Source organism: Lactuca serriola, chromosome 7 (assembly GCF_051521515.1).
Source record: "Lactuca serriola cultivar US96UC23 chromosome 7, Lser_US96UC23_V15, whole genome shotgun sequence".
NCBI classification, from domain to species: Eukaryota; Viridiplantae; Streptophyta; class Magnoliopsida; order Asterales; family Asteraceae; genus Lactuca; species Lactuca serriola.
Window position 1 is genome coordinate 181,878,176 of NC_136414.1, and position 72,089 is coordinate 181,950,264.

At 37.2% G+C, this 72,089-nt stretch overlaps 3 protein-coding genes across 7 annotated transcripts; 1 reads left to right on the forward strand and 2 right to left on the reverse strand.

Moving 5' to 3' along the window:
* Window positions 1-25,178: 25,178 nt before the first annotated feature.
* On the reverse strand, window positions 25,179-29,695 carry LOC145061437 (zinc finger BED domain-containing protein RICESLEEPER 1-like). Of its 2 annotated transcripts, XM_079008909.1 has the most exons (5): window positions 29,418-29,695; window positions 28,967-29,072; window positions 26,477-28,450; window positions 26,322-26,396; window positions 25,179-25,533 (listed from the first exon to the last, which is right to left on the reverse strand). In XM_079008909.1, the coding sequence occupies exons 3-4, from the start codon at window positions 28,428-28,430 to the stop codon at window positions 26,344-26,346; spliced, it is 2,007 nt and encodes a 668-aa protein (XP_078865035.1). In that variant the 5' UTR covers window positions 28,431-28,450; window positions 28,967-29,072; window positions 29,418-29,695; the 3' UTR covers window positions 25,179-25,533; window positions 26,322-26,343. The 2 variants fall into 2 exon arrangements, with proteins under 2 accessions (XP_078865035.1, XP_078865034.1); XM_079008908.1 differs by lacking the exon at window positions 28,967-29,072.
* Window positions 29,696-32,723: 3,028 nt separating this feature from the next.
* Window positions 32,724-36,060, reverse strand: HEI10 (RING/U-box superfamily protein). 4 transcript variants are annotated; one of them, XM_079009891.1, is made up of 10 exons: window positions 35,948-36,060; window positions 35,597-35,735; window positions 34,784-34,909; window positions 34,611-34,683; window positions 34,464-34,509; window positions 34,308-34,338; window positions 33,946-34,201; window positions 33,682-33,851; window positions 33,195-33,474; window positions 32,724-33,069 (listed from the first exon to the last, which is right to left on the reverse strand). In XM_079009891.1, the coding sequence occupies exons 3-10, from the start codon at window positions 34,851-34,853 to the stop codon at window positions 33,063-33,065; spliced, it is 933 nt and encodes a 310-aa protein (XP_078866017.1). In that variant the 5' UTR covers window positions 34,854-34,909; window positions 35,597-35,735; window positions 35,948-36,060; the 3' UTR covers window positions 32,724-33,062. The 4 variants fall into 4 exon arrangements, with proteins under 4 accessions (XP_078866017.1, XP_078866015.1, XP_078866018.1 ...); XM_079009889.1 differs by having other exon boundaries at window positions 33,195-33,504; XM_079009892.1 differs by lacking the exon at window positions 32,724-33,069 and having other exon boundaries at window positions 33,191-33,474.
* Window positions 36,061-57,126: 21,066 nt separating this feature from the next.
* Window positions 57,127-59,001, forward strand: LOC145062842 (B-box zinc finger protein 22-like). Its single transcript, XM_079010432.1, has 3 exons — window positions 57,127-57,453; window positions 57,981-58,367; window positions 58,466-59,001. Exons 1-3 carry the CDS (start codon window positions 57,271-57,273, stop codon window positions 58,661-58,663), a joined length of 768 nt encoding a protein of 255 aa, XP_078866558.1. The 5' UTR covers window positions 57,127-57,270; the 3' UTR covers window positions 58,664-59,001.
* The last annotated feature ends 13,088 nt before the right edge of the window (window positions 59,002-72,089 follow it).

Genomic DNA, 72,089 nt, shown 5'->3' on the forward strand with positions numbered 1-72,089 from the left:
GCATGCTCTTCCTTTTGTAATTTTAAAAAAATCTGATTTTTGGGAGAAAAGAGGTGAGGAGGAGTGAACCCTTGATCTCCTATTGATAAACCATACACCTTACCATGTGAGCTGGGAGAACTTATTATTATAATTTCTTCATATTAATTCATGAATTGTTATAATCTTGGTCTTCTTTCCCACATCAGCTCAAAAGGCCCTATCAATCTACACCCTAAAATCATGAAGTTGATTATCGTCCCTCGTTAACGATTGCAACCCATTCATCATTTTCTCTCTCGATCGAACAATGCCTACTTGACGTCGGCCACCGCCACAATGACATTCACTGATTCTTTCCTGGGACTTGTCTTGAAAATCAAAATTATCAAAAGTTACGGTGTTGAGTATTGAAGCAGATGAGTTAAATTTTGATGATGCAAAAGTTGAGTCAAAATTGGTATTCAAGTCAAAATTGGTGTTCAACCATGTTCGATGATACAACTCATACAAATTGGTTTTTCCAGATGATTGAATTAGATTTCGATGGCCAAAAGCATAAGTCGGAATGAATGTCAATTTGGTTGTATATGAAAAGTCAAAGTTTAGCTCCATCGATGGTTGAATTAGATTGGAATTTCAATGGTTGAATTAGATTGTATTTTCAATCTTGAACAGTGGACTTTAGAAGTTAATGAATTGAAAAGTTAAATTCAATGTCGAATTCGATTTTGCAAAAGATTCGAAGCAGTCAAATTTGCTACTCCGTTGATGTTATTCACACAAAAAACGGTGATTTTAATTTGAGCCCGTAGAAGGAAACGAATTTGATTTTGCAGATGAGTTAGAGAAAGACTGAGGGAAAAAGAAGGGTTAGAGCCTAAGGTAACCATATGAAAAGGTAACAAGGATCAAAGTGATTACAATAGTCGGTTTCCTGTCTTTTTTCCTTAATAAAATTTAATTTATGATTAGATCATAAACTGACCCAAAACTTTAGGATTTTAAGATTTCCCTAATTTTTGGACATTAAATTACAGATATATATTTGAAAATAAAAGTAAGCTAAAAGTATATTTATTTGCACTACCATTTATGCTCTATTATTATGGCTTTCTTGAAAAGGGTCTCTTTTTTCGTTGGCACCTCCTTGTCAGAAAATCGCAATCTTTCAAACATTGCATTAGTCTTTTAGGTTGATATTGTTTTAACTTTTATGATAATTGAACATACACATGTAATAACCCTTACTCTCGGTTAAAAATTTCGGTCTTAAAATTATTAAACCAATGGAAAAATAATATTTCATTTTGAATAATAAAAAATAGTATTTTATTAAATATATAAATAATTAACAGATGTAAGATAGACAAATGTAAAATTATTAAATGAAAAAATGAGGCTATTGTGTACCATAACTAATGAAGATGTTTGCTCCAGTTTTTTAGTCTTATACTTTCAATACCGTTTATGTAGTGTTCTCTTACATGGAAACCATTTATGTAATTGGTTATTAAATCGAGGCTATTATTGTAAATTTTTCTTATAAAGGAACAATTTCGGTAACGTCTCTATATAGAACCATTTTTGTAATATCGTTATTACAATGGACCATTTTTATGAGTACACTATTACACATATACCATATTTGTATTACATGACTAAAAATGTCCAATACAAAATATATACTACAAATACTGGAACTCTAACTATTGAAATTAAAAGGTATATGGACCAAATATGTAATTACTTCAATTAAAAACTACAACTAAAAGGGTAAAAGGGTTAAGGTATATTACTAAAATGTAAGGGATTATATTATCACCGCTCCACCACCAGTGACACCCGCCTTTGTTGTCATTACCAGTGGCGACCATCGCCACCACGGCCACCCCGCCACTCGTTTTAGTGAAAAAAAATACCTTCAGCTAAGAAAACTTTTGTTTTTTGATTATTAAATATCAAAGTAAAAACTAAAAATATCTAGCTGGAAATTTCTTAAGAAAATAAACATGTGACGGACAAGGAGACAGCACACCTTAAAATCGTACCATGATGTGAACATTTGTACCACAAAGAAAATTTGTACATGCACCCACCATTTTCTTTAGTTTTTTTATTATATATATATATATATATATATATATATATATATATATATATATATGTGTGTGTGTGTGTATGTGTTATATATAAATTCGAGGTAATTAAAACTAAAACTAACAAAATCAAACTAAAACATTATAAAATAAAAGAAGAAAATTTGAGAGGATTTTTGAAAACTTAGAAGATTATATTCAAGATTGTATGTTTATTTCTTTCATATGCGATGAGTATTTATACTATATATCATCATATTCTTACATCATCAAAATAGTAACTAAATAATTAAATGAAACTATTTGAAAGGTGAAAATGTCCATCTACATGCTTATATCTAACTCAAATTTGAGTTCAATCTTGAAGTAGTGTTTCATTAAAAACCTTGCTAAAGAAAACTCAATGGGAAAAACGTTAAGGAAAGGAAAAAAGAGTGAAGTATATAATTGACTCCCCCTTATTTAGACATTTGTTACCTTACGCGTTATGCACATGTCGCATTTCGATGTCATGCACATGTTTTCTGAATATTGTAGTAGGAAGTGTTTTCGCGAAGAGGTATGCTACATTGTTGTTGGATTAAACATATTCTATCTCAACCTTTTAATCTTTTATAAGCTCTTAAATGTACTTAAAAAAAAAACTTTGGAGGTATATGTTTTGTCCTGTCGCTCTTGATATATCTTTTTTTTTTCATTTGAGTGACATATGCTAAGTTATCTTCATAAATTAAAGTTTGACATTTATCTTTATCTAGTCCATATGAAGACAAAATGAGTTGTCTCATCGATCTTAACCATGTGTATTCTCTACCAGCTTCATTTAGTGCAATTACATCAACATGATTTGAGGATATGACGACAAGTGTGTGCTTTTGAGAGCGCCAGGAAATTACGGTTCATCTGTTCATGAATATGTATCCAGTTTAAGATATAGCTTTATGAGGATCAGATAAATAGCATGCATCTGCATAACCAATCAAACCTTTTTTTTTGAATCATTAGGATAAAATAACCCTAAATCAGTAGTTCCTCGAAGATATCACAAAATATGCTTAATCCCATTACAATTTCTTTTTGTTGGGGATGAATTGAACCTTGCTAGCAAGTTTACAGGCGAAAGAAATGTCGGGTCTAGTATAATTGGTAAGATACATAAGAGCCCCAATTGCATTTAGATATGGTACTTCTGGACCAAGAACTTCTTCATTTTCGTCGTGGGGACGAAAGGGATATTTGTCAAGATTCAATGATCTAACAACCATTGGGGTGCTTAAAGGATCGGCATTGGCCATATTGAAACATTTCAAGACTCTTTCTGTATAATTTGGTTGATGCACAAGTATTATGTTAGGCATATGCTCAATCTGCAAACAAAGACAATACATTTCAAATTCTTTTTTTAAAAGTTCAATCACTCCAAGGATTTCTTTATTCATTCCAATGATGTTTAGATCGTGAACATAGACCACTATAATCACATACCTAAATGTTGTTTTCTTAATGAATACACATGGACAAATAGTGTTATTTTTATAACTTTTACTTGTCAAATAATCGCTTAAACGATTGTACCACAGGTGTCCAAATTGCTTTAACCCATACAAAGATCTTTTCAATTTTATAGAATACATTTCTTTGGGTTTTGCATTTAATGCTTCAGACATTTTAAATCCTTCAGGGATTTTCATATACATATCAGTATCAAGTGATCCATATAAGTAAGTTGTAACAACATCCATAAGACGCGTCTCTAAATTTTCAGAGACTGCTCATCAAATTGGAAATCGGCTAGGCGTGTTGTGAAAGCATCACCTGGTAAAGGGTCAAAATATCGTATAATAGAGACTAACTCATAACCAACACATATTCCCAACCTTCTTTCAGGACCCATTTTGTCTGGTGTTGTAACATGTGACATCCCCAATTTCTCGGCCAGAAAAGACCGATTTGTTTATGCTTTGTTTTTAAAATTAGAGTAATCTTTTAAAGAAAACAGTTGCGGAATTTGTTCCCAAAACAAAATATGATAAAAATTATCAAAGCATTTCTTTTAAAGAAATGTATTTTCATTATATAACAAAATCTCGGGATGTCATGTTCCGATACAGACACATAAGCATAAACAGAACTTACATTATTTACACTAAAGATTTTACATCTCCTTTAATCTCTCCGTGAAATATATCTTCATATCGATACCTGTGATACAAAGAAAACTGAGTGGGTCAGGCTTGGGAGCCTGGTGAGCATATAGGGTTTTCAACCCACAATAATATAATTATTATATTCAACCATCAAACAATCAACCCAATTACCCATCCCTATTATCTTTCTTAGGATTTTACCCTAAGAATTCAACTACCCGTCATTCATTCATTCCTAAGGATTGACCTAAGGAATTAGCACAAACTTCCAATGCTACATAAAGCGCATCTGCCAACATTATCATTTAAGCGCCTCTGCCAGGATTACGTCATACACTATGAGGCGCGACTGCCAGGTTTATGACATTCTCTTTTAGGCGCATCTGCCGAAATTATCTTATAAGCGCATCTGCCAAGATTATCCTATAAGCGCATCTGCCAAGATTGTCCTATAAGTGCATCTACTATTGTTATGACAATCTCTATTTGGCGCATCTGCCAAGATCACGACATTCACTACTTGGTGCATCTACCGATATTATTCTCAAGCGCATCTGCTAGTTTATGACATTCTTTATTTGGTGCATCTACCAATATCATTCTTAATCATCTTTCATACCTCATCATTTTATCACATACCAACTATCTCATCTACCCATGTTCTACCCAACATATTTGTAGATATTAAATACATATACAGTTTAACTCATTTAAAAACTATATAAAACATTCATTCCGTACTCATCTCAAATAAACAACAATATATAAACACATAGCACGTATTTTATAACAAATACTTCATATTTATGTGTTAGAAGAAAGTAATCACACACTTTCCCAAACATATACTTACTACATTCAAACAATACTTGTATTATACCCATGTTTATGAAAGGGACTATACACCCACACATATAAACAACTTTATATTATACACATAACACGTATTTTATAGAAAATACTTAATATTTATGTGTTAGAAGAAAGTAACTACACACTCACACGTATAAACCACAATATACTTAATACACTCAAACCATACTTGTATTATTATCGTGTTTATGAAAGGTAGTATGCACTCACTTGATCAGAAGATGATCGGACAGCACTACGACTTGCAGAAGTAGTAATCCTCAGCAGATCTGGAAGATCTTCACAAAAATCGAACTTCTCTCAGGCAGAGCTTCGGCTCGGGAATCGCACTTCTCGGGATCTTCGGGATCTCGGGACTTGCTTCGGGGCTCGAGAATATTACCGGGGCTTCGGGGTACTTCTGGCACGTAAATCGAGGTAAAACGGGAGAGAGAAGAGAGAAAGATAGCAAAGGAGTCGGCTACCTTCGGATCCTATTTATAGAGGCTGGAACCTCGGAGTACGCGGGGTGTACGAGGGTACGCGGGGCGTACGCCTCAGATCGTCATGGCTTACGTATCCGAAATACTCGAGTGCGAATGTCGACATACCTCGGTGTACGCGGGGCGTACTTCGGATGAGTCCGATGACTCGTCTTCGGATAATACCGGAATTTAATAATTAAATTTAATTATTAATTATTTAATAAACTTCGAAAATTCATATCTTCTTCATACGAACTCCGTTTTCGACGTTCTTTATATCCACGCGTAGGTGACACTACGCTCCACAACTTTCGTTTAGACTCCGTCGGCTAATTTTGACTTTATTTTTATTAATTATTTTTAGTAGGCCCGGACAGGAAAACTTCGTTATAAATTCATAACTTCTTTGTTTGACGTCCGTTCTCGCCTAACTTTTCATCGCTTCGATACCAACAACGAGATCTTCGATTCTCGTTTAGATTGTTTCGGCTAAAAACCGCTCGATCTCAAATCGAGTATTTCAGGCTGCATACCGCTAAGTCGAAACTTCAGAAAATCATAACTTCCTCATACGAAGTCAGATTTTGGCGTTTTATATATGTATGGAATCCTTGTAACATATACTACAACTTAGTTAAGATTATTCATTCTAAATAATCTTTCATCAAAAATTCATTTTTGATGCCTATCGTCTCTAAATTGACTAGCCCTGATCTACGGGCGTTACATAACATCCCCCTCCGGCACGTATCACAATATTGTACGCTTTGGGCCACTCGGCACGAGGACTTCCCAGGGGGTCACCCATCCTGGTACTACTCCTGCCCGAGCATGCTTAACTGCAGAGTTCTTATGGGATCTGCTGCCCTCACGGCTTTAAAACGCGTTGTGATAGGGAAGGTATCCACACCCCTTATAAGGAACGCTTAGTTCTCCTTCCCAGCCGATGTGGGATCAGATCTAACCCACTTTCACCCCCCCCCCCCATTATAGGGTTCGACGTCCCCGTCGAACACATCGAACCGTTCCCTGGCTCTGATACCAGTTGTAACATCCCCCTCTGGCACGTATCACAATATTGTCCGCTTTGGGCCACTCGACACGAGGACTTCCCAGGGGCTCACCCATCCTGGTACTACTCCCGCCCGAGCACGCTTAACTGCAGAGTTCTTATGGGATCTGCTGCCCTCACGGCTTTAAAACGCGTTGTGATAAGGAAGGTATCCACACCCTTATAAGGAATGCTTAGTTCTCCTTCCCAACCGATGTGGGATCAAATCTAACCCACTTTGATTTGTAACATCCCCCTCTGGCACGTATCACAATATTGTCTGCTTTAGGCCACTCGGCACGAGGACTTCCCAAAGGGGGTCACCCATCCATGTACTACTCCCGCCCGAGCACGCTTAACTACAGAGTTCTTATGGGATCTGCTGCCCTCACGGTTTTAAAACGCGTTGTGATAGGGAAGGTATCCACACCCCTTATAAGGAATGCTTAGTTCTCCTTCCCAACCGATGTGGGATATACAAGTGTGGTGGTTCAATGGGGACATATATTGCACACCTAAAAATTCTCAAATGGGATATATTTGGCTCTTGACCAAAAGCAAGTTGTAGGGGAGAATATACATGATATGAACTTGGTCTCATGTGTATCAATGATCCAGCATGTAAGATTATATGTCCCCAAACAGAAATAGGAAGTTTGGTCCTCATTATCAATGGTCTAGCTATTAGCTAATGATGTTTAATCAATGATTCAACTAAACCATTTTGTGTGTGTGTACATGAGTAACTGGATGTTCAATAACAATTCCTACAGACATACAATAGTTAATAAATGCTTGTGGAGTAAATTCACCAGCATTATCAAGTCTCACCCTTTTGATAGTATAATCAGGGAAATGTGCTCTTAATTTAATAATTTGAGAAAGAAACTTTGCAAATGCCATATTATGAGTTGATAATAGGCAAACACGAGACCATTTGTTGGATGCATTTATTAGGACCACAAAGTATCTAAATGGTCCAGATGGTGGATGAATTGGTCCACATATATCACCTTGAATTCTTTCTAGAAATCTAGGTGACTCCCTTTCAACTTTCATTGGAGAATGTTTTATAATTAACTTTCCAAAGGACTTTTGGTCCTTCAATGGGTGTCCATGTGTATTCTCAATTATCATTTGCATCATTGTTAATCCTGGGTGGCCCAACCTATCATGCCATAAACTGAATGTCTCGGGATCATGATGTTTTTCTTTAACTACCATATTTGATTCAATCATATGTATATATGTATAATGCAGACCAGAATCGAGTGTTGGTAGTTTTTCAAGTACATGATTTTTGTCTATAATATACATATATTTCTTGTTTTCAATGGTCACAATTTTTGTTTCATATCCTTTGAAATATATGTCATTAAAACTTAGTAAGTTTCTATTAGACTTTGGAGAAAATAAGACATTTTCTAACAAAAGCTTGTACCATTTGGTAATATAAAATGGGATTTCCCAGTTCCCCTCTATCAAATCTGCAAGACCTGATATTGTATGTATGATTGTTTTTTGTTGGTACTAATTTTGAAAAATATTTCTTTGATTTCAAAATAGTATGTGTACTACCCCTATCTGTTATACAAAGATCTCCAACATTTTCTTAGTGTTGTGCTCTAGTTGGACTCATATTAAACTTCACATATGAAAGAAATAATAAGTCAATAAACATAATCACAATAATTATTATTAAGAAAGTTCACTTATAGTGGGAAAGACATTATATGAAAAAACATGTTTACTAGAACAATAATAGAAAATTTTAGTTTATGTCTTCCATGTCATTATAGAAATCAGCAATAGTTAGTGGAGTGCATTCAACATTGTCAATGAGGTTTGCTTCTTTTCCTTTTCCTTTAATGGACTATTGATAAAGTTGACAAAGATGTGCAGGTATGTGACAAGTCCTTGACCAATGGCCTGTGCTACCACATTTACAACATGAACCATCAAATTTTTGTAATGTCCCAACATCATGCCTTGCCACTTTGGCATTGTCTTGTGTATGGACATTGTTTCTTTGTGAAGATTGGTAATTATTCCTTTTCTAGACACGACCACGATTATTATCTTGTCCACAACCAAAATTATGGTTATGATTATGACTTTGGTTTCGATTAAAATAGCCACGAACTCGTCCTCGACCATGACCACGCCCTCGTCCTCGACCATGACCATCCCTCCTTCATAAAGGATCATAAAAATCGTTACTTTGTGGACATGCATTTCTAATGCTTGTCATTCACTTATCTAGGTCAAAATAGGAGAAATGAGGTCACAACCCCATACATGAATTAAAAACTGCATACCAATTCAAATCTGAAGCTCCTAACCGGTTTGGGACCTCAATAATCAATAAAGTTGCAAACTTTATTAAATCCTTCCACTCAATCATCAAAACCATGAAGAATGTGCATCAAAACCTAGATATAAAAGGAAGGAGCCAAAAAGATGGAAACTTGAGGACTTACAAAGAGTCCATAAAATGCACAAAATCATCAAAAATAAGCTCAAAAGCTTGCAAGGAGGCCAGGGTTTAATTAAGAGCACTTTGGAGGCGATGGATGCTGAGGGTGGAGGAAACCCTAGTCATCACTTCCTTTAAATAAGGCCTTAAGCCCATAATTTTGGGGTTTTGCACCTTGGCTTCACCTTGTCGTGGCCAATACACACCCACATCGTGGTGGCTTAAATGATGTGCAAACCAAAAGTGGTTGTCACGTCGTGGTGATCTTCCCCACCACGTCGTGGCCACCAAAACCCCATGAGATTAAGCATTAAAATTCATACATGAAAACCGAATGCTACACATAAATGATCAGAAAGGATAAATGGAAAACATGTCATTTGTGTCACACCCCCAAACCAGAACGGCGGAAACGTTCAGGGGCGGATGACTTCTTGGGCAGTATCATAACAATGAACATAATAGTGAAGAAAGCAAACACAACCATCATAAATATAATTTAAAAGGTTACATTGTTGTACGAGTTACATGTTTCCAAATAAATTACATCATGATGACAAAATGAGTTTTAAACTTAACGCCTCAGCTTCCCGCCCTCAAAAGTAGTTGAATTACCTGTTCACTGATTTCCTGAGAATACAAATAGTTTTGAAAGAGTGTCAAAAATTAAGTTGGTGAGTTCATAAGAGTTTTATTTGAGAAAAAGTTTTTTTCTTGTAAAAGCGATAGAATGTAATTCCAGAAAATCCAATATTTTCTTTATGAAATATGAAATGAAAGCTCCTATGTTATGCAATAATGTACCCTAGAAAGACCCGTAGATTTCTTCTATAATCACCCAGTGTATATAAGTTATATAAAATTTAAGTTAAATAAACCGTCGAATATAATGGGTCTACCCTAGGCCCACAACCAAACAAGGAACAGGAAATAAGGCGGGCCTACCAATTCTAAGTCGATTATGACTCAATTTTATATAACTCTAACATGTACACTTAGAAATTATATCCGAAAAGCTAACAATTTTAGATGAAACGTAGTTTTAATATCATAAAAACCATTTTATGTAAACCCGGTACTTTGTATTCGTACCCCGTTTATATGAAAACCCGGTACTTTATAATGTACCCATTTCTATAGACCCGACACTTTGTATTTGTACCCCATTTATATGAAAACTTGGTACTTTGTAACGTACCCCTTTGTATAGACCCGGTACTTTGTATTTGTACCCCTTTTATATGAAAACTCGGGACTTTGTAATGTACCCCTTTGTATAGACCCGTTACTTTGTATTTGTACCCCATTTATATGAAAACTCAGTACTTTGTAATGTACCCCTTTGTATAGACCTGGTACTTTGTAATGTACCCCTTTGTATAGATCCGGTACTTTGTATTGTACCCCTTTTATATGAAAACCCGGTACTTTGTAATGTACCCCTTTGTATAGACCTGGTACTTTGTATTTGTACCCCATTTATATGAAATGAAAACCTTTCGTAATGAGTTCGAAATGTAATTGTAACATAAACTATACATATTATAGTTTATCATAATGTTTTTAATGCATACCTATTATAGTTAATCATAATGTTTGTAATGCATATGCAACCTAACTATATCTATTATAGTTTAGCATATTTGTTTGTGGTGTATAATAGACTTAACTATACTTATTATAGTTTATTATAATTATTTGTAGTGGTAGAAACCCTTTGTATATGATTCATACCTTTAAAAGAAGGTAAATAATATGTACTATCAGGAACATATTTTCAAATAATACTACGCACCTTGCTCAACAAGTTACAAAGTGTAAATAGGATTGTTAACTACTTTATAGTTTTTAACTTTTCTGCTTCTGTTATTGGAAAATTTATAGAAAAATCATCAGAGGTTGAAATTTAGATTCGAAAATTTGGATAGTTTAGAAAATGTTTCTAGTTTATTCATAAATTTTTTAATGATTTTTAAAGACCTTTAACTTGTGTAAAAATGTCCAACTTCACAGACTGGTCCGAAGTGATTTCCCAAATGATAGGCTGTTTTGTAAAAATCGTCATAAATTGTAGAAAAATCGTATGGAGATGTGCAAGTATTCATTTTAAAGGCATGAACCTGAACTATTTTCACCTAATATAGTTTTCAAAATTAAAATGTGTAAGTTGACCAAAACAGTTCGTGAATAGAGTTAAACTTTTTTGATGAAAGCTGTTAGAAGAGTTTAGTTGTGTTCTTGGTGTCTTAACTTGTATTCCCCCCCCCCCCACATAAAACTTAAGAAAACGTGAAAAGATAGGGGTATGAACTCACCTTTTGTGATTTCAGTGAATGGATGTTGAGGAAAGGAAGTGTTCAACTCAAGAACACTTAGAAGATTGCTTGAAGATTCGAAGTTCTAACACAAATATGATGAAGTTTGTGTAAGAAACCTATGATTTGAGTAGAAAGAGGTGGAATAATCATATGTAGGATGATATTACTTACCAAAAGTAGAGGAAGAACTTGAAAATCAGCCTTGGAATCTCGAAATTTAGAGAGAAAGATAAGTAAGAGAGAATGGAGTTTGTTCTTTGGTGGAGAATGAGAGAAATGAGAGGAGAGATAAGAGTTTTTCCAGCCTTTGACTAAGAGTGTGGCTGGAAAATGGTGGGAAAAGGACAATGAAATGACTAGATACGGGTGAATAGTGACTGGGAATGGTCATGGAGTGGGTATGGGAGGTAACTTGTGTCCTTGCCCAAAGGATAAGTCAACACTCCATGTAAATATCTCACCCACTAGATTTTATTCTTAATTAAAGATTATACTCAAAACGTGATTAATTCATGAGATATGGGGTTTTATATGTTGAAATATGATTTTGGGTGAAAATCTCGCGTCAAAATAATAAAAAAAAAACGGGCTTAAAATGCAAAACTAGTCGAAAACCGGGCAAAAAGGGCCTTTCTGCGAAGCTTCTCGCATTGGGCCAAAGGTTCAGTCCCTTGTGGCCATGGACTGAAGGCGAACTGGGTCGAGATGGACTGAAGGCGAAGGGGGAAGGTCCGGTCCAAAGGCTAGAGACGAAGCTCGGTTCGGGTTCGGTGCTTCTTATATTCGGGTTCGGTCCCAGTCACTTCGGTTCAGTAGGGTTCGGTCCCTTAAGGGACCTTCGGCTCTAAGAGGGTTCACCCCTTAAAGAGGGGTTTCGGTTCCTTAAGGCTATTTTGCCCATTTTTAACCTGTTTTAAGTGGTTTTTGACCCGGTTAAGGGTCGGGATGACCCGAATGATTTCAAAAAGTTAAAGGAACTTTTGAAAGAGATTTGGGAGAGAGTTTTAAAAGAGAGAGATTAAGTGAAAGAGATCGAGAGAGACTTCTTTTGTGAACTTTTTGAGTGTTTGGCTTTGTAACGCAAGGTTCATACACCCCGTTAAGCCTCGTTATGATTGTTATACGCTCCCGAGAGGTATGGAATAATGTTTTTCCGAGTAGTTTCATCACTTACCCCGATTAGCGCTTAAAATTTCCGAACACGTGGGAACTCTAAGTGATACTTTGTATTGAGATAGTGAAGCGAGCAATAGGAACAAAATGAAAACCCCTAATATAAGAGGGTTAAATGAGTTGACCGGTTTGACTTGTTGACTTTATTTGACTTTGACTTGAATGGAAATTGACGATTGTCACATCATCCCCCCGTTAAAAGGAATTTCGTCCCGAAATTAGCATTTTGACAGGGACTTGAAGAGTTTTGGGGAAAAGATGTGGGTACTCCTCGTAGTACCAGAAGTTGATATGGTGAGGTCCAGTCCACCTTATGTTAAAGGACGACCTTGGAATTCCTTATTGTAACTTATGCTAAGTCGATTTAAAGGAGTTATTGTTTTGGAATGATAGTGTATTCTATGTGTGCCTTTATGCTCCCAGTTTTATCCTTGTTGTTACCACTACGAAAATTCCAGGTTGTAGTTAGTAAGTACTAGCAGTACGAGTGCTTCGATAATTCTTGACGAAATTTATAGCATAAGTCCTACCAGTTCTTTTATAATCGCTTGGTATAAACTAGTCGTATATCACTTAGATTGCAAGGGCGGTCGAATGAGTGACTCCGCCTTAAGCCCACAACCAAACAAGAAACAGGAAGTAAGGCGGAATTATACATTCTAAGTCCATAGAATCTTCAGGATATATGATCATAATGTTTGCACTAGCCATTATAGATTCGCTAGTAAAAACCTTGTGTTTTTATATACGTGATAAGACTTATTCGGGTTCGCCGTGTTCACGAGATCTATGGTGGATAAACCCTAAATTGACACTAGTTTTAGTAAAATTTAAATCCTACATGTGGTGGTTAGAAGCACGTACCGCTATTCACGGGTGGTTCTGGGGAAGTTTCTCCTGCGGTGATCATAAGTACCCTTCCACCATTACCAACATTCCTTCTCCTTGGACAGTCTCTCATAAAGTGTCCCGCTTCACCGCACTTGTAATAAGCTGGGCTTGCTCCAATGTCGGGGACCTGGTTGATGGGTCGCGCCGGTGCCTTGCAGAAACGAACAATGTGTCCCTCCCTGTTGCAATTTTTGCAATGCATCTCCCGGCAAACCCCAGTATGATGGAAGTTACACTTGTTGCATTTCGGAAGGGTTCCAGCGTATCGATTCATGGGTGTGGGAGTGGTACGGTTTATGGCAGCATGAACAGCAACGATCTGCTGCTTATTGATGGGGTCCTGGGCTGATTGATTCTTCTTGTTGTCCCAGAATTTCCTTTTATTGTTTCCCCTTCCATCTTTCTCAGGGGTAGTTGTCATAGTGCCATGGCTAGACCTATGGTCGATAAGTTGTTGTGCTAACTCCTTGGCGCTGTCGAAGGTAGTCGGTCTCGAGGCTAACACACTATCTTGAATCCGAGGAGACAATCCCCAGACGTATCGCTCCAACTTTTTGTCTTTCGGGGTGACCATAGTGGGACACAGGAATGCTAGATCACAGAATCAGGCGGTAGAAGTTGCAAGGTCAGAGCCTATCATCTTGAGGTTCCACAGTTCTTGCTTCAGCTTTTGCACTTCGCCCCTTGGGCAATACTCTTTCAGCATCATTGCCTTCAAGTCCTCCCAACTTATCGAGTTAGCCACTGTAAGCATCAGTGACTTAACGTGGCCGTTCCAACAAGTAAGGGCCTGGCCAGAGAAAGTGCAAGCTGTGAATTTGACCTTGCTTGCTTCGGGGCATGCACAAATTTTGATGATCGATTCGATCTTTTCGAACCATTGCATCAGCGTGATGACTCCCCCGCTTCCATTGAAAGAATCGGGTTTGCAACTAGTAAAATCCTTGTATGAACATTCCTTCGTACGCCCCGTACTGTCCCCATGGTTGGAGTTTGTAGCACCAGATCCAGCATCACCGGTACCATTCGTACCAATTTGTGACATTGCGGCAACCACGGCTGCTGTTACGGCAGCTTGGAACATTGCGGGATCAAACTGTGGATGTGGTGGTGGAGGTAGTGGTAGTTCTGCGCTGCCGGAAGGTCTGGAATTTTTCTTTGGCGACATAATTTTGTCATAAGTTTGTAGAGACGAATAGACAGTAAGTCTCCAATAGCAGTGACAAGTCGAATGTTATTGAACTAGATTTTTCTGTATTATGTCCCGACTCAAGGGTATTTTGAAAGCAATTCATAATGAAAGTCCATATAGATAAACTTATAAATTTAGTAGTAGTGATTTGAATGTAATCTTGTGACTTGTTCCATGCCTGATTCCCTCCTAAGATCACTTGACATATACCAGTCGTGTATAATTAAGGTCCAATAGGCCGTTGAACTTAATGAGTCTGCCCTAAGCCCACAACCAAACAAGGAACGGGACCCAAGGCGGACTCACCATTTCTAAGTCGATTGTCTCTTAATTACACCTAACCTTGAGGTATACATTATGGATTCTTAGAGTTACCATAAGTAAATCGTTTGTAATAACAAGTTATGAAATATTTGGTAAACTCCCAATGAAATAAAATGTATGCTAATCTCATTGATATAATCTAGTACATAAAGTTTTGGAAGGTTTGACCTTATAGAAGGTCCACATTACATTAAGGTAAGGGAAAATTTCAATAGTGACACGACCCCTTGAACGGTGTAGTCTCTAAATTTGAAGGGTCGATTTCATGCATGCGAGGGGTAGTGTTTAAACGTATTCTAGTAGTTTGAGTCTTTATCGATTTGTCTGTAGTGTACAAACTACTCGCGACGGGTGATGTTTCGTGGTCCATAGAATGAGGACATGAAAGTCTGCATTGACCTAATCTTTGCCCTGGCTTCTGTCATTTGATGTTCTGCTTTTATCACGTGTTTTCTTTAACGTTGTTTGACGTTCCCGGTACTCTCTAATCTTGGATCAAGTTGCGGTCACTTACCTCTGAAGGTTTTGATGTGGTTTCTGATCTGTTCATGGCCTCCATCCAGGCGACAAAGGCAAATTGCGGTGATCTTGGTGGTAGCGCCAACCTCCATGATTTGGCTGACCGATGCTCGCGTTTGCACCCTCTAGTGAGTGATGCGATGTACTATGACAAGGAGAGCCCTGTCTACAAATCCTCCTCTATTGATGTAACGCCCGGGTTTCAGGGCTAAGCATTTTTGTCAATGTAATAGTCTAGGTCAACTCTTGTAACTCTTTTTGAAGTAATAAAGATGAAATATTTGAGTATTATGTGAATTATATATGTTTATTATTTAATTATAAATGTATAATTAATAAAGAATAAAAATGAGCGTCAAAATTAAAGTGTGAGATAATCCCGATATCTCTACATAAAGTTGTAGAATATGTCTCAAGGTTTCCGTGCATATAAGGAACGCCGAAATCCGAGTTATAACGAAAAAGTTATGACCCGTCGAAGTTTCACGACAGAACCGGCACGATACCGGGAAGCGTGAATAGTGAATTTATGATAGAGCGAGATTTAGCCTTAGTGATCTAAACGAAAGTTGTAGAGTACGTCTTCACCTACGCGTGGATATAAAGAACGTCAAAAACGGAGTTCGTATGAATGAGTTACAAATTATAATAGCATATTTACGTATTAAAATAAAGTATAAATCATGTATACGTACACATATATATACATATGTATATATCATTAGAAAGGTATCGACGATGCGGTCATTATAAGACTAATGTTGAGTTCTTTCGACATTAGTTTAGTACAAATATCGTTAAATCCATTTATAATAGTATTATAGAGGGGTGTTTAGTTGTTTATATAACTAAAAGGTCATTAAGTAATTATGGAGGGTAGTTTTTGAAAATTCAATTAGTATAAATAAGAGCCTTGGGCTCTCATATTTCTTGCACCATTCTCTTGATTCAAGAGTCTTTCTCTCCTTATCCCCCGAGCATTTCGGTCCCTCGTGATTCGACTTCTCTTTCTGTAGCTTAGTATAGCAAGGTGAGCGCTGAAGCGCTGCACGAATCTTTCTTAGAAAGATTCAGCGACGAAGTTCTGCCCCTGCAGAGCCCGACTCCTAGCTAAAACTCCCTTGTAAGTAAGTTATGCTTACCTTATTTTAATATAGCTTATATTTAAAATTAGTATTGTTATTATGAACTTATAATAAATATTTGAGCTATTATTATAACTTATATAAGTGTCGTTATAATATTTTTTTTAACTACTCGCGGTACGGGGAATCTGGTTTAAAGGGCCGCATAGGGTTGTTGGATTTCAGAAGTGTTATATGCCAAAATGGTCCTGCCCTCCGGTGTTTTATGTCTGGCCCCTGTCTGTACATAGTGGTTGGAAAATATTGTTTAACGCTTATATAATAATAATAATACTAAGACTAATAGTTGGTCACGGTAAATATTAGACTAAAATTTAGCGATAATAATGCTAGGTTTCGTCGAAGGAAAATAGAATCGTTAGAAGCAAGCGCTGCCCGATTTTGGAATCATCACCTTAACAAGTGAGTGCATAGTTACTTTCAACTTACACATAGATATGAAGTATTTTATATAAATTACGTGCTATGTGTGCATATTATCTGAATACTTGCTATCTATGCTAGATGAACATTGTTATACATGTTTTCAATGATTTAAACTGTATATGTATTTTATATCTACGAAAATGTTGGGGTAAAACATGGGTAGATGCAATAGGTGATGTGTGATAAAATGATGAGAGGCCTCGATGTTGATGTTGTTGATTCTGTCATCTAGCGGAGTATGGATGACGACCACAGACTCTTCTAGACAGTCCAGTGGAACACTAGCAGGCTCGCAACTTGTAGGTGTTTGTGAACGATATGTTCACCGGTGTACTCCATCCCCCACATGGTTGCCTTTAGGACATTTATTGCTGAGGAATCCCCTTAGCAGTAGTGTCCGTCCCGATGATGATCCTTAGGCTAGGTCCCTTATGATAGGTGTTTAGGGACGTAAAGTGAGGATAACGGGAACGGGTAATCGGGTTATTATTGATCGATGAAATTAATAAACTTATTTATTGTGGGTTGAAAACCCTATGTGCTCACCAAGCTCCCAAGCCTGACCCACTCAGTTTTATGTATTACAGGTAGTGGCGCATGAGCATAGGTGTGATGTTTTGGACGAGGGATTACGGATATAGGCCTGTAGATATGAAATAATGTAGTAAGGCTTATATTGTACTGTTTATGCTTTTGATCTGTACGAACATGACATCACGAGTCTTTTAATGAAATACATTTCTATGGAAATGCTTTTGATAAATCTTTATCATATTTTTGTTTTGGGACAAATTCCGCAACACTTTCATTTAAAATGTAACTCTGATTTTTTTTAAACAAAGCATAAACAAACCGGTCTTTTCTGGCCGTGATTTTGGGGATGTCATAGTTGAGGTCGTAGAAGCCTCATCCATGCCATAAGGAGGGTGTTGACCTTGTTTCTAACTTTGTCTCTATAAATCTACGACTCATCGAGGTGTCGGACCATGGAAGTCTCGTTGGGGTCTTCCTCTATTATTTCTTCAGGATCCTCTTCGAAATTCTCTTTGATCCAACCACCATCTTCTTAGTTAGGAAGAATAGGGTATCCTGGTAGTTGAGCTCCCGCCATTTTGTTCATGCGAGAATAGGGGTAGAAGAGATAATTAATAGACGGCTAATCCTATAATTACTTATAGGGGTGATCCTTATTAGTCACTTCTATAATCACATAGTGCATACCAGTTATACATAATTTGAGATAGAATAGACCTTCAAATAAATGACTCTGCTCTAAGTCCATAACCAAACAAGGAACAGGAAGTAGAGCAATAGTCATAGATTCTGAGTCTATAATATCTTCAATTATATATAACCTTAGCATATGCACTCAGTCATTATAGACCTACTAATAGGGGTCTTTAGTTTTCACATAAGTTGGTTATAGTATCACAAAATACTCCTATAGTATTTTTAAAGGTTTGACTTATGTTCTCAATGTTTCTTTGTAGATAGAGTTGGTAAGTTTTTAGACTTGTTGCAACACCACAACCATTCTTGGGCATATGCTAATCACTTCTGGGTTAGACATAGTTGATCAGGCTATGTCATTCCCATACCTGACTACACATCCCCAAGCCTACTTGTGTTGTTCAACAATCACTACTTTTGTTCTGTTCTAGTATGTATGCATGTACGTTATACTTTTAGTAAAATACTTGATATATTTAAAAAGTACAACTCTTGGTCAGAGTGTTTTGTTCCATTGTATTTATAGTTGTATATCTTATATGGTTCGATATACTTAGTTCACTATAAACAATGCTCTAATACCAATCTGTCACACCCCCAAACCAGAACGGCGGAAACGTTCGGGGGCGGATGACTTCTTGGGTCGGGATGACCCGAATGATTTCAAAAAGTTAAAGGAACTTTTGAGAGAGATTTCGGAGAGAGTTTTAATAGAGAGAGAGATTGAGTGAAAGAGATTGAGAGAGACTTCTTTTGTGACATTTTTGAGTGTTTGGCTTTGTAACGCAAGGTTCATACAACCCGTTAAGCCTCGCTATGATTGTTATATGCTCCCGAGAGGTATGGAATAATGTTTTTCCGAGTAGTTTCATCACTTACCCCGATTAGGGCTTAAAATTTCCGAACACGTGAGAACTCTAAGTGATACTTTGTATTGAGATAGTGAAGTGAGCAATAGGAACAAAATGAAAAACCCTAATATACGAGGGTTAAATGAGTTGATCGGTTTGACTTGTTGACTTTATTTGATTTTGACTTGACCGGAAATTGACGATTGTCACAATTTGTTTACTTTTCAAAATATATTTTAAAAAAGTTTAAAAAATACAATATAAAAAATAATTACAAAATAGTTAAAGAAAAAGCGAACACAATAAATTAATAGGACTGACAATCGTATCGTGTTCGGGTTGGTGGGTCACGGGTTGGCAGGTCAAATTATTTCAACCCAAACACGACTCATTTAACTATACATGTCACAGGTTGGCGTGTGTAACATAAATTCATATATGACCCGTCAACCCACTTATTTATACGGGTTCACAAGTTGGCGGGTCCGTGGATTAGATTTGGGTTCGTGTGTTCATGGGTTGGATCGCAACAAATCGATTGTCTACTGTGTTGTGCGTCCGTCGTTCACATTCAGGCGTCAACATCGTTCGATAATGATTCAATCATTCATGTCGCCGTTCTTCGTGAGTTTGTTTTGTCGTTCATCACAGAGGGGAAAGCGAGAGAGAGCTTATTTGATTTTGTTTGTGAGAGACTTAAATTATTTAGGTCAAGCGCCAAATGTCAAATGGTTAATAATATCGGATATCCTATCCTAATATAAAGTATAAACTGTATAGTGTATAATACTTAATACATTTAAAAAAATATAATTTTTTTATTAAAATTCTAAACGGGTTGGCGGGTCAACCCGTATACTTTTTGATAAACTTGTATATGACTTGTTTAATAAACGGGTTGACATGTTGGCCGGTTAACGAGTTGAAAAACTCAACTCAAACTTGTTTATTTCGTATCGTGTCGCGGGTCATGTCGAAAATTGTCAGACTTATAAACTAATGTTTTGAATTAATAAATTATATTAAAATTTAAAACTATGTCTATTTGATAAATATTTTTAAATGCACCTGCTTAGTAAAAAAAAAGTCCACCATTTGATTTTTATTTTTATAAAATACACTCCTTTTCGAAAATATCTCTATTAGGTAAAACACTTGCATAAAGTACCTTTTTAAACTGCATGTGGATCTTTAAAGGACTACAATGACTAATATACCTTTGGTCTATAACTCTAATTGAACCCATGCCGTGACTAGGGGTGTAAACGAGCCGAGTCGAGCCCGAGCCTAACCAAGCTCGAGCTCGGCTCGTTTAATTTGAAAAAGCTCGAGCTCGAGCTCGATTCGAGCCTTAAAATGAAGCTCGAGCTCGGCTCGTAAACAATTTAGTGAGCTCGCGAGCCTAAACGAACTTAAACGAGCCTATATATATATATATATATATATATATATATATATATATATATATATATATATATATATATATATATCTATATATATATATATATATATATATATATATATATATATATATATACACACACTCTCTCTCTCTCTCTCTCTCTCTCACACACACACACACACACACACACACACACACACATATATATATATATATATATATATATATATATATATATATATATATATATAGAGGCTCGTTTAGGCTCATTTAGGCTCGCGAGCCCACTAGCTGAAGCTCGGCTCGAGCTCGTTTAATAAACGAGCCTCATATTTGGGCTCGAGCTCGGCTCGGGTTCGTTTAATTCGATCTCGAGTCAAGCTTTTAACGAGTCGATCCCAAGTAGCTCGCGAGTAGCTCGGCTCACTTACACCCCTAGCCGTGACCTACAAAAACTAACGATTGTAAAACATTTTATAAACTTCAACTTTTAACAATATATCTTTTTTTTACTAATTCATACAATAACATTTCACTATTACACAAATTTATGCAACTAACACAAATTACTTAGGTGGCGCATCTTTTGGTACTAAAATTATATAAAAAACCATACATATTTTATATAAATTCAAAAGAAATACAAAATTTGTGATAATGTAAGAAGTAATCACGACTTTAGATTAAAATTATTTGATGATTGTAGCTTTGAATTTTGTATTTTTTTTGTGAGATTTAACTATCAAAAAATATTTTCTTGATTTTTTCTCTTCAAACGTCAGAGATATTATTAAACCACAAGAAACGAACCGGAAATAAAGGAAAACATTACATAATAGCAAGTTGAAGATTTTGAAGCCACCTAACCCAATTGATATCTATTTCAGATCTAGTGTTGCACAATGGAATAGACTCCGTGACTAAGTTTTCAAGAAGCACCGGAGCTCTTGGTTTAGTAACCCCAAACAACCGTGTATTTCTAAAGTTACAAATATGTCACCAAGAAATGTAGATCACTTTCAAAAAAAAAATTAACGACACCCGATAACAGAAGCGCTTTGAACCACTCCAACCAATCTGCATACGAGAAAAGCGAAGGAACTGTGAGGCTCCGCCTTTCACGTCGCTAGAAGCCAACGAGCACCCAAAGAACTAGTGACTACCCGACTCCAACTCCAAATCACAAAGAGGACACAAAATGGAAGGCACATCGACACCTCGACTATCAAGGACTCTAGTAGGATGCCTATCAAGAGCCAAACGTCACGCAAAAATATTAATTTTTTTAGAAACAATACGGATCCACCTCATCGAGGAGCTTAGCACCGATAACAACTTTTCATCAATATAAGACATTGCTATCGTTACAGAAAAGTCTTCCATAGATCAGAAGGACCAAAACGACCTATCGGAATACAAGAACGACTCATGCTCGAACTTCAACTTAACCGAAATCTGAACCTCCAAATTAAAAACTCTAGGAAATTGGTTTAAGAGGCAAACCTCCCAACCAAGGGTCTTCCCAAAACAAAGTCAAAGCTCCATCCCCAATTTATTATTATTTTATTATTTTATTAGTTTTGCAAACAATTGGACTCCCAAACTGTCTAAGATGTTCCACAACAATAAGAATATCCACCCAAATAGACCTTCTATAAGAAGGTAAAGAACCATCAATACAACCTATATTCTCATGAATAACTTTAATCACAAAAATCCACAATCCTGAAGGTTTAGAGAAAAAAACATCAAATCCACTTAAAAAGAAAACTATATTTAGAACAAACAAACTACTAACACCCAAACCTTCATATGGCTTCTAAGACGAAACATTCTTCCAACCAACCAAAAAAAAATTCATCCAAATCTCCTTCAAAGAAGAAATTATTGTATTGTATGTAATTTGGTTTTTTTTGTTTCAATCAACCGAAGAATATTTTTTGGTTTAATATTTTAGATTTTAATTTCTTTTAAACATCCGCTTTAAACGTTTATAAAGTATAACTATATAAGGTGTTTCTCGATTATATTGCCATTTTATTTATATAGAAATATTTGACTTTTCAAGATAAAATTGTTTTAAGAGCAACCTAATAATTTTGATATGATAAACAAAAAAGAAAAGAAAAAAATAAACACTACTTGAATTAGTCTAAAGTTTTACTTCTAAACAAAACTATTTCTTTTAAGTTGAATTTCAATTTAAAAGAATCATCAAAACCATATTTTCATCCATCCTTAAAGTTGAGAATTCAAGTATCATTTATAACATAAGGTAGAATTAAGAGTAGATTAATTTTTCGTTCCAAAAAAACATAAGTTAAAACTACATGACAACACGTTATTAATATCAATATAATAAATTTAATTCAAATTTTACTCAAACATACGAACACATGTACAAGGCTGGAAAGACTATAAATAAAAGAGAAATCTTTAAAAAAATCTCAACATTTTTGGTCTAGTTTAAGTACAAGTCCCAAATTTTATTTTGTTTACAAAAAAAGTCATGATTATCGAATAAAAAATTCAAATCAATCATTTTTTACCGGTAAACTATTTTTTACTAGGTTACATCCAAAAAGTTCTCATTATTTTGGTCAGTTTATGAAAAAAAAAAAAACATATTCTTTTTATTTCAACTATTTCACCCTTTCACTAAAAATCTAAAAATCTCTTGATTGAAATTATGAATAGGAATAAACGTCATTAAGCTACATAAACTAAGGATCAAAGACTTTTATAACCAATTATTTACCACAAAACAATGACGTTAGCATCATTTTGAACTCATCATCATACATATAATCCATTTATCACACAAATTTATGTTACAAGTATTATAAGATATTCAAAATATGTGTTGAACACCTTAATACAATCTACATAAAAGTAGGTTAAAGAAAAACCAACTATTATGTTCATATAAGAAACCATTGACTGATGACAAACCGATCAATAGAATAGTAGGTTAGGTGAGATTGTATTCTAGAGAAGAGCATGCGTTTTATCCTTGAATATTTAGCATATATGAACAATTCCTCCATTGATCAATTACTTCAGAAGTTAATAAAATTAAATTTGGAAGCTCCAAAACACCAAGACTGTAAGAAATGCGGTGTATGTTCTTCTATGGATTCACTTCTATGATTACAACTTTGTTTTAAACATTCATGTGTCAAACCAAAGTAATCATACAAATGAATCCATAAAAGAACAAACACCACATTTCTTATGGTATTGGTGTTTTGAAGCTTCGAAATTTAAATTTATGGACTTTTGAAGTAATTGATTCATGGAGAAATTATTGATATATGCTTAAGATTTAAGGACAAAACTCATGTTTTTCTCTAGAATTCGTACAATCTTATCTAACCTACTATTGTATTGAGTGGTTTGTCATCGGTCAGTAGTTACTTATATAGTCAACGATTACTTATATAAACATTATAGCGAGTTTTCCTTTAACCCACTTTTAAGTAGATTGTAATAAGGTGTTCAACACATAATTTGAATATCTTATAATACTTGTAACATAAATTTGTGTGGAAATATATTCTATGACGATGATAAGTTCAAAATGATGCTAACGTCATTGATTTGTGGCAAATAATTAATTATATAAGACTTTGATCTTTTGTTTTATGCAGGTTAATAACGTTTATTCATATTCATAATTTCAACCTAGAACTTTCCACATTTTTTGTGAAAGGGTAAAATTGTTGAAATAAATAAAAAATTGGGATTTTTTTACAAACTGATCCAAATAATGAGACTTTTCTACAAGTAAAAAATAGTTTGTCGGTAAAAAAAAAAGGCTGATTTTGAATTTTTTATCCGGTAATTTAGATTTTTTTGCAAACAAAATAAAATTTGTGACTTTTACCTCAACTGGACCAAAATATTAGAATTTTCCTAAAGATTTTCCTAAATAAAATAAATGCTTGTAACTTGTAGCTAGTGATGTCAATTTATGAGACGACACGATAAAAATATACGAAACAAAACGAAATCGGGACGAAATTAAAATTCGAATTCGTGTTCGTGTCATGTTCATGTCAAGATTAAAAAACACGATGTCATGTTCGTGTTCATAAATCGACACGATTAAACCTGTGGTTGTCGTATTTTTCGTGTTTGTCGTGTTTTTGTCGTTTTATATATTTTTAAGTATGAATGAAATACACTAATAGTTATGTAATATTATCTTTGTCGTGTCGTGTTGTCGTGTTTTAATTTGTTCATTTTCGTGTTAATGAAAAAAAAAAAACACGATATCGTGTCGTGTTCGTGTTATACAAAACTTTGTCGTGCCGTATCAAACAAAAACACAACACGACTGCCCGATTTGACAGCCCTACTTGTAGGTTAAACACATCTCGGAATATAATTTGAGATTTTTTTTTCTTTTTTTGACATGAACTCATTAAATTTCTACTTATATTAACCTAGAGTAGATCCGACTCGATAAAAGCACAAATCGTTTTCTACCCTATTTAAAACTAAAATAAAGCAACCAATTAAAGGTGTTTCTTATTTCTAAGGTTAGGTTAAAAAAAGAGCTTGATTCTGCGTTTCAAAATGAATTAATAAAAAAATTAAGTTTACTTAAAATAAATAAAAAAATAATACTAATAATATATAAACAAATCTCAAACTTTGATCATTGTAACCCTATAAATTATAAAGATCAAAAACCCACTTTTTGGTACACAATCAAACACCTAATACCTTCATAAACATAAACACAAAAAAAACCCTAAAGAGATCACTTAATAATCCATCAAATTAGAAGTTTAAGACAGATTATAACTCGAAATCAAGTAAAAAAAAACGCTATCAATGTGCATTTAGTCTCCATAAAAAAAGCTACATTCATTCCCTTCTTTTTGGGGTTTGGGTTAATGATCAAATGCAATGTCCTAATTACCATTCTGCCCTCTTGTGATATATGCTCATCAAATTCTATCCACCTTGCATCAAAACAAACAAATACAAACCAGAAAATTAGCAAATATTACATTCAAATGTTTCTTTTTGACTTAATGAACTTAATAAGTAAAGACGTAAAGATTGTTTCTTTTTGTTATATTTTGAATGGTGTATTGTATGAACAAAGATTATATCATTTTTATGACTGAAAAAAACGGTATGAATATCAATAAATGACCATTTTACCTAGGGGTGCACTCGTGAGCTACTCGAGATCGAATTGTTAAAAGCTCGACTCGAGATCGATTTTAAACGAGCCCGAGCTTGTAATAGGCTTGTTTATTAAACGAGCTCGAGCTCGAGCCTCTGTTCCTTGGCTCGATTAGACTCGCGAGTCTAAACGAGCCTACATATATATAATAAAAAAATTATTTTTATTTTTATATATTAAAAATAAATAATAATTTAATAAATACCATTTTAGGAAATTAGAGTGTACCGTAAACGAGCCGATCCCAAATCGAGCCCGAGCCCGAGCCCGTACAATCCTTAACGAGCCGATCTCGAGCTTTATACCACAAGGCTCGAAACAAGCCGAGCTCGAACTCGAGCCTATAAATATTTAAACTAGCCGAGCCCGAGCCTAGTCAGGCTCGAGCTCGGCTCGGCTCGTTCCCTTCTCAAATAAAGTTCTTGCTACTCTCACAAAAATTATGAATATTGAGAAAACTTTTTTGTTTGAATGTAAGGGTAAAATGGTCATTAGCCACTTTACCCATACATGACTTAACAATGGGAATAAAAAGAAATATGAAATCCATAAACATACCATACAGGTGATGCAGGGGCAATTACGTCAATTCAACAGCGAGGGGCACAACCGCAAGGCTCGAGGTATTGGTATCTATCACAAGACAAAAACATTGTGAATACAAATATATTAACAAAAAGCGTAATAAACAAATGATTTAATTCATTAAATACCTTCGGGTTCCATTTTAAGCCAATCTTGGCCACAAATCAAAGCTTGTCTAATATCGGGATCAACCGTCCTCAAATGATGATCAACGACTCTCCCACCACTATGGAATGCCAATTCCGGAGTCAAAGTCGACACCGGAATCCCAAGTATATCCCTCGCCATCATCGACAGAATCGGGTACCTTGGAGTATGAACTTTCCACCAATTCAAGATGTTAAAATCATGATTCCGTGGAAACACTGGTTCCTCCAAATACTTATCAAGATCCGAAACCCCACTTTGCTGGTTTCCAGTCTCATTTAAGAACTTATCAAAACCTCTCAACCGATCCCTCACCACATTACCCGTACCCACTAACCCGTTTGACTGAGTCGACTCGGTGTCACCGGAACCCGGTTCACTCGAATACTCATTAAAAAGCTCCCGTACACCCTCGGAAACTTCCCGAATCCGGTCCGGAGCATCGGAATCATAAATCTGTTTATAATAATACTCCACCAGCTTCATCTTAAACCTTGGGTCCAATATCGCCGGAATCGCCAATGCCGACCCGCATTTCCCCCAGTATTTGTCAAATTTGCCCTTCATTTTTTCGGCTAGTGAACGGATGAAATCGTCTGGGGATTTACAGTAATCGATTAGTTGGATATGAACATCGCAAATCTCCGGGAAGTATATGTTTGCGGTTGGGTAGTTTGATTGTGAAAAGACGAATGTAACCTCGACAAGAAGTTTCATAAGTGAAGTAACGGAAACCACCCAATTCCATTCCTGATCCGATAAAAACATGGTGTAGTGTTGATCGTGTTCTTGGAGTAAATAAAACGCGCCACGGTGTTCAATCGCGGATTCCAACATAAAATATGTTGAATTCCATCGTATCGAATTATCAAGAAATAAAGATTTTGAGGTGTTGACCGAAGCCTGTTGACCAAATTCGTTGAACTTTTCTTGAATTGACATCGCGCTTTTCACGTATCGGATGCTTTCACGGATCTTTTCTGTCATGGGTTTTAGTGATTCCATTGTGTCTTTCATGAGGGATTTTATAAGATGTGAAGAGCATCTGATATCGAACAATTCCCCGTTTTTTAAAACGGGTCGGTTTTGGGAAAACCATTCTTTTATATGGTTGTAAGAGGAAAAATCATCGAGAGTCAACGAGAATAATTTCCGGTCAACGTCCCAATCGATTAAACATTTTATGATTAAATCAGATAACGAGTCTTCTGTTTGTGAAGATTCCAAAGTTAGAAAATTTAGAATCTTTTTCTGCAGCTTCCATTGATCATCGATGTAATTCGCTGTTAAGCTTACATATTCGGTGTTTTCCGGCGACCACCACATTCCGGCGGAAACACTGATTCTCCCGGGGAGATTCCGGAGGATTTCAAACACTTTTTGTCGTTCTTTCGCGTAAATTGTTAAACAATCGGATTCGATTACACTGGTTGTCATAACTTCAAACATTGGTTGAAGATTTTTAACAAAAATCTTGAATCCAACATGCTCAACCATGGTAGGGGGGTAATCATGGAGCATGATCATACGGGCTAAGTCAAACCGGCTTCTTTCTTGGTCAAACTTGACACTTCCGAGGTTGACTGTTTCTTCCATCTTTGGTTCTTGGTCAAACTTGTATGCAATTGGGATTGGGTTGTCTTCTTTTCTTTGTACATCTTCATAGTTGACATTTGCAATGCTGACTGTATCATCTTTTCTTTTTCTTTTTGCAGCGAGTATTTGTGACACATCAAAATTGGATCTTTTTAAACATCGCATTAAATGGTTTCTTAAATGAGTGGTGCCACTGTTGCTTGATCCACTTAGTTTTTTTTGACAGTGTACACAAACTGCATAACATGCATCAGCTTTTCTCACCCTTTCAAAGTGGTTCCATACAACGGATGTTAATCTTTTTGGTTTCTTGGCAGGTGTTTCAGCTTGTATTTCCATCGTATAAACTTGATGAAAACCTATTTGATTGAAAAATATATATATATATATATATATATATATATATATATATATATATAAGAATTAGAAAAAATTGTAGTAGAAAAGGACACAAAATGTGAAAACTAAAGGTGCTCTAATCTCAAAATACACACAAGAATCAAGAAAATCAAAATTGAGATGCAATATGTATTATAAACTGTTCTTGAAATTCATGGCCAACAACCCAAAACTAAGCTTTCCAGAAATGAATGTAACCCTATTCAATTTTTAGTATTTTTTTATAAAGTTTCATGTGCGTTTTACTGAAATTGATGATCCATGAGGTCATTTCGCATCTGAAGTCAAGGTGGGTAGGATAATGAACAGAAAGTATTCGACTTTCAAGCATGATTACAAGAGAAAAACACACTAAAAATGCAAAAAAATAATCCTATATGATGACATCAATTGTTCTTAATTCAATGTTAGTTGTAGGATCTTGCAGTATCAAAGAATTACAAAGCAGAAACAATCAATAACACCATGTTCCAAACCCTTAATTTCTTCGGCTCCTTTCAAATAGATATTTCCACCTCTAAGATTCAGCTATACTTCGATTTTGTAACACAAGTATACTACTTCTCAAACGCAAGAGTGACCCTGATTTCAGTTTTTGCAAAGTTAGGCACGATACTATTATATATTATTCTATTTATAGTACTTATTTTTGAAGAATTATCGTATGTGTTGTTGAAAATATCTAAATCCATATGAATCGAAATCGACATTCAAAAGCGTAGCTACTCCTATGAAGGATTGGTACTTTCTAAACTAACGAAATTCTCGATGATCGCATCAATACACACAAGACCACAAAAACAAACACCCAAAGTTGCAGATTCTTTGTAAGATGAAAGCAATAGCTCGACATCAGTTATCAAAAATAAGAAAAAAGGTAAACACGGGTGTATTAACCATGAAGAAATAAAGAAGAGAGATTCGCACCTTTTTGCAGCGGGTTTGTTTTTGTATGTTTTAAATGTTCTCGGTGTTCGTGTATCCCAGAGTCCGATTGGATGATCCGGGAAGATTATGTAGGGTTAGGGTTCGTTTTGTCCATGGGGTTGGAAGGAATTGGAAAGAGGATCTGGATGCGACTGAGAACCCGAAGAAAACCCCCGATTTGGGAGGTGGATGAGATCGAATTGGGTCGTGATTTGGGTTTTGTTTGGTGGGTTAGGTTTCTGGTTTCCCGAATCTTTTGGGATGGGGTGTAATGGGTTTGCGGTTGTGATTGCTGGATAGTGGATCCTATTCCGGAGTATGTGCCAAGTTTTTTATTTTTCTTTTCTTTTTATTTATTTATTTTTTATGGTGGAGGATTTCTCATACAAAGTCATTAGAATAAGATCCCCATAATTCCACTTCTTTAAAATTGAATTCAAGAAATATTTTCTTGATTAATATAACAAATAGGTTGGTGTATTAAAAAATAAATTTGGTAATAACGATCATGAAATGTATTCAATGAAATGTGATGGCATGATGATATTTAAATGGCAAAAAGTTCAACATATCTTTTTTGTAGTGATTTGTTTTGAGGGTGAGATTTAGATTAGAAGTTTTTACAAGAGTTTGTTGCATATCTTGTTTGATATTCCTCCGCACACTAAAATGACATATTGACGTCTTTGAACTAACAAATATGTGTCCCGATGACAAATTTTTCTTGATATTGAGAAAACCCTAGATAATTAGGTTGTTTTTTGAATCAAATATTAGTTGCTGATGTGAGATCGAATTTCATCGTGTAGGGTTCAACCCAATGCATATTATGTATTGTTATTTATTGGCTTGTATTTGTCAATTGCAATCAGGTGAGTTATCATACTTACAAATAAGGGTCGAATCTGAGCATGCAATTCGATCGGCGAAGACAAGGACCATGTCAAAACCAAAAGCCCAAGAAGAAAGAACGTTCATAAAGATATATCCTACAATCCGACAGAGGGTTTAGACTTCTATCAGTTCATCAATTTTGCATATATGATGTTTTATTATTTTCATTTTAAAATCAAATATAATACAAATAAACTACCTCCATATCTATTTTTGGACTTTTAAAGATGGTTTGAGTATACATGAACCTCCGACTCAAATTAAGGGGGTGTGTTAAAGTAAAATTAATAGTTGTTCTGCATCCATGTATATAGTTGTAGTCCCTTTTGTAATATATTGTACTATTTATACCTTGAGCATTGCAATACAAAACCTACTATGATTTCCATATTCCAAAAGTTCTTGTGGTTGGGATTAGAGGTGCACATTAGTTGGTTAAAACTGAAACAAATCTTTTAAAAACTAATTGGTTTTTAATCGGTTCCAGTTAAAACTTAACATGTTTTGATTGGTTTTTTGGGCTTCAAGTGGATAAGTAGTCAAGTTTTGGTTGTGAATTAACTTGTGTTTTAAAAATTGGTTTCGATTAAACCTATAAAGAAAACCTTTTATTCAAAATTTACCTCAACCAAATAATACTTGTATTATATTTGATTTTAAAATGAAAATAATAAAACATCATAGCTTGGACTTTGAATTACATAAAAACATAAATGTCGAAACCGAGAATATTATCAATTATAGTCTTGAAATTGGTTGTTTTCGTATAATCGAATATTTTTAATGTGGTAACTCTTCAAATTCACCATCATCTACTTCGGTCATTGGAGTTGATATTCCATGTGCAATCTTTTATTCTAGGACGAACTTTTTGATGGTGGTAAAAGTGGTCGTTCAAATTGAACGTAATTTTGTATCCTTTCAATGTCTTTTAAGTAATTCTTCAAGCAAATACACGATTGAAAGGTGAGTCGTAACCTTCGTTCCGATATGACCTTGTCATGAAGAGAAAAAAAATTAAAACTATTGTGGAAGGTTAGACAGCTAGTAAATTACAAGTCATAACGGTGTCAGAAATTATGGTTTCATTCTCCCCACCAAGCCAAAATGTCAAGGTTGTGGAATTTGTTGAGCGAAACGTTAGTTAAAATTTTTGGTGCCATATAGGTGCCTAATTTGTTACTTGTGGTTGAAGTTCGTTGGTAAAGTATTCATCCTCCGTCAAAGTGTTATAAAATTAAAAGAATTGTAGGGTAGTAAACACATGATAATAAAGTTGTTTCCTTAAAAACTTGTAGAAATTGGTTAATTCATGGAGTAGAACCCAATCCGAATATCCGATTCGAGGGTTGAAACATATCAGTGTTTTTCCACAAGTATTTCATTAAAAACATTTATCGTAAATTTTTGTTATAAAATACTTTCAAACATAACATAAATATGGGGTTGGCTAAAAAGACATCTCATTTTACCATTTAGACAACCCTAATTAATTTTTGAAATACTTTTATTTGTTGAAATTGCATTATTTTCCAAAAAAAATTGATTACAAGTAGTTGATTGTAGGTTGACTTTTTATAAAAGTGATGATAGGGTGTCTAAGGGGTATTTTATTAGCAGCACCCCACAAATATAACATTCACGTAGAATTATTGTCGTAATTAGGGCCCAGTCAAGGTTCATTTCACCAGTGAAAAAAACAAAATTTTGCTTGTCGTTCGTTACTTAAAGCATAAATCGTATTTAGTAAACCTTTAAATTTTGTACCAAAATTTTCGCAAACTTATAGCCCGGCTTGCATGGTTATATTAATAATATGTGCAACATACATGGTTTGGAAAATCGTCATCTAAAATAGGCTTTAGTCGATTGATGACATTTATGTTGTTTGAAGCGTTATCGAAAAAAAAAACAAAAAAACAAGAAAAACAAAACAAAACTATATTCTAATTTATATTGTAGTTTTCAAAGCCTACAATTATTTTGAAAATTTCTTGGGTGGATGTCACAAAATCTTCCTAAGGATAATCCAAGTGAATGCAACTTCATTAGCAAAAAGAAATGATATAAGAAAAAGTTCATATAGAAACCATTAAAATGTTAAGAACTATAAGAACCGTTAATAGTTTATTGAATATTCTTGTTTGTTTAATTTAATTTTAACACTTGGTTTTTATTTAAATAAAAACACATCAAAGTTAATAATTCTTTATTCAAAGCCGATATTGACATATTTTCAAGTAAAAAAAAATATGTTAAAATATTTAAAAGTTTAATGAAATTCATAGTTTAGTTTTGTAACATAATTTTTGTCTTTAAAATATATCATCGATACTGATCTATAACTATTAGAAATTAAAAAAATATTTTTTTTACATGTTTGATTATGTTTTTGGATAAAAACAAAATTACTAAATTGTAAATCATGTCTACTTACACAAGCAGTTCCATCCAAATGGATAAACATTAAAATGGCAGCTATAAGGCAGTTGATAGCAGTTTCAACGTTCTTTCTAATAACAGTAGAAACAATCCCATTTCCGTAGTAGCTACCTATTTTTGCATCATATTCTAGTAACTAAAGGAGTAACAAGTTCTTGAGTGTCTACATACGTTTAATTCCCTACTTTTAAGTGGACCTTTCACCAAGTAAAAATATGTCTGAATGAATATTCAAAAAGATGACTTACAGTAGATTTATTTTATACCCAATTGCATATAGTCGGTTGATCTTCTCTCTTTAAGTGGTATCTATAACCTGTAAACGATAAAAATAAGCCAAGATAACAACAGAGTTAAAACTTAAAAGTTAAAACCAAATGGCATATATTAAGAAAAACTAAAATCATCGATTAAATTAAAACCTAAAAATACGTTACTTACGTGAACAACTGAGGTCGGGTACGAGAGAGTTGAGGCCTTTTCATTGGAGATAATATCAGATTTCTCAATGTCATCGAAGGATTTCCCGCTCCACCAACACCACCACCGCCGCCGCCGCCACCACCACCGCCGCCACCAAACATCTGGCGACCAATACTTCTTCTGTTTTCAACTGGGTTTACTGAATGTTTTACAGGTGGGCTATTAGAGATGTCGAAGGGCCCACCAGAGTTAGAACTGTTTTGTCTTGTGGTTGCTGGCCATATATCTTCCCGAGGTCCTGGAGTGTCAGGGGTGTAAACCGACCAATCTGCAGCAAATAAGTGAACTAGCATTTCTTGGGCAATACCAAGTAAATGAACCTTTCTATATAGATCTTGTAACCCCAAATTTCAATGTAGTTGTTTTTTTTTTTTTTTTTTTTTTTTTTTTTTTTATTTCAGGATAATATTATTGAAATAACTTTTGATAAACAAAATGAGATTACCTTTCCTCATGGGATCTCTGTTATCCATCATGTTAGCAGGACTGGAAAACAGATCAGAATCACCACCACCCCTTGAGAAGAAGTTGTTTGCAGGTTGAATGGCTGACCGTTTGACCGACTCATACTCACTTCTCAATTGGTCATACATCTCATCCAGTTTTCGCTTTTGCCTTATCAGTAAAAAAGTAAAAACATTGATGAAAGTGAAACTTGTAATTTTACTGTTTGTAAATTCCGGGGACAAATGGACAAGTGGCTGCTGACCTGGATTTCTCAGAAAATTTTTCTTGGAGTTCTTGTTTATCTTTGGATAAGTTTTGAATTTCTTGTTCCATCATTTGACACCTTTTGCCCATTTTCTGATATGCAGTGTGCAACTGTTCCATTTTTTCTGTGAATTTTTCTTGCATTGTCTCGCATTTTTGTTTGCATTGAGCTACTATCCTGTTCATTTTGAATTGCATTTCGAGTTCCTTTTGTCCAATATAGAACATGACACTTCTATATGCACTCTTCATTACTTTATTTGTGTCAAGGAAAGATAAAGATGTATATATGGATCACATACATAATACATTAATATGTATAATTATCATATGACCAGATAATTCAAGTTAATAGGATACATATTTGTGGAGATATGCCAGCCATAGCCATCTGCAGAGAAGCATGTGAAGGAAGTTAAGATATATGAATACTGAAATGTAAAAGTAATTAATGAAAATCAATTTGGATATTGCAACATTATACTGAAGTAAATATCCTAACAGAATCTTTCTTACATTTACCCATTCTTCATTTGGGTTGATATCCACAGGTTTCATTAGGCTGAAAGCAAAAACACATATTAAGTTTATAATCAACTAAAAGGTGAGAATAGATAGAAGTATATGGATGATACATAGAGGAAGGAGAAAACTAGAAAGTACCTTTTGGAAAGTACTTGATCACAAATAGGGCAAGCTGCATCATTGCTTAGTATCTTACTGGCATCTTCGTGACCTTTGAATCTCATTAAGGAAAATAAGTTGTGTATCATGTCATTCACTGATTGAAAGAAGTGTAATTGACGACAGTCTATACGATTATAAGTTTAGGATACACAAGAGATGGCCACATGTGGTAGAAATAGCTCTTCCTTCCAGCTCCCTCCAGCATGCGTTACACTTCATTGCAGTGTATATAATGATCTTCAGATGATTTGATGCTCCTTAGTCCTTAATAATACCTAATGATAAAGATTATCATCTGAATATGAGAAGTTTGCAGTTCATTTTTACAAAGGGGAAAACTTAAGGAAAACCAAAAAACTGTGACTATAGCTATGAACAAAGCCATCTGATCAATTGTGATTACCATTAAAGATGACTACCTAAAAGCCATATGCACACTAATCTGAACATATTAGAATATGAGAGTCAACAAGATGACTACATTGTATTATGTTGGCTCATGGAAGCAAAAACTTTGCATTGTAAAAAGAACTGCATGACAAAAGATGATGCCATTAACATGACTTATGTGTTACTGTTTTTGAAGAAAAACATACTCGGTAGTTTAAAAATATGAGAATATATGGCAGATGTCAAAGATGAAGCAATTTTAAGCTTCTAACAGCTTCGGGATAACCAAAATTACTATAAGCGTTGTCTGATTTAAACTATTTAACCTGACATGAGATCTACTTTGGAGTTCAATCATCTTCTGAATTAGCTATGTAGAACCTTAACCTGCATGCCTCTGAGTGTTCGCAAAAGTAATTCAAACTTCACGTTCATCATTTAATATTAGGCGATTAGTAATTTCACTCTGTTTCTGAAGTTTTCTTTCAATGCAATATGTGATATGATGAATTACTACAGACGAACAAAAATTTATGATATGAAATAGGAAAAGAGGACCGGAAATTCACTACCTTCAATTTCGGAAATACCGATAGAATCAGCGTAGTCCTGGATCAAACTTGAAGCTCAACTCGAAATGACTAGAACAAGGTACGAAACATATCCGATCACAGCTTCAAAAACGATCGGATTGCGATCAAGCACGAAAATCTGCAAAATCATCAAATTATAACATAAATTAAACCTAATTGACATGATACGAGAAGCTTGAATCGGTGAATTCGAAATTTAGAGGCTATAAAACATGCTGTTCCTGTCGATTTTCGTATGGCAAACTAGATTTCAATCCGCTAAGCTGTTCGATAGCATAGCAACACTAAAATTCATCATATCAAACATTATAATTCTCAAATCGCACTTACAAAACAAAATTTTCGATCGTTGCTATCTCTGTGTGCAGCTTGGTCGCTATCGGTGAGATTATAATGGCGGTAAAACTTTGGAGGAACTATTTAAAAGTGACACGGTCAATGGTTGTCTCCTCGGCTCCTCCCATCTGAAGACGGTTCTTCTTTTTTATTTTTGACAAAACTTCAAAAATTGTCCCTATGGTTTTCAAAAGTATCAAGTTTAGTCCCTAATTTCAAAAAACCTCACAGATGGTCCTTGTGGTTTCAAAACTTTTAACAAATGGTCCTTTGAGCTAACTCCGTTAGATTTTGGCTGTTAACTATTATTTGATTATAATATTCGGAGGGCATTTCCGTCATTTTACTACCATAGGGACCATTTGTGATATTTTTTTAAAAAAGAAATATATTAAACCTAACCCCCCGACCCATTCTCTTCCCCACCAGACCTATCTATGCCCCTGCCCTTCGTCTTCATCCTATGTGACAAGAAATCGAGGGTTTGGTATTTCGATTAATATCCTATGAACCATCCCATTAACATCCTTGACTACATAATCAGTCTTGAAGATATCAATTTTGCAAGCAACGAACTCGAGTGCAATTTCGAGAAAACGAAGGGCTCCGATGAAATCGTGTTGCGTATGTGAATTCATAACTAAAATCAATTCCCTAGTGGGTGAAAGTCCTCTACACTTGTGTATGTGTGTGTGTGTTGGCTCTTGTTCCTCCTACGACTACAATGCACCATCTTCTTCGTTCCAATCAGGTTTAATCTGTTCAAGATTTGATTTGCAGGTGTGTTAATTTGATATGCTCATGCTTTGATTGCATTTTTTTGGTGGAAGCACTATGTTATAAACATATTTTTGATTTCAGTGTGTTAATATGATTTCTGATCAAGCTCGATTATGATGTTAACAAAGAGTGCGATTCAATTGATAATTGGCATCAGAATGTAATCATAGGTTTTAGGCACTTTAGCTTGAACATGAATCGAAATGGAATCAGAGGTTTAGTCATTTCGAAACCAATGGCGACAGAAAGATTTCTGCTAAGGAGCTCGTCTACTCTATGGAGGCACCGGGATCCGTCATCTCTGCTGCAGCAAGAATGTAATCGAGGAGTTCAAAGAGATGATGGTCATCTTTCCTGGTTCTTCCTTTAAATAAGTGTTTGATTTTCTGATAAATAGTGGGGCATTAGTAAGATGAATATGAAGAATGAAATATGAATTAGGGCAATTCATTGATCCAGTTCATACAAAATTAAAATGTAGAATTGCTCTTGTAATTGAATGCATTCGTAGCTTTGTTAATTTTAGTTAATGGAATCTTGCTTTTGGGTTGGCTACACGAAGAACAAACAATTTGGTATTCATGTTCTTGGTGGAGAGAGAGAGAGAGAGAGAGAGAGAGAGAGAGAGAATATTTTTTTCTTTGGGCCAAACAGGTTTTGACTAGCACAAATGGTCCAAAAGTTTCCATTTTGTTGCTAGTTTGGTCCATTCTGCTTTAATTTTTTATAAAATGACGATTTTTCCCTCTTTATTTTCTTTTTTCATTTTTGTATTAAAAAAATAAAAGAAGAAAAGAAAAAATACCCTCTCTCTGTCACTCACTCACTCTCTCTCTCTCTCTCTCTCGCATTCATAACTCAAGAACACACAGTCAAGACACTCTATTTTTTAGGTTTGTTTTACAAAATAAGCACCCACACTCATGAATCTAAAATCGTTTTGGCATTGGAAAGCCCATAAATTGAATATGAAATCATTGCTCTTCAAACCATTTCTGAAAACAAAACAAAACCCTAGAAATCGAGGGTGGGAGGTAGCCGAAGGTTGATGGAGTTTGATTGCAGTGGAGGTAGTGATGATAAGGATGTGGTTACAGATAGATCTGAGCATATCTGTGATAGAGAGGGATAGAGAAGAGGCGATGGGTGTCTGGCGGTTCGATAATGGTGAGCGGCGACGATCTGGAAATGGTGGTGGCAGAAATCGTTTTTCATAGACGAGTTTTTCAAAAATCATTTCAGAGACGATAGATTGAGCGTCTTTCTAAGACGATTTCAGAGATGAGGGGGAGGTCTTGACCGCTGCTTGTTGCTACCAGAGTTCAAACTCAGAGGGGCTTAAACCCAATCCCACCGGCGGTCAAACTCCTTCTCCCTTTCTTGATGTTTTTATTGTCTTCTCTCCATTCCTCTCGTATCTTTCTCGTTTTCCAGGTCCAAATCAAAGACCATCTCCAATGTTTTTATTGTCTTCGCTCCATTTCAGAAACGATTTTAGGGTTTTGTGTGTATGTGTGTTCAATGTGTGTGTGTGTTTGTGTTGAATCTGTTGAAAAATCGATGGATGTTTGTGTTGATTTGTTTTTGTGTTCTTTAGATGTTATGTGTTTGTACGTTCATCTGATTTTGTGTGTGTTTGTTCATCTTTGGGTGGTGGCGGATAGTGGTGGTGGTGGCGGGCGGTGGTCGAACGATGGTGATGGTAGATGTTCTTGAGTGTTCTTAAGGAAGAAGAACAACATGGGTAAGAAGATGTGTCTAGGATAAATAACATGAGAGAGAGAGATAAACGAGAGAGAGAGAGAGAGAGAGAGAGAGAGAGAATGTGAAAGTGAGTGAGTGAGAGAGAAAGGGTATTTTTTTTTCTTTTCTTCTTTTATTTTTGTAATACAAAATTGAAAAAAGAAAATAAAGAGGGCAAAATCGTCATTTTATAAAAAAAAATTAAAGCAAAATGGACCAAAGTAGCAAAAAATGGAAACTTTTGGACCATTTGTGCTAGTAAAAACCTGTTTGGCCCAAAGTGGCAATTTTAGATATACCACAGGGACCATTCTTGCAATTTTGTCTTAAAAGTTTTGAAACCACAGGAACCATCTGTGAGGTTTTTTGAAATTAGGGACTAAACTTGATATTTTTGAAAACCACAGGGACCATTTTTGAAGTTTTATCTTTATTTTTTATTATAGGGTTAATCGATTGGCACTATTTTGAATTTATATATTTTGAATTTATTATTTTAAGTAAAATCTCTTTTGTTGTTAAATAGGTTATTAAATTGATTTTTATACTAAAAAATGTTAGTATTAGATGTTTACCTTTTAAAACTTTTTTTAGGCTGTAAGGTAACTACATACTCATTAATAAAATGCATGTTATATCATCTAAATATACTAGTTTTGGGAGTCAACATCTAGTGAACAAGAGAGAAGCCAATGAGAGCCCTACCTTTTTGCTCAGCCAATAAAAATCTTTGTAAGCCTCTGTAATGCATACCACTTCAAATCACAACTACTAGTCACAGGGGCGGTGCTCACTATTGAAGTTATGCCACATCAGTTTTTGACGCGTGAAAACCCTACCACACCTCAAAGTCTTATTGTCGTATCAACTTTTCTTTAATTTTAGTTAATAAAAAAAATTGTTAGGCTGAACGGAGTGGGGGTATTAAGGTCGGTCGTTAAGCTCACTAAGACAATGAGAACACCACCCCTAGCACTCGCTAGGAGGTCGCTATGCTCTAGTCGTTAAGGCTTTGGCGAAATGAGAGAGAAAGGAAAGGGGGAAGGTGATTGGTCAAAACATTTGGTTTCTTCTTCAATACGACCCAACTGAGATTGAACTCTTTCTTTAACCTTTAATTTTTTCTTCTTTATTTCTTCCTCTTTCGCCTTAAAAGTTGAGAGAGCAGATTTAGACATCTATTCATCTTCTTTCGACATTAACCCACTGAAACTCAAACTTCCTGAAATTTGACGAGCATCAGTGTTTGAAGTTGCTCACTAGATTGTTTTGTGGTTGAGTTTGAGTAGACATTTCTTTTTCTGGTTCTTTCTCATTCTTCTTCTTCAACCAAAAAAAAGCAAAAAAACTCTCCCTCTTCCTCTGATTCTTCTCTTAATTTCTCTAGTTTTTTCTTGTTTTTGCTTTTCCCTCCTTTAATTTTTCGATTTCTTGTTGTTTCTCGTCTTTTTCCTCTGATGATTTGAGGAAAAGCAGGCCTTGATGCTTAAAGATATGATAAAGAAACAAAAGAGAAAGAAAAAGAAAAAGAAAGCACAAATTTTGCTTTCAAGTTCCTCTGGCACTCCAACAAAATCTCTTCTCATCCACAAGGCCTCGTTTGCAACATCAAATCACTTTTTAATGCTAGTTTATTTAGATGGATGTTTAATTTAGGATGTTTTAAAAAACCAACAAATCTTAAAAAAAAAAAAAAAAAAAGAAATCACATGTTAATCCATGTTTATCGGTTGGATATGATATTAGGGAAATGTGGGGCCATTTAAAGTTCCAAGGTTTCAATGTTATTTTTTAAATTTGAAAATAAAAATGATGAGAGACCTATCACATGGGTAGAACTGTCCAGTTATTGTTATTCTACTAATGAAAATAAAGTTCCAAGGTTCCAAGGTTTCAATGTTATTCTAATAATATGTTGGGTAGAACATGGGTAGACAGTTATTGTGTGATGAAATAAAATGATGAGAGACATCGATGTTGATGTTGTTAATCTAGTCATCTAGTGGAGTATGGACTGAAGGTATTCCAACATCGTATTTGAGTACCTAAGCCAGGAGGAATAAGAGATCTTTTGATGGAAGAAGCTCACAAAACCATGTACTTAATTCATCCTGGTAGCACTAAAATGTATAGGGACCTAAAACCTTAGTACTGGTGGCCGACGATGAAGCTTGATATTGCAAAGTACGTGGACGAGTGTGTGACCTGTGCAAGAGTCAAGGTACAACATCAGAAACCATACGGGAGTTTAGAACCTTTACCTGTGCCTATGGGTAAATGGGAAGACAGTGCTATGGATTTTGTCACTAAACTGCCCAGAACAAATAATGGTCACGACATGATTTGGGTGGTCGTTGATTGCTTCACTAAGAGTCCGCACTTCATAGCAGCCAATGAGAAATGGTCTATGGATAAGCTTGGGAATTCTTACATGAAGGAAATTGTGAGGCTTCACGGTGTTCCGTTAACGATTGTGTTAGATCATGACAACCATTTCACCTCACGATTTTTGAGAAGTCTACAAGAGGAATTAGGTACCAAGTTGTGTTTGAGTACAACTTACCATCCACAGAATGATGGTCAGAGCGAACGAACGATATAAACGTTTGAAGATATGCTGAGAGCATGTATCTTGGAATTCCAAGGTAACTGGGATGAACACTTACCTTTGGTAGAATTTTCCTATAATAATAGTTTCCACTCGAGCATAAAGTTGGCACCTTATCAAGCTATGTACGGACAAAAATGTCGTATGTCGTCTTGTTGGCTTGAGGCTGGGGAAAAGCAATTTATGGGACCGAAGATAGTCCATCAACTGCTGAAAAAGTTGAAAATAATTAAGGAGAGAATGTTAGCAGCTCAAGATCGTCAAAAGAGCTATGCTGACAAGAAAAGGCGACCGATGACTTTTGAAGTTGGAGATTCGGTTTTGCTTAAAGTCTCACTGTGGAAGGGACTTATAAGATTTGGAAAAAGGGGAAAATTAAGTCCAAGGTTTATTGGACCGTTTAAAGTTCTTCAGAGGATTGGGAATCAAGCATACTGTAACATCCCGTTTAAAATATAGGGATTTAAATAATAAACCCATAACCCTGAGAAGTAATTTATTATTATCTTATATAATTAGATTCCAAAATTTTAATAATAATTATCGGAATGTCTGTTTCGGGGGTTAAAGAATAATACTGGACTTAATTTGAAAGGATATTGAATGGCTGGGGCTAAAATAGTAAATTACGTATCTAAGTTGAAATTAATTGGTCATGGAGGGGCCATATGGTATTTTATGGATCTTAATTGAGAATAATTTGTAGAGGAGGGGTTGTTTTTGTAACTATTGGACTTATATTGAAAAGATTAAGGGAGCAAGAGTTCAAATGGTAAATTAAGGATCAAAATTTAAAGAAAAGAGGGATGAGGGACTAAAGATGTCATTATGGACAGAAGCTTGTATGAATCGGGTTTTATAACCTCTCATTCTCGAAACCCTAAACCTAAATGAACAACAGCCGCTACCTCCCTCACTACACTCCCTCCAGCCGCCACCCCTCCCCCTAACTTCCGGCCTCCACCACCATTGCTAACATCCCAAATCTTCGAATCCAACCATCGTGCCTCGTCCTACTGTCCAGAAGGTCCATTGGCGACCAAATTCGGAGCGAGAATCGTCAGCATGAAGGCTGTGAAAACTCCACAACCGCTTCCCAGTCGAGTTTATCCGCTGCTGTGCTGCCGTGATGTTGTCGTGCTGCCGACAAAGCAGTGAACCGCAAGACCGGCGACCCGTTGCTCTCGTGGACCGGTCGGACTTCTGTGTCCTCCTTCGTCTTCTTCTGTCGCCGCTGTCGGATGTTGGGGGCAGTGACGAGCTCCATGGGGGGGGGGGGGGGAGGGGGCGTCGGAGACCGCATGATGAGAGGTTAAACCGGAGCTATGGTTGTTTGACGTTGACAGTTCGGGAAGCTGTTAACCAGCCGCTGGAGTTTTATCTGCGGGACTTCAACAGTGCCAGGTGAGTTATCCTCACTATATTAACAGGGTCTACGGCACCAAAGCCGACCCTTTATGATTTACATCCTGGTTTAGGATGGTTGCTATGTTATTGATATGCTAGATTACATCCTGGTTTAGGATGGTTGCTATGTTATTGATATGCTAGATTTCATCTTGGTTGAGGGTGGTTGTTATGTTATATTTCGGATAGATCGGTATCCTGGTTATAGTATGCTTGTATGATGTTATGATCTGTTAGATCAGTATCCTGGTAGATAGGATGTTGTTATGCTATTATGATTGTTATATCGGTATCCTGGTTATAGGATGTTGCTATGATTGGTGATCTGTTAGATTGGTACGACTGTTATATATATGCAAGTGCATGATATTTATGTACACATGCTTGTTTGATTTGGGGTTGGGTTGAGGCAGTCTTGCTTTGTGCTGGAGGCCAACATACCCAGGGCGGTCTAGATAACCTGAAGGCCCTGCAAAGGGATTCAGTCAGACCGAAGGCCTGACAAACGGTCCGGATAGGCTGTAGGCCCTGCGAGGCGGTCCAGACGTGCCGAATGCTCGGAGAACAGTTCATAGAGACTGAAGGCCTGTGAGGCGGTCCAGTCAGGCTGACGACTTATTATGCATGTTGTTCTGTATTGGTTATATGATATGGTTATGTTTGTATGGCGTTGGTATTTTGGGGAAACTCACTAAGCTTCGGGCTTACAGTTGTTGATTTGTTTCAGGCACTTCTGATGATTGTAGGAAGGCGAAGGCGTGATTGTGCACCTCCTCATATTTTCATGATTGATTATGGGTATACTCTGATGTCTGAACCATTTTGAAAACAAACTGTAATAACTTAATGGTTTTAAAATGTATTAAAAAGTTTAAATTTGGCTTGAATTTTATGGGTGTTACATGTTGGTATCAGAGCCTTGGTTTGAGTGAATTAGAGGAACACTCATGTGAACCCAGTCTCAAATCAAGGAAAGGATTTTAATATGAATTTTTAAATGGTTTTCAAAATAAGTAAAGGAGGATGCAGGGTGTACAATTAGCCAGAGCCAGTAAGTAGACCCCAAAATACCATATAGTTATTTGATTATGTGATATATTTGAACACCATGCTAGTACTAGGCTAGGGATCTTTAGGAATTGCGTGATAGAATTGCATGATTACATGATGCCTGCTAGCCTAGGGTTTCCTTATATGAGATTGACATCATTACTGTAGTTACTTGTGTATGCATCACGGATGTATATAATTAAGATCTTATAGCCTGAGAATGTTTGATTTGGCCTTATGTTCTATTCATATTGATTAGGGCTTAGGGTAGGATCGAATATTCAAAAGTCTATGGGGTCCAACGTTATGTATGCTAGCATACACTAGTGCTGCAGGGTTGGTGGAAGTTTCATGGATGGGTGGGTCGTGAGAGGCCGAGAGGCCAGTTATGAGATATTCAGTATTCCTCTAGGAGTGAGGATTGAGCTCTCGCTATGTTTGTATATTGTTAGGGCGTTGTGATGATACTTGAGACAAATATGGGTAGGTGTGGAAGGTAGTATGGGCCCGTACTACTGAAAGCGCAAGACCCATACGAGTAGCAAGGAAGTCACAACCCCCAGGGTTTGGTTGGGAATTGGCTCTTTGTCATTATATGGGTTCTCATAGACCTTTATGATGTGTTACCAGAATGGTGGTTACAAAACGTCTTAAGACCGGATCCAGGTTAGGATCTCGTATTGTCAGAGGATCGTGTTAGTGAGACCCTCCGGGAGGAGGTGATCGAGATTGTCCAGGGACAGTTGTCGGAGATGTTGGGCCTATTAAGACTGTCACGGTTGAGTATTTCGACGAGCGTTATGCAGCCATTGCTGAGACGGCTGCCGTAGCAGCTTCAACAACTGTAACGACGGCAGGAGGGGAGTTGGTCGAGCTTTCCAGTATCGGGACTTGTTATTGGCACATATTCTAATGAGCATAGGGATGCAGTTATCTGGGATCATGGAGATGTTATGTACTTGTTACATTCCGCGGGTTAAGCGGGAGAGTCTGGCACATGCGTTCTAGATTGAGGTTGGGGGGGGGGGTTTACTCGAGGCCGGAATGTGAGTCGCTGGGACTCCAGAAAGGAGTAATGATTATGTTCAGCTGGAGTTATGCATCTGGAATTAGAATGGTTAATCGATAGGGTTGGAATGTTGTTTTCTAGGGCAAGGAATGTTCCCTTTAAGTTTACGAGCTCGAAGGATTGATTAGGCTTGTGACCCCAGGATCAAGTTGTATTCCAGATCAGGGTTAATTGGTCGCCATGATTGGCGACAGTAGTTTAGCGTTGGTAAGCGTGGGTGGGTCGATGTGGCATAAGTATTTTGGAGGTCCATTTCGCCTTGGATCTCTTGTATCGGACGGTAAGGATTGATTGTGCGATCTATTGCACTTTCGGGATTAGAGACTATGTCTTGGGTGTAGTTGTGGCTCGGTTTAGGGCAAAGGTAGTTTCAGACTTTCAGTTACTGCAGTTCAGATGTGGATGATCGAGCTGGTGAGTGAGTCAGGGTGCGAGGCCCTAAATGATATGACTTCTAGAGCCGAGAGCGGGAGGATTGTTGGAAAGCTTTGGGAAGAAGGGTATTATGTGGGATGTCTGCAGACAGGGTCCCACAGGATGGTTATTCAACATTGTCAGGATTAAGTGATTTTAGTAACCGTTATTGACTGGCGGGGGAAGGCGCCAAGGGAAGTAGTTTGTTGTTGAGACATTAGTTGGAGCATCTATTTTTTTTGGACTTCAAGATTTGGGTGTGGGATCATTCGAGCTTTAGGGTGTGTTGGTTTCCCTGTGATTTAGGAGGTGTTCATCTAGTTATTAGAAGGGTGTGATCGTTCGGGATTGGCTAGAGTACTAGTTGGAAAGGTCTGGCTGTCATCAGATCGATCAATGGAAAGTAAGAAGGATTGGGAGTTCTTCAACTTTAATGTATTGTGAAGACTTAGTCGAATCTAAGTGGGGGAGAATTATTCCGCGATTCAGAAGTATTTTGGAAATAGGATAAGTTTCGCATCATTGTCATGAAGGAAGACAACCTAAGTGGCTGTTTGGTTTGTGGGTTGTGTGAATTGGGAGTTCGGTAAAACTCCCGAGCATAGGTATCACGTCTTCCTGGTGCTTGATAGCAGAAGTCGGGAAACCAGGTTGGAGTTCTAGTCATGAATCGAGTTCAGTTCGATGTATTCGGTCGAGGGTGTGCTCGACTCTGAAGGTTTTGGATTGATAGGTTGAGGGTTTTATTAGCTGCCAGGGCTCGACAGTACATTCAACACGGATGTGCAGATTATTAGTGTACATGGTAGACACGCGGGTCAGGGAGCAGACCACGGATTTCCGAGAGGATAGACGATCGACATGAGGCCTAGGGTTAGGCCGGGGTTAGAGTCTACGAAATGGTATGGAGTTCGGAACCCTAAGTGGGTGAGAATAGTCTACATGGGAAAGATCACCAGGGGGTGGTCCCAAGGAGATACTCAACAGTTTAGAGTGGTCCAGATGACTGAAGGCCTAGTGAGCCGGTCCAGTCATGTTGAAGACTTTGTATGTGTTTCTAGATTATATGCGAGTATTGAGTATGCTACTATGTTGTATCAACCAATGGGTCTGTTCCCAAGTATTGAACATGTTACTGGAGTAGGCTGAAGACTCAGGTGTATTTTTGTTTTGATCGGAAGTTGTCATTAGAAATCGGATGGGGTACAGAGGATCTTGGTGATCTCATCAGTTCGGAGTGTTTCATAGGATTAATCTGCTTAGATCGGGTAATACTCCGGCTGGGGACCGAGAGTAGATCTGAATGGGTATCCTTCAATTTTAGGAAGGCTTGGGATTAGAATGTTCTGTAGTTCAGGTTTTGGGAACCGGGTTAAACCTGGTTAAGCTAGTGATAAGACTGTAGGAACGCCACTATAGTCATGAGACCAAGGAAGCAATGGATTGCTTAAGGTTGCATGTGATGTAAGGTTACCATTGGTCTTGTAGCAATCGCTTTTATCCATGGGTTGGTAGCAACGGGATTTGACGCATAGATCCGATCGGTTGGATCAGGAGGTTGTTAGAGTCGCAGTGGCATGATAACTAGTGGTGACTAGCTCCATGGAAGGATTTCGTTCAGAGGTCGTGTGAGGCAACTATGTGGGAGTCCTTTAGCTCCGCGACCGGGCCGGGGCCCAGTATTTCAGATGATTGGCGAACGAGATGAGGCCAAGCAGGTCTTAGTAGATTTTGGAAATCAGTCATGTGGCAGCATATTGCTTCATGCAGATCAGTGTACGGGCAGTTTCCGCTTTTGGGCAGTATTGGTATTTGTGTTGGGTTGCAAATACAGACAGAATAATAGATTGCTTGGGTGATGCTAAGTGACCTACAGGGATAATTGGTTCTGTGATTTCAGTTTTCACACCGGGGACCCAAAGCAGATAATATTGTGATACGTTCCTGAGGGGGATGTTACAGATGATTTAGTATGAGTAGTCTGCCAGGGAGCTAGACCATCCCCAGACTTCAGATTTTGAATTGGGTAGATGTGATCATTTACAATGAATTCATTTATCTTCAGGTTTCGAAACCCTGCAAGGATTGGATTCGGTTGCCGTGGGAAGGCTAGGGTATTCTTGTAGTGGTGGCCATGTAGGTCAAGTTGTCTGGTGGGTAGTAAATGATAAGAGACGATTTCGAGGATGAAATCAAATTTAATTGGGGGAGAGTTGTAACATCTCGTTTAAAATATAGGGATTTAAATAAAAAACCCGTAACCCCGAGAAGTAATTTATTATTATCTTATATAATTAGAGTCCAAAATTTTAATAATAATTATCGGAATGTTAGTTTCGGGGGTTAAAGAATAATACTGGACTTAATTTGAAAGGATATTGAATGGATGGGGCTAAAATAGTAAATTACGTATCTAAGTTGAAATTAATTGGTCATGGAGGGGCCATATAGTAATTTATGGATCTTAACTGAGAATAATTTGTAGAGGAGGGGTTGTTTTTGTAACTATTGGATTTATATTGAAAAGTTTATGGGAGCAAGAGTTCAAATGGTAAATTAAGGATAAAAATTTAAAGAAAAGAGAGATGAGGGAATAAAGATGTCATTATGGACAGAAGCTTGTATGAATCGGGGTTTATAACTTCTCATTCTCGAAACCCTAAACCTAAATGAACAATAGCCGCTACCTCCCTCACTACCCTCCCTCCAGCCACCACCCCTCCCCCTAACTTCCGGCCTCCACCACCATTGCTAACATCCCAAATCATCGAATCCAACCATCGTGCCTCGTCCTACTGTCCGGAAGGTCCATTGGTGACCAAATTCGGAGCGAGAATCCTCAGCATGAAGGGTGTGAAAAGTCCACAGCTGCTTCCCAGCCGAGTTTGTCCGCTGCTGTGTTGTCGTGATGCTGCTGTGCCGCCGACAAAGCAGTGAACCGCAAGACCGACGACCTCTTGCTCCTGTGGACCGGTCGGACTTCTGTGCCCTCCTCCGTCTTTTTCTGTCGCCGCTGTCGGATGTTGGGGGCGGCGAAGAGCTCCATGGGGGGGGGGGGGGGAGGGGGGCGTCGGAGACCGCATGACGAGAGGTTAAACCGGAGCTATGGTTGTAGGAATGGCAGGTCAAACCTGCTACTGTTGGGTGTCGTTGCGACCGTCTGCCGCCGCCAGACGCCATATCGCTGCTACTGCCGCTTTCCCGTGTTGCTGATGTCGTCGCCGCCCACCACAGGTAGGTGTTGGGTTTCTTTTCGAGCCAAGCTGCACATGCTGTCTCTCCTACTGCTGTGATTTTCGTGTACGATTTTGGTTTGGCCGGAAACCATGGAAGACCACCATGGCTGCCAACCATGGTGGTTATTGCCGCCTTTGATGTTCTGCCACCACCAGTCGTCGCGTGGTGGGGGCTGTGTGTTTGATGTAGTGTGTGTTATGTGAGTTGAATATCATGATGTAACTTTGTAATTGATCGGAATAGTAAGAAAACTCTAAACCACCACCGGCCGCCGCGTCGGGTGGCGGTGTGTCGTGTTTGGGTTGTGACTCGTTGGATGTTTGGACAAAGGGACTACTAAACCCTAATGGGCCCTATGAAGCCCTAATGGGCCCTATAAATCCCTAATGGGGCTAGGGAACCCTAATGGGACTAAGAACTTGGTTTTGGGCCTATTGGGCTAAGATGGGTTAGAAAACCCTAATGCCATGAAACCCTAATTTGGGACTTATCGGGACCGCATTAGAATAATTTAATGAACTTAAAATATTAAATTATAATCATTGACAAATAAACCTAAGGCAATAATGGACTTAATGAATTATGTCCTTATTGGATTAAGTCCTTAATGGGTTAAGTAGGAACATGATGTGTGTGAAACGAACTAGTTTTAATCCTACTAACTTAAACACAAAGACAAACACACGAAAGACAATGTACCTATCGATTAGCAGTTTAGTTCAGGTAAGTAGGGTATCAAACACAGGGAACGGTAAACAATTAAAATAAATGCGAATATTATCTAATTAAAACAATTAATAAAAGTAGGGGGTTTCTCTAGTTTTGCAAGACTAGAAACTTAAACAATCAATTAATACTTAAACAAAGACAATTAACAACTAAGAAGAACAAGAAAGGACAACTAGATTCAATGATAAAATAGACTTCTGTTTAGATTCGATTCACTTATTCCTATGGTCGATTTCGTGGCAAGTGCAATGAATTAATACATCAATGATTACCGATTCCTAATATGATTGGGTTCATGTTCATTATTACCAATCCTTTAGTAGACAAGTTAATTCAAACAGTGATCAAGTGATTAAATTAACAAGTTTCCTAGTGTTCAATTCGTATCAAGCAAGACTTATAATAATAGTTAATCAAATTTGTTCAATTCAATCAACTCATGTATAGATGTTCATCACACATGCTCACACATTGATTTACATATTTTATAGTTAACCCTAGTTTCATATTCACTATTCCTAGGCATACAATCTTATATTCATAAAACTATATGAATCAAGTAATCAAGAAGATGTTCATGCAACTCAATCACTTATTTGTTAACTAAAAACATTTATTATCAATACATAAGGATCTTAAATAAGCTTAACAAGATGAATAACCAAATTAATATCAATTCAACCACTCAATCAAACTATGTTCATAAGATTATCTCATCCAAACAGAAGTAAAAAGCTTTTAGCTCATATCTAAAGCAAGTAATAACCTAAAATCAAAATCTAATGATTCAAACATGGTTCAAAACAAAGATTAAGAAAAGAAGAATGATTATTTGCCTTTTATTCTCTTCTAAATTGTCTCTTATGTTGCAATCTCGAAAATAGCAGCTCCAAGAACCCTTCTGGTCTTCAAAAGTCGCAGCTAGCCTCCACAAAAAGTCAGGGTTCGAATGAGAAGTGTTTCTATATATAAATTCTTAAAACAGCGTCAAATCGACGAGTTTTCACCACAAACTCGTCGAGTTTTTTCGATAATCCGCGTATATAGCGTGTACGGCAAGGCATCTTCGAATCTGGAACATTCTAACCAACTCGTCGAGTTTGTGCTAAAAACCCGTCGAGTTTCTTTTGGAATCAACATTTTCTCAAAACACGAAAGTCGTCCGAAATTATGTCTAGTTTTCATAACATTTTGAATCTCGTCAATCGGAGTTACGGTTCATGAGATATGGCCAAAACACTGATGAGGGGTCAAGCTGTCCAGCAACATCCTTCTTTCTTCAAAATCCAAGATCCAAGCTTCCAATCACTCAATCCTCTTCCTTTCTCACCCGAGCATGTATTTTATTGCTAAAATTGAAATATTAAGCTAATTAAGTATCTTTTGTTCATAAAATGATATAAAATCAACACTAATTAATAAGATAATGAATGATTTCTATGACTAAATAAGCTCATATCAGAACACTTAACCCTAATCATCATTTCATGTGAAAGCCCTAATCTTACTTAGGCCTTGAGTTGGGCCTTTCTATTGGGCTTTGGTAATTGGATTATTAATGGGCCATCCAAGAATAATCATAAGGACTAGAATATTTTGATGGGCTTAGGGTAAGGCCCATATGAGGGTGTGGGCCCAATTTGGAAAATCAAGCCATATGTTGGGCTTTGGCCCATTACTTGACTATTAAGACTTTAGTGTGTGAGTTGGACTTTGGGATTGGATCCCAATTATTAATTGGGTATTGTTTGACATTGACAGTTCGAGAAGCTGTTAACCAGCAGTTGGAGTTTTATCTGTGGGACTTCAACAGTACCAGGTGAGTTATCATCACTATATCAACAGGGTCTACGGCACCAAGGCCGACCCTTTATGATTTACATCCTGTTTTAGGATGGTTGCTATGTTATTGATATGCTAGATTACATCCTGGTTTAGGATGGTTGCTATGTTATTGATATGCTAGATTTCATCTTGGTTTAGGATGGTTGCTATGTTAGATTTCGGATAGATCGGTATCCTGGTTATAGTATGCTTGTATGCTATTATGATCTGTTAGATCATTATCTTGGTAGATAGGATGTTGTTATGCTATTATGATTGTTATATCGGTATCCTGGTTATAGGATGTTGCTATGATTGGTGATATGTTAGATTGGTACGACTGTTTTATATATATATATATATATATATATATATATATATATATATATATATATATGTAAGTGCATGATATTTATGTACACATGCTTGTTTGATTTGGGGTTGGGTTGAGGCAGTCCTGCTTTGTGTTGGAGGCTAACATACCCAGGGCGGTCTAGATAACCTGAAGGCCCTGCAAAGGGATTCAGTCAGACCGAAGGCCTGACAAGCGGTCCGGATAGGCTGTAGGCCCTACGAGGCGGTCCAGACGTGCCGAAGGCTCGGAGAACAGTTCATAGAGACTGAAGGCCTGTGAGGCGGTCCAGTCAGGCTGACGACTTATTATGCATGTTGTTCTGTATTGGTTATATGATATGGTTATGTTTGTATGGCGTTGGTATTTTGGGGAAACTCACTAAGCTTCGGGCTTACAGTTGTTGATTTGTTTCAGGCACTTCTGATGATTGCGGGAAGGCGAAGGCGTGATCGTGCACCTCCTCATATATTTCATGATTGATTTTGGGGATACTCTGATGTCTGAACCATTTTGAAAACAAACTGTAATAACTTAATGGTTTTAAAATGTATTAAAAAGTTTAAAATTTGCTTGAATTTTATGGGTGTTACACATACAAGCTAGAACTACCCGAACAACTGAATGGAATTCATAACACTTTCCATGTGTGTTATTTGAAGAAGTTCACAGGAGAAGTTCCTAACATGATTCCAATATCTGAATTAAGAATTGATGAGAACAAAAGGTTAATTGAAGAACCAGAGGCAATCGTTGACCGAAAGACTAAGAAGTTGCGACGCAAGATGGTCGAATTAGTGCTTGTCCGATGTAAACATGCAAATGGGCCAAATCTCACATGGGAGACGGAGAGTGACATGATGAGTCGCTATCCGCATTTGTTTGTTGATGTGCGATTCCGGGGACGGAATCATCCTAAGGTGGAGAGAATTGTAACGCCCGTGTTTCTAGGCTAGGCATTAATGATAATGTAATAGTCTAGGTTAACCTTTGTAACTCGTATTGAAATAATAAACATGAATTATTTGAGTATTATGTGTTTTGTGCTTAATTGTGTGACTTAAATGAATTAAGGATAAAAAATAAGCGTCAAAATGAAATGTTAGATAAACCCAATATCTATGAAGGATGTGGTAGTGGTCGTGACGAGGTTTCCGAATATATAAAGAATGCTAAAATCCGAGTTATAATGAAGAAGTTATGACTTGCCGAAGTTTCGCGACAGAACCGACACGATGCTGAATGACGTAAAATGTGAATTTAAGATAGAGCAATATTTAGCCTTAGTGATCTAAACGAAAGTCGTAGAATAAGTTAAACCGAGAGCGTGCATAAGAAGAACGTCTAAATCGGACTTCGTATGAGGAAGTTATGATTTTTCGAAGTTTCGACTTAGCGGTATGCAACCCAAAGTCCGAATATGAGATCAAGTGATTTCTAGCCGAAACAATCTAAACGAGAATCGAAGATCTCGTCGATAGTAACCCAACGGTGAAAAGACAGATGAAAACTGATGCCAGATGAAGAAGATATGATTTTCTAACGGAGTTTTCCTGTCCCGGCCTACTAAAAATAATATAATAAAAATTAAATCAAAATTTGCCAACAGAGTCTAAACGAGAGTTGTAGATCATAATCTCACCTACGCGTGGATATAAAGAACGTCGAAAACGGAGCTCGTATGCAAGATATATGAATTTCTGAAGTCCGGAGCACAAACTTCGAGGCTGTGTCAGAGCTCACGACGTGAGCACAATGTTCACGACGTGAGCACAGACTAGACACCCTCCAGAGCAAGTGGACGAATGAAGAACGCAGTGACCTACTGACCTCACCACATGAGCACTATAATCTCACGACGTGAGTACAGAAAATGGCCATATAAATAGAAGTTTAAGGCCAACCGAGTTTTGTTGCTCAATTCCTTTCATCTCTCCCGTATTACATTGTTTTACGTGCAATTTATACCCCAAAGCCACGGTATCATCCCGAGACCCGAAGCGAGTCCCGAAGCACCGAAGATCTCAAGAAGAAAACAGTTTCCGAGTCGAAACTCTGTCCGCGAGAAACCCGACGTGTGAAGAGATCACAGTTTCACTGAAGAATACTACTCTTAGAGCCGTAGTGCTGTCCGATCATCTTTTGATCAACTGAGTGCATATTGCTTTTCTTCTAACACATAGATACGAAGTATTTTCTACAAAATACGTTTTATGTGTTTGTATATTATTTGCTTATTTTAAATAATTTTTGAATGAATGATTTGTACAAGTTTTAAGCTGTATATAAATGTATATATTTTTATCTACTAATATGTTGGGTAGAACATGGGTAGACAGTTTGTTGTGTGATGAAATAAAATGATGAGAGACCTCGATGTTGATGTTGTTAATCTAGTAATCTAGCGGAGTATGGATGACGACCACAAACTCTTTCTAGACTATTCAGTGGAATGCTGACAAGTTCATAACCTGTAGGTGTTGTGAACGATGTGTTCACCGGTGTACTCTATCCCTCTCATGGTTGCCTTTGGGACATCTATTGTTGAGGAAACCCCTTTACAGTAATGTCCATCCCGATGAAAATCCTAGATTAGATCCCTGGTAATAGATGTTGTTTTAGGGACGTAAAGTGAGGATAACGGGAATGGGTAATCGGGTTATTGTTAGTTGGTGAAATTAAATATGATTATTTATTGTGGGTTGAAAACCCTATATGCTCACCAGGTTCCCAAGTCTGACCCACTCAGTTTTATTTGCATTACATGTAGCGGCGCGAGAGCATAAGAGGGATGAATCATCAAGTTATTTTGGTTATAGGGCAATAGTTGCATATAACCGTTGTAAGGCTTATATTGTGCCGTTTATGCTTTTGTGTCTGTATCGGAACATGACATCCCGAGTTTTGATATATAATGAAAATACATCTCTTTAAGAAATGGTTTGATAAACCTTATTTTATCATGTATTGTTTTGGGGACAAATTCCACAACTTTTTTAATCAAAGGATTACTCTGAAAATAATTTTAAAAGCATAAATTAAATCGGTCTTTTCTGGCCGTGATTTTGGGGATGTCATAGGTATTATCACTCATGTAAGTAGATCAATCAATATTATGACTTGAAATCACTGATAAATCTTGTTTATTGGTTCATAATAACGATAACGAACTTAAACATAAGTTACACTTAAAGTGTAATAAGCGTAGCTTAACTTACAGAGTTTCTAGCAAAAAGTTTAGAATTGCGCGGGCAGAACTTCGAACCGAAAGCTCCTTACATACTTCAGAGACTCGCTAAAATAATACGAAGGCTAAGAAAATTTTGACTCAAGGGTGGGAGGTCTATAGAGAGTTTATGGGTTGAGATGTGAGGAAAATGAGCTTTCGCTTATATATATATATATATATATATATATATATATATATATATATATATATATATATATATTATAGGGGGGGGGGTCGCATCCTATAAACAGGCGCGCCGCGTCTTTTGGCTATGCGGATCTTGTCAAATCGTACTGCTTGTCTCTATTATGTCGGTCCACGTCCTCCTTCTAAAAGTTGCGCGCGTTGCGTGTACATATTTCAATTTTTCTAAAAATTGCATCTTCTTTATACGAGTTTCGTTTTTGACGTTCTTTATATCTACACGTAGTTATCGACGAGTACTACAACTTTCATTTAGACTCTGTCAGCTAATTCTCACTTTATTTTTTAGTTTATATTTTTAAAGGCTTAGACTGTTAAAATCCGTATAAAATCATAACTTTTTCATACGAATTATGTTCTCGATTGTCTTTATATCGACGAGTTCGTATTTGCGGGATCTTCAACTCTTGTTTACATTGGTTTGGCAACCCATCAACCGATCTTAATTTTGATTTCAGTGTTGCGCAATGTTGTGTTGAAAATTTGAAAAATCATAACTTCATCATATTTAGTCAAATTTGGACGCTCTCTATATGCACGCTTTCACTTTTATGATTACTACAAACTTTTTAAATTACTTAGGCTAATAAACAACCTATCTCAGATTCATTTTTTACGGCACACTCTGCCGTATAGGCTAAACACGAAACTTTAAGGGATCACAACTTTTTCATACGAAGTCAGATTTAAATGTTCATAATATTATATGAGATCGCCATCACGACTACTACAACTTTTATAAAAAATATTTATCCTAAATAATATTTTGTTTTTGAACGTTTATTTGTCGTAATTCACTAAATTTTATAATAATGTTTTCTACAAATATTTTAAGTCCAATATTTGTCCATAAAACATGTATGCAATATATAAATATTCTTTATATAACTTGCATCGCATACAAAGGATTATTAATTATTTACGATTATCCTATTAATTATAAACAATTATTATATATTATATTTTAATGTCTAGCCCAAACTTATGGATGTTACATAATCCTAATTCACTATTTATACATTTTTTACAGAAAAAAATATGTATGAATAGGATCTTGGTAGACAACCGGAAGATTGAAAAAGATCTTGGTAAAGTACACTAATATACTTTTGTTTTAACTTATAAGCTTTATTATATTATTCTTCTCTAAAAATTGATTTTGTCATAAAAAAAACTAATTTTTGCTATCGCTTCAACGACTTATATCATACTTAACGAATATTATATCGATCCAACCAATCCATTAACCGAAAAACCGATGTGATATTGATATCAATATGCCTCAACCGGTCCATCCATGTAGGGGTGTGCATTTGGACCTTTGGATTTCTGGACCATACTGGATCTTGACCGGTTTTTAGAGTAGGTCCGATTCTCAGTTCTTTGAATCATACACAATTGGTCCGGGTACAAAACTAGATAGGTCCCGTCCAGGTTTAGGTCCAGTCCAACGGGTATTCGTTTTAAATTAATATATAAATTAACTTTGGTGGGGCGTCAACGAATTGTACCATATGCACTTAAAGTTGTACTGATCCAACAAGTAAAAGAATTGGAAAACTCGGACCTGGACTTGGATGTAGGGCGTGTTCGGCACGGAGCGTTTAAAAGCTTCTAGTTTCTAGCGTTTGACAAAACGCTCCGTTTTGAACAGAAAGCCTTGTTCGACACTACAAGCTTCTAACGTTTAGTTTAAACAAAACACTCCAAATTCAAATGCTACTTCATGTAGCGTTTAACAAAACGCTACAAGTTACAAGCTACCCGCTACCAGCTAATTTTGCCGAACACGCCCGTAGACCTGTAAACCTCAACATGCTTAGTCCATGGTTTACCAATTTCTGCAAAACCAATCCGATCGATCCGATCCAAATGCTCGCCCCATCATTAGAGGCACCCTAAAACAACCTGATTTCAGAACCAATGAGCCATTTCCAATCCAATTCGGCCGGTCCAATCAGTTCCAAAAATAAAATAGAGTTAACCTTGCATCCAGGTGTTTTTTTTTTATTTTTTTTAAATGTTTTCGGTTTAAGAGTAGGATCTTACAAAAATCTTACCAGATTTTTTTTGACATATCTAGGCGCGTCGTGGTTCAAAATGCGGCGATATCTATAAAAAGGCGGTGTTTATTGCGGTCGACATCAACCAATCGGCTCACCGCCTAAGCCTAAATGACTCGGTCATGTATGTCTAAAACATAGCCCAACCTAAAAAATGATCAATGTTTCCAAAATTAGCCGCTTTTGGGATTGGTCCTTGCGGCATTGGAACTTGTTCACAAGCCACATAATTTGGGCTACCCATACTTCCACACATGCATCCCGCCGCGTGTCTAACCGCTTCAACTGCATCAACCCAAAAATCATTATAATTTTAACGCACAAATTTTCTATTGATTTAATTAAATTAAAAAACATAGTATATCGTTTTAATTTAACTTTATTAAAATTAACGTGACTAGTCACTGTAGTACACATCAAACAGCCCATACTCCTTTTTTAAATGCGAATCAGCACATGTTCTCATTAAACCCCCCACTTGATGCTTCATACCCTTCCTCTTTCGTTTCATTCTCTTAAACCATACCTCCTTGCCTTCATCTCATCAGCTGTTTACAAATACAGAGAGAAGATAAGAACCGAATGTTTTGGTGAGACAATCCGACGAGATGAAGATTCAGTGCAACGTATGTGAGATGGCGGAGGCGACGGTGCTTTGTTGCGCCGACGAGGCGGCTCTATGTTGGAGTTGCGATGAGAAGATTCACGCTGCCAATAAGCTTGCCAGTAAGCATCAGAGGGTTCTTCTTTCAAATTCTAATTCTCAGATGCCTAAGTGTGATATCTGCCAGGTATAATAATCAATCATACACATGTATATATATATATTTTTCTCTCACGTGTTTTCCTTTTAACTTGAAGATTTTGATTACTTAATTGAAATTTGTATGTGCGTTGAATCGCTTCTGGTTAGCAATTGGTTGTTGATTGAGCTATTTATGTGATTTATTGAGATTCAGTTCTAAAAGGAACTGTTATGATAAACTGGATGTATCATTTAGCTTGTGTTTTCTCTGATAGAGCGATGAGGTTTTTTTGTTTAGTTATCTCTACGCTCTGTGATCGTGTATTCTATTCTCTTTCTATATGCGCTTTAATCTCGTTAAGAAATGAAAACTGATATTGATCGCCTGATAGTTGATACTAATTTTAATACTACCTATGGCATCAATTTCCACAGTTGAATTTTGATACTAATTTGAAAATTCTATAGAAAAACCTGATTCATGAAATGCTATATTTTCGAATTCAAGGTGTTTAGGTAAAATAGGTAATTCAAGGTATTTAGATTTTGACAGCAGATGATATTATTATACAGGAAACAGTTGGTTACTTCTTTTGTCTGGAAGATAGGGCTTTACTATGCAGAAAATGTGATGTTGCAATACATACAGTCAACACTTTTGTTTCATCACACCAGAGGTTTCTGCTTACTGGAGTGAAAGTAGGACAAGAAGCTACAGAACATGGTGCACCATTGACTTCCAGGAAGTCAACCATCACCAAAACTACTCTCCCTTTGTCTCCAACTGACGAATACAACAATCTGCCTCCAGTCCAAACTGCTGAAACTGACTATTTTACCCCTAATCCTAGTTTGCCTCCTGTTGTAGGTTCTTCACCTGATGGTTTTCAAGAATGGCAGCTTGATGATTATCTTAGGGTTCTTACTGATATTAACTGCATCGATAATGTCCCCTCCAAGGTAAACACACCACCTTTCTGTAAATCACTTCATGTTTTAACTATAAACTTTCATGTTACTTACTTTGTTTAATGTAACCACTGATGGAATGGTGTTAGGTTAATGATGGGAACTGTTCACCAATTCTAAAACGAATGGAGGCAGAATTAGATGAAGGTTTAGGTCAGGTGCCCGATGCATCTTGGGCAGTTCCACAAATGTGGCCCAAAAATAACGATCATCATCATCATCCCCACCATGTGCCAGATGTATGCTACACACATGTGCCAGATGTAAATCTATATCGTTCCTATTAAAAAGTACAAGTAAGCCTAAAAAGGAGGAGACATTTATAATAAGTCGTCCTTTTCTTGTGGTCCTTTGGTATTTGTACCATTTGGTGCATTTTTGAAAGGACAGTGTTTTGTTTTCGTAATACAGGAATGATAGTGTTAACTGTTAGTTGTTAGCTTTAAGTTCACGTTGTTCTGTGTGATGTTTGTAGTCTATAGAATTTGTTACAAAAATGAAAAGTGTATGAGTGGTGTACTGAGTGCCTCTGCTTTTTGCAATATGTTCCTGAAGTTATCACTTGTAGAGCATGAAGATAAATGTACACTTGCTTTAAGGTTAAAGAGATGATATTGTATTGTTATATGTAGGTAGCTTTTCATTTTGACAGGTTTGGTAAAAATAATTCCAATTCAGAATTATGTCTTCTTTAGTTTTTAAAAGAATTAGTCAAAAAATTTAAGGTGATTCCTCCAAAAACCACTTGTTTTCTAATGAGACGCACCCAAAATTTATTGTGGAATCACTGTTCACTGTGAAACAGAAAAATACTCTGTATACTGATAAATTGTTCCTTGTATTGTGAAAATTTTCATATTTTTATAAAACTCATGATTTTTATCGGAAAAAAAACATTTTTTGAAGTTTCTTTTTTCCTGATAAGGATATTCAAGGATGATTTTCGAAGTGAACACTGAGCTTCATATTGCGAAGATGAAGTCTTAGGTAAACTTTGTTTCCGCAATATCAAACTCTATTTTGCTATGAAAATGGTCTTTAAAAATCTGTCACAAAAAAACTTCAAAAAAAATGTTTTTACTGAAAAACACATCATTAGTTTTGTAAAAATATAAAGTATTCACAATACAAGGAACAATTTAGGAGTAGTTGGTGGGATTTCTTAAGCTAATTTTTGTGAAAAGCTATTTTTTTTTCTCTTAAAAGGACGAAAAGACATCAATTTACAATGAGATTTTTGATCTATCCAACCAGGTAGATCGGAGCTCTCTACATGTAACCAGTGATGAATCCTTGTGTATTTGCTTCTTCTTAAAGATGATAAAGCATCTACATGACAATAAGGAATAAAAGATCACATCATCAAATCAGTCTAGTCTTCAAATCCTTTTGTATTGAAACCAAAATTCCCTCTTAGGTTGCAAGGTCGCAATTTCTGACCGAATTTAATCAGCCATTTTGCAATCAATAAACAAATTATTTACACATAAGAAGACACAATGGAGACAGTATACATTAAAAGTGTTGTAAGAAAATGAGACTTGAAAACACCGGAAACTTTACAGAAATTATGAAATTGGAACACTTGGGCTAAAATAACAAATCTTTTTTGTGGGCTAGTGACCCACAACCGAAGTAAAAAACAAGAAAGTGTTAAGTGAAGTTATGTAGATGTGTATATAATCGTCTTTATTGGATTCAAACCGGTTTGGATCCCATCTGGGTTCGAGGAGAAATGTATACCATTGTAACCGGTTTCAGGTAAGATTGAATTTAGATTGAGAAAACCGATTTTTAGTTTAGGTTCCGTTTGACAGACTAACTGAAAAAATAGTTGATAGTTGAAAAACTAGTTGTTAGTTGAAAAACTAGTTGTTAGTAGAAAAAAAGAATGATATTTGATAAAAGTTAGCTGATAAACTAGTTAGAAGATAAAATGACATAAAAAATATTTACAAAAATATGTTTATTATAATTAATCATGGGTATATTCAGAAAATTTAAAAAAAGCTCCTAAAAACTACTCTAAATAGTTATTTATTTATTTCTTATTATTTTTTAAAACTAACTTATAAGTTAACTTATCAGCTACTTTTTGGTTTACCAACCATAATAATTTAAAAAAACTTGAAAAATAACTTAGTTTATCAGCTAGTTATGACATGCCAACCATAGTCTTATATGTTTACTAGTTAATACAAAAAACTAATTTCTAACACTTATTTAGGGAAGATAGAATAGTAGGAAACCAAATACAAAAGAAGACATGATTTTTTTTCTTTTCTTGTTATCAATATTATCTTCCAAACTTGTTAATCTAGAAGCATTTTTTTTTCTCATTAGTTAGCTTTTGACAAAATGTCAATTTAAACAAAAACTTTTGTTTGATAATACGAGCTTTTAACTTTTAGTTTAAACAAAATGCTCAAAATCTAAAAACTATTTCATGTAGCGCTAAAGAAAAAGCTATTGAGGTTTTGAATTAATTTCCAAAATTGCCCTTAAAATTATATTTATATATTTGTTTGTTTTAAATAATTGTTCTTTTATGTAATTTCACACATTTCAAAAAATTAACTATTTTTGTCAAACACTCATATAACAAATAAAAATTACAGCTTCCAGCTACCACCCACCAAGTACCAATTAATTTTGCGAAATACTATAATGTCCCAAAAATCACAATGAAATTTTTTATTTTTAATTAAAGTAAAATCATGGTTTCCAACCAAAACCCAAGTAATAAGAAACCAATGCCAAGTACAAATAGGGTTAATGAACTAGAAAGGTAACGAAATTTGGTCTATGTTCACATTAAAATAATCATGTTTTTTTCGTAGACATTTAACCATTGAACTTGTTTGACCTGTTCATAATAAAGTAATATGAATTGTAATTAGCGGTAACATTACCCTATTATGAACAGGTCAAACCAGTTTACTAGTCAGATGTGTACGAAAAATACATGGTTACCTAAATATGGACAAAAACCAAAGTTCCTTACCCATTTTGGTAATGTTGGGTTCTTTATGTTAAGTGCAAGTAGTCATAAGATCCATTGATGTAACATGAAATTAGTTTGTCCGGTCTTTGTGTATGAGGAGATAGTCAAGTCTTGGGCCAACCCAGTTTAGGCCCAACTAGTTAGGGTTTAGGTTGTATATGCTTAAGGGGCTAGACTGTATGTGCTTTAAAGACCTAACAACACAACCTAGCCCATGACTAGTTGGGACTAAACTGGGTTAGACCAAGCCTAACGTAATTGTTCATTGAGTGTCGGAGCCTGATTCCAAGGCACAGTCACTGACACAGTTCTTGTCCAATATTACTAAAACGGGTAAGAAACTTTGGTTTTTGTCCATATTTAGGTAACCATGTTTTTTTCGTACACATTTGACCAATAAACTTGTTTGACCTGTTCATAATAAGGTAATATTACCGTAATTACCATTCATATTACCTTATTTTGAACAGGTCAAACAAGTTCAATGGTTAAATGCGAACGAAAAAAACATGGTTACCTAAATGTGAACAAAGACCAAAGTTGGTTACCTTTCTAGGTCATTAACCCGTACAAATATTCCAAAATCAATGTATCATAATATCTCCAAAACATGTCGTCAAAGGATGTGTACGATCACGCATTTGCTTTCCCCCGATCATTTGAAGTACTTGAAACATAACACTTAAATCGTAAGCCAAAGCTTAGTGAGTTCCCTAAAATACCACCACACAAATATATAACCGCATGCATACTTGGCCCACAACCATCGGGCTTGATTACCCCTAAGCCTACAACATGAGTTTGGCTTGCCTTCCCGGCCCACAGCTCATGTCTAGATTGCTCCCGAGCCCAAATCATAAGTTTTGCTTGCCTTTCTGGCCCACAACTTATGTCTGAATTGCTCCCGGGTTTGTTGGCTTCCACATAAAGCAAAATTGCCTCAACCTAACCACGTTATGTCGACATATGCAACATATAAACATATAACCATCAAATAGATAATCATACAGATCTAACAGATCACTACAACATGACAAAATCCTATATACCAGGATACTTAACTGAATGGACCGACATTGGTGCCTTCGACCCACAAGTAAAGTGAGGAAACTCACCTCACAGTCTGAAAAATTAGTAGAAAATAATGTTTCTCCAAGTGTCAACTCTACATGTCAACTTTATAACAAATAATGACCTAAACTCAAACTATAACTCAAAATACCCAAAATACCCCTAAGTCAAAATTCAGGTCAAAGGTCAAAAGTCAATGGAGTCAACTTAGACTGAGTATGCTCAGCGTACTTAGCCATTACGCTCATCGTAGAGCACTATTGGCTATATTACGGGGTCTCGACCAGGTACGCGATGGTACGCCCAACGTACTCAGATGACATCCTTTTTCTCAGTTAAGTGCTTACTCTATTAAGACACCACGTCCAAAACTCATATCTAGTTCCAAATAACATTCTAAGTCATTAAGTTTCCAACTTTATAACTTTCCAAGGCTAGAAAGGGTCCAACAACTAAACCCTAACTTAATATACAAACCAAAACCTTGTCTCATGTATGAAGAAAGGAAAGGGACCAATATCACATTTTTATGGTTCTAAGCACCTAAATATGCCTAGAAGGACAACCCTTATGGGTTAGAGTAAGCCATACTCATGAACACCAAGATTATCAGACTAAAAACATAAAAACCTAAGTACTAGAAAGATCCAAAGCAAATATGCATCAAGATCCGAACTTTTTACCTCCAAAGGATGCTTGAGGGTGAGATACTTCTAGATCCAAGATGCCTTGAGCTTCCAAGATGATTCCACGATCTTCTCCTTCCTTCAATAACACCAAATACACACTCTCAAGCTCAAAATGCTCACACAATGGATTAGTGTTTGCAAGGGGCATTTTTAGGAGATGGAGGTTGATGAATGAAGGAGTATCAAGGAGTTAAGGAGGTTTAAATAGTGCTCAGACCCTAAAAATTAGGGTTATCTCACCGGTCACGTATGCCCTGCATACCAAGGAGTTCGCCCAACGTACTCACTTCAATCCGCATCCCACTTTGAAGAGCTACGCCATGCATACGCCTTAATACGCATGACGTAAGGACCCAAAATGCAAAAAATATTCAATTAGGGTTAAAAATGGAAATTTACCTGAATCGGGTGTTACAGTTCTCCCCCACTTGAATCAAAATTCATCGTCGAAGTCCGGTGCCACAAATAACTTAGGTTAGTGCTCTTGCATCGCTGCCTCGGGTTCCCAAGTCCATTCAGAACCTTTCTAATGCTGCCACTGGACTTTGACCAATGATACCACCTTGTTGAGCAAGGCCTTCGTCTTTGTATCCAAAATTGCCACTGGCCTCTCAATGTAGTTTAGAGGATCAATAATCTGAATATCATCCAAATGGACTACTGCTAAATCATCAGCTACATACTTCCGTAGTTGAGAAACATGAAAGGTGCTGTGAATGTGGCGAAGTTCCTCAGGAAGATCCAATCGATAGGCCACTCTACCTACCCTGATTAGCAATTACTCAAAATGGCCCAATAAATCGGGGTCCCAATTTTCCGTTTTTCCTGAAGCGTATTACACCCTTCCGTGGTGATACCTTCAGTAATACCATGTAGCCGACCTGGAACTCCAACTCGGATCGACATATGTCAACATAACTCTCCTGATGACTTTGAGCTGTTTGTAAACTCTACCTAATATGCTGAATAAGCTCTGTTGTCTGAAGAACTACCTCGGTCTTTCCCATGACCTTGCGACTGACCTCTCCCCAACAGGTTGGGGTACAACACTTCCTCCCATAAAGAAGCTCAAATAGCAGTGCACCGATATTGGAGTGATAGTTGTTATAAGAAAACTCAACTAGAGGAAGGTAGGAGTCCCAACTCCCACTGAAATCTATGAAACAAGTTCTCAACATATCCTCAAGTGTCTGAATGGTCTGCTCGCTCTGTCTGTCCATCTGTGGATGACAAGCAGTGCTAAAGTGCAACCTCATGCCTAGTTCCTTATGGAATCTTTGCCAAAATCGATAAGTGAACCGAACATCTCGATAAGATATAATAGAAACTAGAACACCATGCCGAGCGACAATCTCGCACATGTAAACATCGGCCAATTTCTCAGCCGAGGAGCTTTCCCGAATAGCTAGAAAGTGGGCACTCTTGGTCAGACGATCCAGTTTAACTCATATCGCATCAAATCCCTTAGCCACCATAGGTAACTTACTGATGAAGTCCATGGTGATCTGTTCTCATTTCCATATGGGAACCTCCAAGGGATGAAGCTTGTCGTGCGACCTCTAGTGTTTGACCTTGACCATCCGACATGTCAAGCTCCTCTCAACATATCAAGCTATCTCTCTCTTCATGCATGACCACTAGTAACCAAGTCTCAAATCCCGATACATCTTGGTGGCTCCAGGGTGTATCGAAAATCTGGACTTATGTGCCGCCTCCAACACAGCCTGCCTGATCCCACCAAATTCTGGCACCGAAACTCGATCGCACCGGGTCAACAATCCACAACTATCAGTACAAACCTTTCAATCTCATCCCTAATTCGCTCCTGCTTCTAATTTTCCATCTTGACTCCTTCGCGATGAGCCTCCTTAATCAAATCCAGGAGCGACGAGTCGATAGAAATCCGCATACATAAGCTCCCAACAGAAGAACTAGCCAAATTGCGGCTTAAAGCATTAGCAACCACATTCGTCTTCCCCGAGTGATAAATAATATCGTAGTCATAATCCTTGACCATGTCAAGCCATCTACGATGTCTCATATTTAGATTCGACTGATCCATGAGATATCTCAAACTCTTGTGATTCGTATAGATGGTACACCGGACCCCATATAGATAATGCCACCACATCTTAAGGGAAAACACCACCACCCCAACTCTAGTTCATGTGTCGTATATCAAACCTCATGCGACTTCAACTGCCTAAAATCACACACAATAACTCTCCCTCACTGCATGAGTACTACCCCAAACCGGTGATGGAAGCATCACAATAAACAACAAAATCCTCCACACCCTCCGGAAGGATCAACACCGACGCCTTACATAACTTATGTCTCAGTGTCTCAAACACATCCTGCTGCTCATGCCCCCAATGAAAATCCACACCCATCCTCATTAGATGAGTGAAGGGTACAACAACCTTGGAGAAATCCTGATTGAACCTCCGATAATACCCTGCTAATCCCAAGAAACCCATGATCTATGAAGGAGAATTTAGAACCTCCCACTGCATGACTCCCTCAATCTTGGCCGGGTCGACCAAAATCTCATCCTGGTTAATGAGGTGTCCCAAGAACTGGACCTCCCGTAACCAAAATCCACACTTCGAGAACTTCGTATAAAGCCTCGCACACCTTAAAACTCCCAGAAGCTCTCGAAGGTGCTCCTCATGTTGCTCCATGGTCTTGGAATAGACCAGGATATCATTGATAAATATAATAACTGATCGATTGAGCATCGACCTGCACACTTAATTCATCAAATTCATAAATGCCGCTGGAGCATTGGTGAGACTAAAAGGATTCATCATGAACTCGCAATGGCCATAATGAGTCTGAAATCTTGTCTTATCCACGTCCTCCTCCCTGACTCTTATCTGATGATACCCTGATCTCAAATTGATCTTGGAGAACCAAGATGCACCATGAAGCTGATCGAAGAGATCATCAATTTGTGGAAGTGGGTAACGGTTCTTCACCATTAACTTGTTCAACTCCCGATAATAAATACACATGTGGTAGGAAACATCTTTCTTCTTCACAAATAAGATCGACACTCCACAAGGCGAACTGCTTAGTCTAATAAACTGCTTGCCCAATAGCTCCTGAAGCTGAGAGGATAACTCCTGCATCTCTGGTGGTGCTAATCTGTACGACGCCTTAGCAATCAGGGCCGCATCGGGAACCAAATCAATCCTGAACTCAACCTGTCTCTCAGGAGGCACACCGGGTAATTCCTCCAGAAACACATCTGGGAACTCCCTGACTACGGGCACATCCAAAACTGAAACCTCCTTCCCGACCCGAGTGTCAACCACATATGCGAGGTAACCCATACACCCATGTTGTAGATACTATCGAGCCCTTGCAACAGAACAAAAGGCTGATCCAACCCTGGTACCCTCTCTATAAATAATCACTTCTCCCCCACTTGGGGTTCGAACTACTACCTGTTGACCCTCACAGTCAATCATCGCACCAAACCTACTCAACTAATCCATACCTACTGTTACACACCCCTATGGGAATAGGGATCATATTAATCGTGTAAGACACCCCAAAAATCTCCAAAACGTAACCCTGCAAAACACTTGATGCAAAAAGCCCGCGCTCGTTGGCGATGGAAACTTGCAATCGGTACTCCAACTCTCCAAGAGGAATATCAAAACTCCTACTAAAGGATTGAGAAACAAAGGATCGAATCGCACATGAGTCAAAAAGCATAAGAGAAAGCAAGGAATTCACTAAGAAGGTACCTAGAAAAATCATAAACATAAGTATACCATAAAATAATTTGACAGAATAATAAATGAAAACATACCAGTAATGACGTCCGACCCCACCCTGGCCTCCTGTTCTGTGAGCTGGAACGCAAGGACCTTGAGCCCTTGGGGGCTCTGCCCTACCCTGGCGTCCATCCGTGATCCTTAAAGTAGCCGGTTTTGGAGCCTACATTGGTATCGCTGCGAAAAAGGGGCGGTTGGCCTTCACGTGGCTAACCTGATCATAGTGATAGCAAATTCTGGTGCTCGGTACTGGGGCCTGCTGACGACAATCCCTATAAATATGGCCCTCCCTACCACATTTGTGGCACCCCGAAGAAAACCGAAAAATACCGTCATGAACATTTCCACACTTGCCATAAGTGCGACCACTCTGACCTCCTGATCGTGAATCAGTAGGCTTGAACTGCTTTGCTGCAGGCTCTGACCTCCTTGCAGCATCCTGAAGCTCGATGAGGGTATTGTATCGCTGGGTAGACACAAACTCCTGAATCTAGGTTTTGAGCATGCTCAATTATCATGATATTTGAGCTTACTCTAATGAAGCATACTCAAGACGAAAAAGAGCCCTCTCAGTAAACATCTTGGTGATCTCCATCACCGTCTTTGTCGTCTATCTCAAAGAGAGATACTCCTGAGCCAAAATTTCTCTCTTTCTCCACCAGGGGAACATACATAGTGCATAACATCTCAAAGAACTGCTCCACGTCACTGCATCCTTCTCCACAGGAGAATAAGTACCAGTTTCTAACCTCTACCAATCATTCGCCCTTAGCCGAAGAAGGTTCAGGGCACACTTGACCTTTTGGCCATCCAGACACAAACATGTGAAGAAGTAGAATTCCACATCAGATAACCACCTCATCGCCAAAATCGGGTCCTTGACCTCATCAAACTCTAGGAGCTTCGTGTTGTTGAAGTCCTGATACTAGAATGATCTCCCCCCTGAATTCCTGCTGCAACAACAACTTTGGTAGCTGCTGTAGCAGCTGCCTCTGCCACAACAACGTACCGCTCATTGAACAACTCAATCATAGCGGTCTTAATAGACCCAAAGACCTCGAGTATGGCACCTTGGACAACAGCAGTGTAACGTCCCCAAAATAAGACTAAAAATTTTCATTTTTAAAATTTATAAAATGGTAATGCAAAACATCTGATGGGTTTTGAACATTCTAACACTCCTATGGTGTTCATACAACCCTAGAAACCTTGGATCTATGTTTTCTCTATTATACATGCAAACTTTGATTTTTCCAAGGTTTCATTCTAACTAGCATATCATGGGGTATATGTAATACACAATCTAGTAGAATGACATACCTTTCTTGTAGCTTTGATTCCTTCAGACCTTGTGAGCCTAGCACCCTAAATGTGATGCCTCAAATGCTTTGAGTAGGGATGAGCATAGGCGGGTACCCGCCTTAATTATCTGGAACCAGAACCAGAACTGGTTCCGGTACCGGGTACCCGGTTGTTTTAAACATTTTTAGTATTTTGTTTTTCATTTGAATATTTTGAATGTTTATTACGAAGCTTAAACATAAATAATACTAAACACTCATGATTTTTCAATGAATTATACTTGTGCTTTAGAAAAGTTAAGCAAAATACAAACATAACAAATATAGCTACTGGACGGTATGTAACTCCATTTGATAATACTAAATACTCCAAATATTCATTCTACTATATTAACTAAAAAATTGGTGTACATATTCTTTATATATATATATATATATATATATATATATATATATATATATATATATATATATATATATATATATATCGGTTCCGGTGGGTACCCAGCGGGTAGCGGTTCCGAAAAAATGAGAACCGGAACCGGAACCGTCTAAGGCGGTTCCGGTTTCGGAATCAGTAGTTCCGAGACGATTTCAGTTTCGAAGGCGGGTAACCGGTTCCGATGCTCACCCCTAGTTTTGAGCCTTGCTTTTGTTACCATTCTACTGCATTTCATACATAGAACAAACCCTGAACTTGGACTGACTTGATTTGGTGTTGAAACTGGTTCGATTTACCCAGTCCCACGAACTGTTCGTCAACCACGACGACTCGTCGTGGCCCTCGTCGTGGTGGGTCCTTTTGCAGTCAATCTATTATATCTTAGTTGTAATGATGCACCTGGTTCTTTGGATGTATTTTGTGGTTATTTTACAGACATGGCCAACCGATCAAGACGCAACCAACCCGGAAGTCGTCCGGACTTTCCATGGTACACTTTTCCATGAAATGTTGGGCCCGAGGTTTATGCCAAATAGAATGCAAAGCTGGACTGGTTAAAGCAACGAAAAATTCATGTGCCCGTAGTGGTAGATTGGCAGTGGATGAGTGAAACCAGTTTGATGGAAGCACTTGAACCATAGCTTGATAAATCATTTAATGGAGTTCATGGGCAGTTTCTTTGTCTAGGGTGGAGGCGGATATTCCAAATTCAAGAGATCGTGTATAAAGAACTACTCATCGAATTTCTAGCCACAGTGTCTTTTGCAAGGAAGGATGGCATTTATACTGACAACAACCTCACTTTTTGCCTCGACGGTGAGATGCACACTCTTAGCCTTGTGGATTTTGCACTAAGGACGGAGATTTACCTTCCGTCCGAAGTTCATTCCGAGTCTTATCAGCAATATATTGCTGGTTGTGTTAGAAAGACAGAGGCGTTTAAAGCAGAATTGCATTGGAATGCAATTGCCAATGGAGCCTATGAAAAAGGAACATCACAAGATAGTGATATCTGTTCTCCTATCCATCGATTATTGCACCGCCTAATCACCAACACTATTAATCAACGACAAGAGGGGGATAAGTGCCCAACTATAGACGTCTTTTTCCTATGGGCCCTTACTTCCGAAAATACTCATGTGGACCTACCGTTTCTGTTGGTGGATTTTCTTGCGGTCTGAGCGGGAAAAGATAGGCAAGGGTCTCCGTTATATGGTGGTATGTTGATTACCCAGCTTGCGCGTTCATATGGCATACTTGAAAAACGCGAAGCCATGATGTTAATTGTCGAGCCCCAAAATCCCTTTTCTACACTTCTTTATAAGAGGGTGAGTATTGTTGTTGATCATGGATTTGGTAATTTTGGTATTCCCAATGACAACCCGCGGGGCCGAGTTCCGAGGCGGGTACGACCACAGGGAAATGCACCCGAAGAAGAAGAGCCACCAGTTGTCCCAACCAATGATGACATGCCCATGGATCCTTATAACCTTGCTATGAGGAGGTTTGATAACAATTTGGCACGGGGTATCAACTACACTAACATGGGATTGGACCACCTCATGCAGCAAATGCATGTGACTCGACCCACGCATTTCCCTCCTTCATATCTATATATTCCAAGTTGGGAGGAATTATGGAGGGAGAAACAAGGCGGAGCAGGAGGAAGTGGAGGAGGAGCAGACGAGGAGGAAGATTGAGAGCATTTATCCTTTTTAATTTGGTGGTTTTTGAACTTGTTTCTCTATGTGTTTATTTGGTTTGGTTATGTACTTGAACAATTATGTGTTGGTTTTGGTTGCTTGAAATGTGTTTCATACTTTTATTACCTTTTTTTAGTTCCAGGTTATATTCTAGAGTCCAAGTGAGGGTATATGTAACATCCCAAATTTCGAGTCCAAAATTTCAATTTTGATATAACGATTTAGAAAAACATTTATAAGAAAACATCCTCAAGTCATATCATTTCATAAAACCATAATCTCATGTTTGAAATCGTATCATAAAAGTAGTAACAATGTCAGAGTACAATCCCAAGAAATCTCATAGTGCGGAAATCCAAAGCGTGTGTATGATGTGCAACTACCACGCCGACTCCTTCCCCTTCGCTATACAGGTACCTGAAACAAAGCTGAAAACTGTAAGCACAAAGCTTAGTGAGTTCCCCCATCATACCACATACCATACAATCACATAGCCTACATACTGCTGGGCAATTCGGGGGTGCCCGACCTACCCGGTACGACCATTCTGGGGTGCCGACCTACCCGTGTCAAGCCATTCTGGGGTGCTGACCTACCCGTGTCAAGCCGTTCTTGGGTGCTGAGCTACCCATCGGTCCTAACAACTGATCCTCGGGGACTATTCCACCCATACTAGTACTACTATCGCATATATCATAACATAATCATACTATCAGACATATATGGGGTGTCCTAACTACCCTTCAGTCCTAACAATCGAACTTAGAGAGTATTCACCTCCTACTACCACTATCACATACAACATATCATGCCAGTATACAAACATATCATAACGTACTGTCAGACCTATCTGGGGTGTCCGACCTACCCTTTTGTCCTAACAACCGAACTTAGGGACTATTCTCCCCCTTTATCACTATCACATATAACATATCATGTCAGCATATAACATATCAGGTAGTAGCAAACCTAGATGATTATCACAAAGACAATCATCTAACATACAACTCCTACTGGTGGGCCAACATTGTGGCCGTAGACCCACCGCTACTGGAAGGTAACTCACCTCATATGAATGAATGCTATCCATCCAACTGAGAAGTCTCTGTCTGCTGCTCCGGCGATTCTCTGGCTATAAATCCCATAAAGACACTTAGTCAGAAGCTGATAACTACTCTTAGGGTAAAATGACTATTTTACTCTTAGCCAAAGTCAATATCTTGGTCAAAGTCAACTTCCAATTGACCTGACTCGCCGAGTCCCTATTCTTTCATCTGACCCCCTCCCGACTCTACTCGTCGAGTGTAGCAAAGACTCGACGAGTTCTCCTTCTATAATATCATCGAATGAACCTTCATCCGACTCGCCGAGTTATATGAACAACTCGTCGGGTTCACCTTCTTCTATGAACATGTCCAGTCTGTGACTCGCCGAGTTGTATGAACAACTCGTCGAGTCCATCTTCAAAGGGTTGGGAGATTGCCTTGGACTCGCCGAGTCTGTTCATATACTCGCCGAGTCCTATGATTCCCAGCTCCATGGTTGAGTCTAATATGTTGAGTCACTCCCTTGGACCCCTCTAAGACCCTTCTAACACTCAACTGGGTTCCTTTGAACCTCCACAGACTGAGGACTCACGCCCTGGACTCGCCGAGTTCCAAGAAAAACTCGATGAGTCGGGGTTGTCCGAGTCTTATATCTCGATTCCTGATGTA

Coding starts and splice junctions, on each gene's coding strand:
- LOC145061437 (XM_079008908.1), bottom strand. CDS start 28,430: ATGGAAATACAAGCTGAAACACCTGCCAAGAAACCAAAAAGATTAACA. Junction 26,397..26,476: donor GCTTAAAATGGAACCCGAAG/GTATTTAATGAA, acceptor GTCTTGTGATAG/ATACCAATACCTCGAGCCTT.
- HEI10 (XM_079009889.1), bottom strand. CDS start 34,853: ATGAAGTGTAACGCATGCTGGAGGGAGCTGGAAGGAAGAGCTATTTCT. Junction 34,339..34,463: donor CAAATGAAGAATGGGTAAAT/GTAAGAAAGATT, acceptor GCTTCTCTGCAG/ATGGCTATGGCTGGCATATC. Junction 33,852..33,945: donor AAATTTTCTGAGAAATCCAG/GTCAGCAGCCAC, acceptor TTTACTGATAAG/GCAAAAGCGAAAACTGGATG.
- LOC145062842 (XM_079010432.1), top strand. CDS start 57,271: ATGAAGATTCAGTGCAACGTATGTGAGATGGCGGAGGCGACGGTGCTT. Junction 57,454..57,980: donor CTAAGTGTGATATCTGCCAG/GTATAATAATCA, acceptor ATTATTATACAG/GAAACAGTTGGTTACTTCTT. Junction 58,368..58,465: donor TCGATAATGTCCCCTCCAAG/GTAAACACACCA, acceptor GAATGGTGTTAG/GTTAATGATGGGAACTGTTC.